This window comes from Neovison vison, chromosome 10, assembly GCF_020171115.1.
Source record: "Neovison vison isolate M4711 chromosome 10, ASM_NN_V1, whole genome shotgun sequence".
In the NCBI taxonomy this organism is placed as follows: domain Eukaryota; kingdom Metazoa; phylum Chordata; class Mammalia; order Carnivora; family Mustelidae; genus Neogale; species Neogale vison.
Window position 1 is genome coordinate 10,627,092 of NC_058100.1, and position 72,089 is coordinate 10,699,180.

General features: G+C 44.3%; 1 protein-coding gene across 1 annotated transcript; it reads left to right on the forward strand.

Annotated features, from left to right (window-relative positions):
- The first annotated feature begins 16,480 nt into the window (after window positions 1–16,480).
- DUSP10 (dual specificity phosphatase 10) lies at window positions 16,481–55,882 on the forward strand. The gene is made up of 4 exons (XM_044266799.1): window positions 16,481–16,597; window positions 18,832–19,685; window positions 51,018–51,389; window positions 54,658–55,882. Exons 2-4 carry the CDS (start codon window positions 18,875–18,877, stop codon window positions 54,921–54,923), a joined length of 1,449 nt encoding a protein of 482 aa, XP_044122734.1. The 5' UTR covers window positions 16,481–16,597; window positions 18,832–18,874; the 3' UTR covers window positions 54,924–55,882.
- The last annotated feature ends 16,207 nt before the right edge of the window (window positions 55,883–72,089 follow it).

Genomic DNA, 72,089 nt, shown 5'->3' on the forward strand with positions numbered 1-72,089 from the left:
TTGAATAAGTCATCTCACTTTTGTAAATTTCATGTTCCTTTTCGGGAAAAAAAAAAAAAAAAAGGAGGGGGTGCACTAAATAGTTCCTAAGTTTCCTTCCCACCCTTACAGAGTATTTCTGTAACGTTTCATGAAAGAAGTCATTCCAGGGGATGAGTATGAGTGGAATGCTGCTCAAATGCGTGCCAGATGCAGAAGGCAAGCAGCACATCGGCCAGAGGGTCCGCTCTGAGAGCCCGGATCTGCAGGTCCTCCTGTATTGGGAGCCCTGGACAAGTGTAGATGTAGGCATCACTCACTCAGGAGCTGTTTTGTTTTTCCTCCCCTTGGTTGACTGCCATGCTGTTCTGACCATTTCTATCAATGCCTGAGGGGCTCTCAAAGCAGCTGCACACATCTGGGGCCCTTGGAGAAGGAGGTACTCTGCATGAGAGAGGTCCCAGAAAACCGAAGCTTATTTCTACAGGTGTCAACGCTCTCCTCCAACATCTAACCTCTTTCTCTCTGGGCTGGGGGGAGGAACACCTGCTACAGCTCTGTGTGGAGCTGCTGAATCTCCTGCGCAGGGCTGGGGCTGGTCCCCAGATAAACGGACACTTTTTTTTTTTTTTTTTTTAATCTTTAAGACTCTTGTGTTTTTGTTTACTTGCCTGCTTATTTGGTTTTGTTCTTTCCTCCGCAGTCCACTCTCTCATCCCTCTCGCCTTTTTTTTTTTTTTTTAAAGATTTTATTTATTTGACAGAGAGAAATCACAAGTAGGCAGAGAGGCAGGCAGAGAGAGAGAGGGGAGAAAGCAGGTTCCCTGCGGAGCAGAGAGCCCGACGCGGGGCTCAATCCCAGAACCCTAGGATCATGACCTGAGCCTAAGGCAGAGGCATTAACCCACTGAGCCACCCAGGTGCCCCCCCCCTCGCTTTTTGATTCTGTTTTGCATCTGTTTGTTTATTTAACATGTAACTGCTTAGTTGAGGTCCCTGAAGGCCATCTGTGCTTCCCGATTGTGTGTGACCTGAGGTTTGTGGCAGCGTGTTTCTCAGAATGAGGACATTTTATTTATTTATTTTGTAAGACTTTATTGGTTTGAGAGAGAAAGACTGCACACAGAGGGAGAGGGAGAAGCAGACTCCCCGCTGAGCAGGAAGCCCGGCACAGGACTCGATCCTAGGACCCCAAGACCATGACCAGAGCTGAAGGCAGATGTTTAACCCACTGAGCCACTCACGTGCCTCAGAATGAGGCTTTTTAAGCTTTCTATCAGGATGCTTTTAAAGCTGATTTTCTTGTGATTATTGAGTATAAAAATCTGTATTTAGAAATCAAGAGATAATTCATGAAATAAATAATTGCCTGCTTTCATGAATCTGTTTTAAGTAGGGAGGCCGTGGGCGCTGGGGTTAAGAATAGGAGGGAAAATTCAGATGTTGTCGAGACAGAAGGAGCTGTTGCTCTGTGAAATGTGAAAGGCTGCCTCCTTCCTCGGACTTGACGCTTTCTTATCTGCAAAAGGAGAAGAGGAACATATACCTCTGAGCTGTTGTGAAGTTCAAAATGTGATACAGTGTCTGAAATCACGTTGTAAAGGACAACACGTAATAAAATCGTAACCGTTATTAGGAGACAGCCTCTCGCTGTAAGTTACCCGTGGGCGTATCTCATCCTGTAAACTGTAAGCTATTTTAGGATGGAAAGTTTGCCTTATATCCAAGGGTGACATTCAAAATATTTAACAACTGGTAGGGCATCAGCCAACTAGACGCTGGCCAAAAAGAGCCAGGATGCCTAGGCTAATGTTTGGACCAGTCCTTGTCGCGTGCAGGGCAATCCCAGGAAGGGTCTGGTATGACACCTTGACATAAGGTATGCTCAGTGAATGGATTTAACATATTATTTGCTTTGTGAAACCTCTGTCTCCGCACCCACATGACTTCTTTGGCGCGTGTGATCTATCCCTGCCCTACTTGACTCACCAACAGAATTTTTTTTTTCCCAAGTTCAGTCCTAGTACTAATCCCTGAACACCTGAAGCCTCTTTTCTTTTACCTGAGTTACAGATTCATTAACCCAGACTTTTTAGAAATGTTATTATTAGAACTTTAATCACCCATGTCCTCCTTTTAAGGTCTTTCTAAAATTACTTTCTGGCAATAATAATTATGTCAATCAGGGGCCATCCAAATATAGCTGTGGCCCTTGAGCCAAATCAAGACGGGAGTTTCCAGCTATCATCTATTATTTGGCTGCAAATGGTTGTGCTAGTTTCCCCCACCCCTTTTCTGTCCTACCTATCTTTCTTTTCGCATCAAGTGACAACACCACACATAGTAAGGGGAGTCCTAAAGGCCAGTGTAGACTGTCAGACCTGGGTCTTTCTTTCCACATATTGCTGTGTTGGAATCTGGGGCCAGATTCTGCAAGTCTTATGTTACAGGAACGTGAAGGGAAGTACGAGATTTTAAGTAACAGGGCCTAAGTCAAGGGCAGAAGTCAAAATGGTAGTGGTGGGGGGGGGTTGGGAGGATAGTGGCATTTGTGTTGGAGGAGAGTGAAGCCAGGAAGCCTAGAAATGAAAAGTAGCTGACAACATGCGCAGGGGTAGGAGTTTCAATGTGACAGATGGTCTTGACTGAAGCTGCTTTTGATAGGATGCAGGAGACCTTCTGTTGATGTAACCAGGTTGAGTGAGAGAAGCCACAGTCAGTGGAAGCTTTTCAGGAATGGCCTGACTGGTTCCAGCCCCCACATTTATTGCTGGAGTTCTGTGACCGCATCTACAGGCTTCGTTAGTTCAGTCTGGGCTCTGAGACCACCTTGAACGTAGTCGGGCGGCAGTTCGTGACCCCATGTCCATCACCTCTGCTCAGGACGTGGTCAGCTAAGTTGTCCCTTTCTGCCTTGACATTCCTCAAGAGAGAATGAGGATAGAACGAAGGGTGGACGTGAGAGTTACATGTGTGTGGGGGAGGGGTATGCACAGGGCTGATGAGTGACTGACTGGTTAAGGTCGGAGAGGGGAGTGTGAGATAAAATATCCCCTGATATTTCGGGCTTGGAGACCTGGTCGGAGGGAGGCACCAACTCCCTGAGGAAGACAGCAGAGGATCTGGAGCAAGTTGGGGAGCTAAGGCGCTGAATTCAGTCTTGTAAGAGATGTCTGTGGGGTTATTCGGGCTGAATTGTCAGTAGGAGACTGTACAGACCCATGTCAGCCAGAAGTGCCTTCTCTGTGCCCTGTGATGAGAACAGGAGCCCGACCCGAAGGTAAATTAATGCTCTGCTCCTTTCAGACAGAGGAAAACATTCAGTTGAACCGAACAGTGTATTTAGCAATGTTGTTTATTTACATTCGGGCGCAAAACTCTTTCTCTGCATTTAGACCAGCAACAAACAGTGTGTGGTCCGCCACTAGTCACAGACCAGACTTCCAGAAGCCTGGGTCTGGACTGTAGATTCGGGAGAGTCTGAGCTGGAAGTCTGGGCAGAACCTCAGCGTGCGCCGGGCTCTTCACTCTCCCAGCGTGCCCTCCCCTCCTCTCACCGTACTGAATGTTTATCACATTCCCTTCTCATCTCAGAAACCAAGGCGACCCCTTACTTTCTAAGGCTGCTGGTAGCCCCCCCCCCCCCCCGTTCTGCCGACGCATTCACCCATCCTCCTGCCTGGGCTTCGGGGCCACGGCAGCTTTCTCTCTTGTATTGTCTCTCCCTCATTTCCACCAGCAGCTCAGGTCAGCTTCTACTATGCTCACCTCTTCTGTTCTAAAACAAAACAGAAAGCCCCCCACCTCACCCCCCATGCTGGTGCTTTGTCTATGGAGCTCCTGGCTCCCTCCTCTTCTTAATCACCAAACCTCCTGAAACTGGAATCCTTGACATAGTGTCCACTTCCCCCCCTTCCCTCTCTGCCTCTCTGCAACATGCTCCCCACTGTTTTCTTTCTTCCAAGTGCCCCTTCTCTTCTCCAGCTGCCCTTCTGCGAACTGTTCTCCGTCCACAGGTGCCTGGCAGATAAGACCAGTGTCTTCTTTTCCAGAGGGATTACCAAAAGTGTGTTCCTGGGTAAGCTGCATCAACTGGCTTCTAGCATCTGCTGCAAATGAGGAGGTTTGTGCTAGGGCTCTCGCAAGGAGTCTGTTCCCGGTGTAGTTTGATTCCAGAAATGTTTATTGAATGTTTCCTATGTGCCAAGAATTGATTGAGGACATGTCAAGAAGTTTGAGTTGAGTTCCCCTACCAGCTGCAATGGGACAGCAGCCTAACCGGTTACCGCAAATGCTTTGTGCGACGAGGCAGTGTGCCAGCCGGGGCTCTCCAGAGACACAGAACCAATGGGACATATTTAGATATATTGAAAAGGAGATTTATTATAGGAATTGGATCACAGCATTAAGGAGGCTGAGCAGCTGGGGACCCAGGAAAGCTCGTGATATAATACAATTCAGTCCAAGTTCAAAAGCCTGAGAACCCACCTCGTAGTGGGGTGGGGTGTGGGGGGTGGTCATTGGTGTAAGTCCTGGAGACCGAGGCCAGAGAACCAGAAGCTCTGACATCCATGAGGTGGGGAAGAGAGAAATTAGCTCTTTTGACCTTTTAATTCCATTTGGACCCTCAATGGATTGGATGATGGGTATTATCCTGAGGTCATGGACTATCTTCTTTTCTATCTGCTGGTTCCAATGTTAATTTCTTCTGGAAACATCAGTACAAACCACACCCAGAAATAATGTTTATCAGCTATTGGGGCTCCCCACGTCCCAGTCAAGTTGATACATAAACTTACCCACTACAGGGCAGCATATAAATAAGCCAACAAATAAATATGATCCGGCTGCTCATTTTTATTTAGCCAGAGCGGGCAGCTGGTCACTAGCACCTACTCTGTGTTGGGCACGATGCTAGCTGCACAGATGTCATCGCTGTTTCTAATTCTCACAAACCCCTGGGAGCGGGTGCTTTTATCCCCATTCCAAAAACCAAACCGAGGCTCAGAAGGGATAAGGAAGGTTCACACATGAAAACAAGAGACTCTGGCATTGTATTTTGTGGTCTATTTATTCATATACTTTCTGGCTTAATGCCTGTTTTCTCTTCTAAACTTGAAGCTCTGCAGGGCAGAGAAGGTGTTACTTTTGTTCACCATGAATCCCAAGCACCTAAAAGGCTCAGAGTCGCTTATTGGTTTAACTAATTAATAAGGTGATCAAATTAAATTCCAGCGTCTCTTGGTTTTAAAGTCTGTGCTCTTTTTGCTGAGAGACTTGGTTCCTTATAAAGTGCCTGTGTATGTCACAGATTTTGGAGGGGAACAGGAGAGCCCCATTAGTGATTTTTCGAGGGTGTTTCTGTGTCATTTGGGGCTAGGTCTTGCCAGAGAGTACACACCCTGATTGATAGGACCTAAGATAGCCATGCAGTCAGATGAGCCATCTTCAAAAGGGGTGGGGAGAGGGATGCCAGGACACGTACCACAACATCAGATCTGAGAGCCACGAGATGGATCAAGAGACGGATTTGGGGGAGCCTCGGTGGCTCAGTCGGTTGAATGTCTAACTCTTGATTTTGGCTCAATTTGTGAACTTGGGGTCCTGCGATCAAGCCCCCTGTTGGACTCCACACTGAGGTTGGACACTGCTTGGGATTCTCTCTCTCTCTCTCTGCAACCCGCACCCCCACCCCCGACAAACACTCTCTCAAAAAATTAAAAGAGATGAATTCAGTGCCTGTTGAAAAGGAACCAAAAGAGTAGGGAATTCACTGCCTTACAAAAATGTCTTGGGCCAGCTCTGTTGATCTGGAGCACAACTCTCCAACAGACATTTAATACAAGCCACAAATGAAAACAATCTATGTAACTGAAAAGTTTCTAGTAATTCCATTTAAAAAAATTCACTGCAAGTGAAGAAAGTGAAAGTAATTATATTTTATTGAACCTCATATTTTTTTTAAAAGATTTTTATTTATTTATTTGAGAGAGAGAGCACGCGCTAGAGCAAGAAAAAGCATGACCTGGGGGAGAGGCAGAGGGAGGGGGAAAAGCAGACTCCCCGCTGAGCAGAAATCCCTATGTGGGGCTCTATCCCAGGATCCTGAGATCATGACCCGAGTCCAAGGCACACGCTTAACCAGCTGAGCCACCCAGGTGTCCCTAAGCCCGTATTTCTAAAATGTTATTTCCACATGTAATCAAGATGAAATTATTAATGAGATATTTTCTTCTTCTGACTGACTCTTTAAAACCTGGTATGTATTTTACACTTACAGTGTTAATGTAGATTAACCCCAAACCAAATGCTCAAAGAGCCACATGTGGCTGGTGGCTACTGAATTGGATGGTCTGAGTCCAGGCATGTAATCTGTAGACCAGCTCCTTCAAAACCATGGGGAAATGCATTAGGAAATGTAGAATCTTGGATCCCACCGCTGACTTACTGAATCAGAGCCAGCATTTTTTTTTTTTTGTATTCTTTTTTTTTTTTTTCCAATTTATTTATTTTCAGAAAAACAGTATTCATTATTTTTTCACCACACCCAGCGCTCCATGCAAGCTGTGCCCTCTATAATACCCACCACCTGGTACCCCAACCTCCCACCCCCCCGCCACTTCAAACCCCTCAGACTGAGCCAGCATTTTTATAAGACACCCTGGTGATCTGTGTGAACCTAGAGGTGGAGAAGCTCTGGTCTAGAGAACAGGCTTCCGGTCTGCCAGAAACTGGGGAGGATGAAGCAGAGCTGTAGATTTGCAGTCATGCTCTTCACACATTCCTGAGAAAGAGCCAGGGAATCTGTGCAGCTGCAGAAACAGAGGACACTTCGTCTCCTATGTGGTTTCGTGAACTGTGGCCTCCTCATTTTGAGAAGTCCACGCAAGGTTCCTACGCTGAGATCTTTTAATGATCCAACTGCATGTTGATTACCTTGGAAAAGCAAATGTAAACAAGAATTAAGTAACTGCAACATTAGTTCTGTGTTTCAAAATGTCTCTCAATAGGTAATATAAAATTGGGAAAGCAATCTATACTTACTATGGAAACTCCCCACAAGCTCCAGTTTTAAGATGTTTAGGTTAAGATTAAATATGCATTTGGGGGAAAACAAACATATTCATATCTTTCTTCCTTCAGGCTAAATGGACACAAATAAGGATCTCAGGAACATAACTTATTTTTATCTTTCCAATCTCTCGATTGCTTTAGAATCCAAAGCCAGAAGCCTCACTGGGATTTTCTGAGTTTTTCTAATAAATTGTAGGGGGTGGGGCAGGGTAGGGTTAGACGTTCGTTTTCCTTCTGTATCAGATATCCTACCTCAGATTAAAATTTTTTAAAAGATTTCCTATCTTAGATTTATTGAGTGTATCCTTATCACCGTTTCACTAGCTTTAAACTCTTGGACATTAAGACACTCAGATGAAGAGTCACTCAGTTGAGTGTGTCTTTAGTAATTCAGGACAGGAAAGGAGATGTGTCAACATGTGACACAATGTGCATCTCCCAGGCTTTCCTCTGCTTTGTCCATAAAAGGAAAGAAAGGTATATATTGGTCAGGGTTGTCCAGAGAAACAGAATCAAAGGGTGTATGTATACATACATAGGGAGATTTATTTTAAGGCATTGACTCATTTGATTGAGAAGGCTGGTAAGTCCAAAATCTGCAAGATGGGCTGGCAGACTAGAGACCTAGGAAGAGCCCATGTTTCAGTTTAAGCGCAAAGGCCAGCTGCTGGCAGGATTCTCTCTTCCCTGGGGGAGATTGATCTTTGTTCTCTTGATGCTTTCAACTGATTAGATGAGGTCCACCCACCCACATTATGGAGAATAATCTGCTTCACTCAAAGACCATCAGTTTAAGTGTCAGTCTTATCCAAAAGACAACCCCCACAGAAATATCCAGAATAATGTTTGACCAGCTATCTTGGCACTGTAGTGCAGTTGAGTTGACACATGAAATTAATCATCAGAGGCGAAGATCACAGCAGCTTAAACACACAGAGGGAAAAGCTCTGCACCTTCAGAGGAGAGAGGCACAAACTGCTACTCATACTGTGGGATCAGAGAAACTTGCCCTGGGTTCCAATACAGTGGCTCTGGGCATGCAGTTGAACATATCACAATGTCCCCTGGTTCAGCTTTCCCAGAGGGTGAGGACTAGATGCTTTCATCCTCGAGGCCCAATAGCTAGGCACAGGAGCAGACCATTGCTGCCGGAGTCAGAGCTGCCTCTCAGAGTCTAGATGCATCAAGACCAACAGCCCTATGGCTTCCTTCCCATCCCAGGCGCAGGGGCCCAGTATCTGCTAGGGACCGCCAGGCTCAGCGTCAGGGCCACCATGAGTTTCAGCAGCCAAGCATTCAAAACAGCTTGCTGTGGCCAGATTCTGTTCCCATCTGCCTTGCTTATGAAAACAAAAATGTCTGGAATCAGCAACATTTCCTCTACTTGTCCACTCTTTGCTCACTCTCTGCCCAAGTATACACTTTGCAACTCTGCAGTCAAAAGTACAAGCAAAAAGATTATAAACAGAACAAAAATTCCCAGCTATTTCTGTCTTCCTTTTGCCTTCTCTCCTTCCTTCTTTTGGTCCTTTCTTCTTCCTTCCACAACTAATTTTGATGATTGGAAGGCAGAAAGTGGGGAAGCAAAAGTTTGAGCTTCTGGAAAGTAGTCCCAAGTACTAGATGGGCTGGAAGGAACCATTGGTGGGATATGCTGGCTGATCTTAATGAGCAAAATGTCTAAGTGTCCAACTTCTTATCCACATTCTGGAGAATTCATGTACTACACAAGGATTGGGATGATGCATGGAAAAGGGACTCCAAATCCGCTGTGAAGAATATAAAGAAAACACTTCAGTGGATTGGTTGTTGTTATGAATCCAATTTAAAGTTTAGTGTAGGGACGCCTGGGTGGCGCAGTTGGTTGGACGACTGCCTCCGGCTCAGGGCGTGATCCTGGAGTCCCGGGATCGAGTCCCACATCGGGCTCCCACCTCCATGGGGAGTCTGCTTTGCTCTCTGACCTTCTCCTCGCTCATGCTCTCTCTCACTGTCTCTCTCTCTCAAATAAATAAATAAAATCTTTAAAAAAAAAAAAAAAAAAAAAGTTTAGTGTAGTAATTTATCCAATAGTATCTGTTTTGCCAGTCCCTAGGAATTGGAATTGCTAAAGGCAGCATTGGAGGTGGCTAAGAATTCCCTGTGAATCATACATCTCAATGTGTCCCTGTCCCAGGCTCCATGCTTTGGCAGATGAACGATGCACAGTGCCAGCTCTGTGTGGCCACCTTCCGATCTGATCTATTTATCTTCTTTGAATTCTGAATTTCTTGTGAACTGGAAGTGTATGGCATCAATAACATTTTCTTCTTCTCTCAGATTCCTACCTGAACTACAAATCTAGTCAACTTCAACAGGGATTTTACTCTTGTGAATAACTTGCATTGACAGGACCTGACCTGACCTGCATTCATTTGAGCATCTATGACGTGCCTGGGTGTTCCTGTGGGCTCAGTACTCAGCCCACAGTGGACGCTTCAATTCATCCAGAAATGGACTCCTCTGCCACATTTGCACATTCTTAGTGCTTGCAAGCCGAGAATGTAAATCTAAAGTGGTTGCTTTATCCACTGCATAAATCGGGGGCGACAATGAACACCCTATGCTGCGTGCCTAAGGGGATGTGGGCCACCTTCACCGAACACTAGAAATAGGACTTCTCAGGTCATAGCTCCCTGTCTAGTCCAGAACTGGAACAGCATGTTTTTAAGAGCCCATTACCCACTCCCAGGAGGACGGAGAACTTACGGGCTTCCAGGCATGGGTCTGGGTGAAATGCCTCTTTCTGAAAAAAGCTATTCATCGGCATCAGTCCCATGCTGGAAAAGAAACACTGGCCGAGCTGCCTGGCTGGGAGAGGAGCACATGGAAACAGATGTCTTTGAACGCTCCATAAGGGAAGATGTTGAAAGAGAAAAGGAACATGCCTGCCTTCTGCTAAAACTCAGTGAACAAGAAGGGCGAAATTTTCCTGAGCACGGAAGACGATCACAGTGCAGAGTGCTGACAGATGCAAACTTGAGTAGGATACGGATCATCATGAGATGGATGGTAATGAGAAAGCTGTTGATATTTGTGTAGAAGCCAGGAGAGACAGAAATTGAAGTTAAGATATACAGGGGGAGAATCTGGTGGGCAAACAGAGGCACAAGCAATGGGGCTCCGTGGGGACGGATCTTTGGTTGATATCTGCATAAGTAATTTATAAGAAGCCTGGACTTAGGGACTTCGGAGGTGCCTTAACTTCTTCCCATGGCCGAAGGCCCAGATCAGTAGCTTCAAAGGCATCAGATGAGCCAGGTGTGCATCTAGGGAAAAACAGTGCAAGGGTATGCATAAGAAAAATGCTCCGTTCATTCATCCGCTCGTTTCTTCATTTCCTGGAAACTTCCTGAGCTCACACTCCACTCTGTGCCAGCTCTGGTGCCGGGCTCAGGGATGGGACAGTGAACTAGTCTGGGTCTGGGTAACAGATCTGTCCTAGGCTTTCCCCTGCTGCCTGCAGCAGCGACTAAAAGCACTGACCAAGTTTAGAGCGCTATTCAGGAGGATTCTGGAACCAAAGCGGAGGTTTTGATGCCGTCCAGAACGTGGAGGATCCAGCAGTGAGAAAGAACATGTGAGGACAGAAGGGACTCCAAGCGGTTCAGGAGAAAACAGAGGGAAAAACAGTGCATTCTCACAGAGGCAATTAAAAAAATACGCTGGCAGTTGGGAGGTGGAGGGGGATACGAAAGAAGTTTATAAAATCACAGAGAGAGTGAATTAAATCACACGTAATGGTTAAAAGCAGATGTTCCGGCGCCAGATCGTCTGGGTTCCAGTGCTGCCTCTGCTGCTTTGTAGCTGTGTGACCCGGGGCAGATTCTTCACCCGTCTGTATTTCTGTGTCCTCATCTTTCAATTAGGGCTAATAAAAGTAGTACCTACTTATAGCCCTGATGTGAATGTGAAGCTTTAAGAGAGTTAATGCTTGCCAGTCACATGCAGCAGTGCTGGGCACATAGCGGAACGAGACTCCATACCGATTACTATTATTTTTCCAAATGCCAGATCTTTAAAGCCGGTTCAGTCCCTGTTTAATTTGTAAAGATCAGTAAGGCACAGTGTGACACACTGGGCCATGTGAAGGAGCTCGTTCTATCTGGGAGCCATACAGCCGTAAGCCACTAAAAGATGCTCAGGATGTTAGAGTAATTCCTTTGCATTAGACCTGACCCAGGTGGCAGGGGCTTTGGAAATGCTTAGAGGGTGTGTTTACCTCTGCTTGTCTAGGCCTCCCAGGAGGTCCCTTCACAGTACTCAGTCACAGCCTCCTGGGGTTGAGCGGCTGTGGGTCTGACGGCATTTTCTAATGAGAAAATGATTGCTCAGCCTGGCAGAGGGGAGAATGTGAAGTCTTTGATGTAGCAACACATAATAATAATAGGCCATCCATCCCAGAGCAACGCATTGCTGGAAACCAACCGCCAGTGAGTTCTTTGTTTGGCATTTTCATAAAGAAAAGAAGTTTGTGTCAATGATCCACACATGTGGGCCTGGCCAGAATTCTTTTTTGACAAACAGCAGGAGGCATTTCTGAGGTCACAAATGGAAGGATGAGTGGAAGGGGAAGAACGGCTAAGTGCTTGGAGAGGGACCAGTTTGCCTTACTTGAAACAGGGAGTTTATTAATTCCCAAAGAGGTCAGTTACTTCCTCTACTGTAGAGGCCATGCTGGACCTTGAGATGAAGTTGAGTCAAGTCCTAAGTTCAAGGATGGCTTTGGTCAAGTCATCTCCATTCCCTGGGCCTCCAGTTGCCTTACAGGTAAAATGATGGGCCGGGATTAAAACAAAACACCACACCACACCACACCAAAATACCAAGTTCTTTCTTCAGTGAACTCTTACTTCGGAGTCTCAGGAAGAGAAGAATACATCTCAAGTGTGGGTTAGGGGTTGGTAGCATGGTCTCAGAGCTCCTCCAGCTCACCCCGCAAGCTCTGACTTTACCCTACCCCTGGCTTTGGTGTCTCCGCTCCCTGTGGCTCATCCTAGCACAGCTTGAAAACGACAGGCCTAGATAAGCTCTAAGTCCATTTCGACTCTAACATTCTGTGGTTGTGGTGCCTTTGGCACCAAAGTGACCTCAAATCAAAGGCAGGATTATAGGCTCTAGAACAGCACTGCACACAAAAAGATGTAAAGTGTGTAAGTCTTTTCCAATTTCCCAATAGTCATATTCTAAGAAGTAAAAAGAAACAGGTAAAATTAATTTCATTAACATATTTTATTGAGGGGCACCTGAGTGGCTCAGTCAGTTAAATGTCTGTCTTCCGCTTAGGTCATGATCTTAGGGTCCTCAGCAGGGAGTCTGCTCTTCCTTCTGCCCCTTTCCACACCTTGCCCCTGGTCATGTTCTCTCTCTTGCTCTCAAATAAAAAAATAAAATCTTTAACAAAATGTTTTATATTAACCTCATATATCCAAAGAGTTCAACATGTAGTTGACATAAAAGTAATTGAGATATTTTACATTTTTTAACATGGAGTTTTCAAAATCCCACATGTATGTTAATCTTACAACACATTTAAGTTCGTATTTGCCACATTGCAAGTGTTCAGTAGTCACTTGTGGCAAATGGCTACCGTACTGGAAAATGCAGATCTACAACCTTCCATGGCTCAGAGCCTTTTCCAGAGTCACCGGTGCAACCTACTCATAACTTTAGCGAGAAAGATCTGCAGGCATCCTTGTGTCCAAACTCATGGAGAATGAGACCAGCAGAGGGCCCGGCTTCTGTTTCCATCACCCCACAAACACAGTAGCGGCCATTCCTTCCAGTGGATCCTTCTCACCAGCCTTTCTGTGGCCCTGGAACGTGTTTCAGGATGTTTTCCAAGGCTGGCCTCAATGACCTCAGCACCTTGGACACCTCGTCTTTCTATCCCTCAGCTCTTTCCCCACTTCTTGGTAATTTACTAACGCCTTTACCCTGTGATGTATTATTTCTAGTTTTCTTTAAGTTTTTCTCTGCCTTAATTTTAGTACCTCCAGGAATCCACCTTGACCTTGAGAATTATTTTGAAAACCCAGCTCTCACATCCACCCCTACCTTCTGCCATCATCCCCCACACTTACCCATTTGAGAGCACATCAAGGAAGTCATTTAATTAATACATTCTTTTTTCAAATGATCCATATTATATCTATATGTTAACTTGAGTTATTTTCATCTTTTGGCTTTAACACATAGTGCTTTCCACCAAAACAGTATTTTCCTCATGTTGTTTGTTGGAACAAAGATGTGGTTCAGCATAATCATATTAGAGCACTCAAATGCAGTGAAGATGCTTTGCTGTTTCTTTGGGACTAAAATTGAACATTAAGGCTTTGCTGGCAATTTGTATACAGATCAGGTTCATAGCCATTGGCTGGCTGGTATTACAAATTTAAATCTAAGGGCAGTACTTCAGATAGTGTTTTCACATTTATGACTGAAAACAAAATAAAAAACAAAATCACCTCTTTTTGTGCAAAAGAAGCTCAAAAGTATAATGACTGTGAAAATAGCCATCTGTGATCTGTTCTCTACCACTCTATAATTTGAACATAAGCTATACCTTTAGAGATGCTTAATTAAAAAAATAATTACATGTTTGCATATGTTAATGATCTGGTAATTCTTCCATGTTTCAAGTTTGATAAATGGTGAGGAATTTTGCCATTTTTCCTAGTTTTTCAGCTTGGATGGCTTCGACTCTTAGTCAACTGAATTATAATAATCCACTAGTTTGAAACTATAATAAAATAATTATCTCATTAAATGAGTTAAATTTGTTTTTGAAGTGACATTCCCCTTTTGGGTCTCTGGGAAAAGCTGTTATAAACTATTCTGCAATTGTATAAATCCCTACTTTGTTGGGCTTAGATAGTGAGGCATTAGCAATGAATTCATAATCTACAGATCACAAGTGTTTTTAAACAGAGGCACCCAGTTTCTGCAAGCAAAGACAATGCTTTTTTTTTACTGAATGCCTTTTATGGGCAGAGTCAGCAGAGTGTCCCCTCCTGTGCAAACCCCTCCCCCAGCACTGCCATCAGGACTTTTCCCTTTTCCTTCTGGGCTGGGATGTTACCATCTTGCAGATAAATAAATGAACACAGTGAGGCTGGATGAACACACACTATAGATGAGAGTCAGAATCAGGACTTACACCCAGAACTTTCTGACCCTAAATTAATGAACATTTTTTCAGTAATTGTCTATGGTTAGGGAAAGGCAAGCTATTACAGCTCCAAATAGATCCATGTAGACCCTCTGGGAACTTCCTTTCTGATTTCTATGAAATTAACCAGAACCAATTCCTTGGCCAGGACCTGCTGATCCCCAAGGTGTAAGGACCCAAAGGTGTGCTCTAAGTACTCATTAGTTATCATTAAGGGGGGTGAACGTGTATGTGTTTTGGTGTGTGAATGCAAAAAGGGCTACACAAAACCCTTTTCTTTTAAAGATGATTGTATGCATTTACTGCACGTGGAAACATGGGTGTGAAAGCTGGACTGCGTATGTGTATACACATACATTAAAAACTATACAGATATTCCCCGCTCCCCCATCCCCCAAGGAATCCAAGAGGATTGATTTCTCTTTAGCAGCTCGCTGAGTGTGTAGCGGGCCATCCTTTGGCAACTTCTGATTTCAAATCTGCACTTAAATGAATTATATGAATATGTCGCTGCCACTGAGTTTACTTAATAGGCCTGGAGCCTTAAGTATGTCACCAAACACCTTCAATCTAGTAAGAGAGAAAACTCATAGCCAAATATTCTAGTGCTCCTAATATAATGTATTCCGTTGTCATTATTAAACTCCTTCGCTTCTGTCTCTCTGAGACAGGAGACGGAAAAGGAAAAGCTCTATTTCTTTACGGTTCTGTGATGCTGGCTTTCCGCAGTTCATCTTGTCATCTCCACTCCTTTGCGTACCCCATCACAACTTTCCTGGCAGTTTCCCTGCTATTTTCGTGCCCAGGCGCAAGCTAGCCTGCCTCGTCCCCCGCTCTTTTCCTCTGGATAGGTGCCTCGGCTGGCCACCCGCGGGCGACAAAAAAAAAAAAAAAAAAAAAAAAAAAGTTTGGAAAACCCAGGGGTCGGCGTCGCCTCCTCGACGCTCCGCTGGCTCCACTGGATCTGGCTATTTACACTCAGCTCCAGCTCCTCGCCGCCCGCGGAGGTGTTCCAGAAACGCCGCCCTGGCTGTCCTCGCCTCGCCTGGAGCCTTTCGCGGTGGCGGGGCCGCTGGCGACGGCGCGGGGAAGGCGGGCGGAAGGCCAGGCGCGGGGACCCTGCGCGGCAGGCGGGAGACACGGCCCCGGGGGTGTGGCGAGCGCATGGCAAGCACCACGACGCCCGGCCTAGTGGGCTCGCTCCCCGCCGATTCTGGAGCCGCCTCTGAGCAGCCCTCCACAGCGCCGCCTCGGTGCTCCCGGCCGAGCCCAGGGAAGCAAGCGGGGGACAGCGGGGGACAGTGGGGGCGTGACCGGGGCGCGGATGCAAGCGAGCCGGAGGGCGCCGCGCCACGGCCGCGTCGGGTAGCAGTAGGGCAGCCGGAGGGGCAGCGACATCTGCGGGCTGGCGGCCGACGCTTCCAGGCGGCGCGGAGCCGAGCGGGGCGGCCCGAAGACACCGGGCGTAGCTTGGCTGGGCGGGCCTCGCATTCCGGGTCCCGCCGGCCGACTCCCCAGCTGCGCCCGGGTCCCGGGCCCCAGCGCGTGGCGGGTGCTCGAGGGCCGGTGCAGAAGCGACTCCTCTGGCTGCGCGCTCACGTCTGTGCCACCGCAGGAGGCTCGGCGACGTTTGTGAATCTCGGGCTAGGGTTTGTCAAAATACCTCTAGCGACTCGGAGAACCCGGTTTCCCCACTGGGGACGGCGATCGTTCTTGTTTCTTGCCTTTAGAAAGTTACTTCGACACTTTTGATCTTCCGTCCTGAGTAAGAAGGAAAAAGAAAGCGCGATCTGCCCCCGGGCTAGGGGGACTCAGGGGGGTCCGGGAAAGGGACAGAGCCAGTTTTAAGCCGAAGCGGCGAGCTTGGCCCATTGACACTTCAGCCCCAGAAAGGGTTAACTGCATCCAGCCCGTTCGGTTTACATGTAAATAGAGAGCAGCTGCTCCGCGCGGGCCCCGGCTGGCCCTTTTAAGTTTTTGATTGGTTGCCAATGACATCACCGCCCGTGTTATAACACTGTGGACCCGGAGCGGCGTCGGATAAACCCTCCTTAAAGAGACGAGGCCACGCCCCCGGCTCCTCCCCCCAGGCTGTCCATTGGCCGCGGGCCGCTGTGAGGTAGCGGTCAGCTTTGTCCGGATTTCTATTGGCCCAACGTGCCGTCGATCGGCAGCCGGCCCGCCCCCTCAGAATCTTACATTTACAGTGTAGCAAAAGAGAAAGTAACTATGTTGCTGCTGGAGATCAATGAAGCTAAGTGAATGGGGGCTGAATGGGCGAATCCTTAGCTGAAGCGGAGCGCCAGATGGTGGAGGGCTACACTTATTTATGAAGTAAGTGGAAGTCACCCCGGCTACTCCTGAGAGCCCGGAGTGTAAGGCGGTGAGAGTGTGAGTGTGTGAGTGAGTGTGTGTGTGTGTGTGTGTGTGCGTGAGATGCGATGCTCACGGGGGAGCCACAGCAGGTGAGGTTATAGGGTTCCGGCTGATGGCTCACGCTATCCAGTGCGTTAACTCTCCCTGCAGTCTACTTGGATTTGGGGAGAAGAAAAAAACGAGGTTTGTTGGGATGCTTTGCGGCAGTTTTAAATGCCAGGGGCTTGTTAGTGCGTTGTGTTGCGAAGGGGAATAAGCGCCCAGAAGTGGGGAAGTAGCATTCTCTAACGACTTAATTTTCTTTCCAGCCCCTGCCTAGAGGTGGAAGGACGACTAGCAAGGGAGAGGGGATAGCATAGTGTTTCTCTGGGAGGTTTCCTGGGCCAGTCTAGATGCTTTCACGGGCAACATATACGCCCGACCCTCTGCTGCAGGGATGCAGATCTCTTTATACACTCGGGGTGTGTGTGTGTGTGTGTGTGTGTGTGAGAGAGAGAGAGAGAGAGAGAGAGCGCCAGCCGCGCACTCCGTGTGGAGGTGGGGGGTCCCAGCCTGTGTCTCCGCGAGCACGCTTATGCGTCCCTCGCAAAGGAAATGGGCTGTTGATCCTGGGACGGACCCTACCTGATAACACAATAGCAAAGACTTTCACCGCTTGGTCCAGCTGGGAAACAGTTATAGCTTCTGGAATAGTACTTGCTCTTCAAAAAAATACTACGCAAGGGAGGGAGGGAGGAGGGGCGGGGAGGGGAGAGGTGAGAGGACAGGAGGGAGGAACGGGGTGGGGGGTGCTGAATCCTTCTCTCCCATCCAAAGGTGGGTGAGAGAGACGTGAATCGGTGGGGAACTGTGGACGTGTCGGGTGCGTGTCTCCGAGTGTATGAGTGTGCGCGCGTGTGTGGATTCTGCCTGTGACACTTTGGCTCTGTGTCAGAGAGTGGTGACGGTCGTGTGTAGACAGATGATAGATGACATTTTCCCAGACATCTCTTAAAGTTCGTTTAGGTGAGGACTCTTGCATGGGGTTTGGTTTCTTTTCTCTGAGTATGTCTAATAGAAGAAGAGCCAGTAGGGTCGGGTTGTGGAGTGCCCCTGTGCCTATGGGAAGGAAGGAACTGTATTCCTTTGCAGGCGTCCTCTCAGGTGACAGGAGGTGGACCCAGTGGGCAACACCTCACCGCCCCCTTTAACAGGGGAAGTCCTTTCTATGGAATTCATCCTCTTCAAGGGGCAGGGGTCTTTCTGTGGGGGATTGAAATATTATACACAGTGGCTCCCTCCCTCACGTTGAGAGAAGCTCTGGGATGCATAGTCTGTGCCACTAGGGAACTGAAGGAGTGGGCAGTCAAAGTGGTCATTTTCTTAAAGGCAGGAGTGTGGGCGGGGGAAAGGGGGATTGAGGTGGGCAGCAGAGGAGCAAAGGGTGATGGATCTGCCAGGGTTGGGGGGTTACCAGACCTGGCTTCTTGACCTGAGTCTTTGTTTCAGGACAGTTCCTTTGTAACAAAAGGGGAAATGCAGATTAATTTATAAGAGACTAACAGGAAACACGGGAGGTTTTAATATGACTGTGTTGTGCTTTTCAAAGGGATGCAAAGCAAGAATAGCTCCTAGTTAAAGAGATTCACTTGGGGGATACTTTCATTCTGATTCGCAGAAAGTTGCCATCCACCCCTGCTGTATATTTAGCTGCTGTATATTTCGGTGAGCAGTGCCAGAGCTCATGGTCATTCCCTCGCCTTTGCAGTGGGTGAAGGAATTAAACGGAAAGTATGCAAGGGGGGACAAATGGGTCTTTCTCATATGGTTGCGCTATGCTTCTGCCCAGGAGATGAGGCCCGGAATAGATGCCTCTTAAGAGCCTTCCCTTCTGTCTTTGGCTTTTCTGACTCTCTGTGCTTGTACTTTCTCCGAGGCTGAACTTTGATGTAGGTCCATGAGACGTTGTTCATCAACATTTGTGTAGACCGTCCGTGGAACCTAAGACTTAGTCACCAAATAGGTGGGGGCCCTCAGGTTGACATCGTCTTCGAATCTCTAAAAATGAGTTTCGGGCTTGGAGAGTGGCGTGATAAAGGGCCCATAGGACAACTTCACTCAGAGGGATGCACAGGCCTTTCCTAGGGTTTGGATCAGACTGCCTTTTGTGTCACGTGACTTTATTCTTTCTTTCCCCCTCCCCTTCTTTACAGACTGTCTTGAGTTCTTCTTCAATTGCCAGTTTTCAGCCTCCTCATGCCTCCGTCTCCTTTAGACGACAGGGTAGTAGTGGCACTGTCTAGGCCCGTCCGACCTCAGGATCTCAACCTTTGTTTAGACTCTAGCTACCTTGGCTCTGCCGCCCCAGGCAGTAACAGCCACCCTCCTGTCATTGCCGCCACCGTCGTATCCCTCAAGGCTGCGAATCTGACGTATATGCCCTCATCCAGCGGCTCTGCCCGCTCCCTGAATTGTGGATGCAGCAGTGCCAGCTGCTGCACTGTGGCAACCTACGACAAGGACAATCAGGCCCAAACCCAAGCCATTGCTGCCGGCACCGCCACCACCGCCATCGGAACCTCTACCACCTACCCTGCCAACCAGATGGTCAACAACAATGAGAATGCAGGCTCTCTAAGTCCGTCAGGTGGGGTGGGCAGCCCCGTGTCAGGGACCCCCAAGCAGCTAGCCAGCATCAAAATAATCTACCCCAATGACTTGGCGAAGAAGATGACCAAATGCAGCAAGAGTCACCTGCCAAGCCAGGGCCCTGTCATCATTGACTGCAGGCCCTTCATGGAGTACAACAAAAGTCACATCCAAGGAGCTGTCCACATTAACTGTGCCGATAAGATCAGCCGGCGGAGACTGCAGCAGGGCAAGATCACGGTCTTAGACTTGATTTCCTGTAGGGAAGGCAAGGACTCTTTCAAGAGGATCTTTTCCAAAGAAATTATAGTTTATGATGAGAATACCAATGAGCCGAGCCGAGTGATGCCCTCCCAGCCACTTCACATAGTCCTCGAGTCCCTGAAGAGAGAAGGCAAAGAACCTCTGGTGTTGAAAGGTAATGCCCCTGTCCCCCTCCCAAGCACAGTCCTGGTTAGCCTGGGTTCACTTTGGGTTTGTCTTAGAAGTGCCAGGATTCTCCTTACCATGGCTACGTGAGACCAAAATAGCCTTCCTTCTTCTTGTTTTCCCTTCTTTGCCCTTAACTATTTTGCTGTAGTGAGAAAAACCAGTCACATGGAACCAGAAGCCGGAAGACCCAGGTTCTAGCCTCCGCGCAGCTTCTCATTTGTACTGTGCGAGCATTTCACCTCTCTGAGACTGTTCTCTCACCTTTTAGTGGGGCTGTGGACCACAAGATGGTATCTCAAGTCATAGCTGGTCCAGTAGCTCTATTCCAGTCAAAAACCAGTTGGAAAGTTATTGTCTCTCAGATTTAACCAAAGTTGATGGACCAGAGGAAGCAGAAACTATGGTGAACTATCAGTAAACCTACAGGTACCAGTGCTTTTTATAGGAAATCTTCTTTCTCACCTCTGACTAGCTTGCCTTTTCTATGGATTATAAAGTGACCTTCAAGAAGGGCAGAGGTCTTTCCTGTAAGCACCCGCCAGCCCCCCAGCACCAAAGCGTAAGTGTCCCAACGACATCCATTCTTCTGCCAAAGCTCCAAGGGGACAGAGACATTTTAATGAACTATTCCTCAACCCTTTGTTCTTTCTGGCCTCATCTGACAACCATTGGCATCATGGCTCCTTCCAGGATGGGGTGGTCGGTCACTTGGCCCCTTACACTGAATGCAGAATAACTCTGACATCAGTGTTGCTGAGCCTGGGCAGGAAGAAATAATTACCCACTGTTTTCTGAGCTTCTTCCACACAGTGTTGCCTAACATAGCAGGGGAACCTTCATTTTGTGTCTATCTGACTCGCTGCTCTTTGCCCTCAGATGTTGTCATTTGGGGCACTACACACCACTCTTTTTCTTTGGTGTCTTCTGTCCTTTGAGGGCGCTGAGAGATGGTCATCTTCTCTCTTTTCTTCTCTTGTGTTTTGAGCTAAGGTACACAGTTTCTAGGCCACATCACTACCAAGTCTCCTGAAGTGTGTTGACCAGAGGTACTGCTCTGTTCTTTTGAACACCTTGCATATTAAATGCAGTAGGCCATTGGGATAAGTCATTTATTTTATCTTTGTGTGACAGCTCTGCCATTCTCCTTCTTGTCTTCTCAATCATGCACTCTGCCTTTTGTTAAGTAGCATTATTGGAAATATGGTTCTGAATTATGTTGACAAATCCCCCAACCCCCGCGACTTCCATCCCATCCCTTCCTGCTCTTCTTGAGCTTGCTGTCATTGGGCTCAACTGCCACAAAGGCATAACTTTTCTTAGGGTTGGTAGGCTCTGGTGGGAAGGAGAACATGAAGGAGGTCATATCCAGAGAATTTCAGCAGGGCCCAGGCATTTTTGTTGTGGTTGATGAATTTTCTTAGGATTACAGATACATTCAGATTTCCTTTGTGTAGCTCTGTATTTTATTGTTTTCTATTTTTGTTTGGTTGACTTTGAGTGATTCCCAGTTGGCGTACCCAGCTAGTGTTCTCTCACCATGATCTTGGCTTGTTTTGTCTTTTTTGGCTGAGAAAATCCAGTCCACAAATTTCTCATTTGTAATAGTTAATCTTGGGGAACAAAAAGAGGGGTAGCCAGTGGTCTTGTAGGTCATCTCTTTGCTCATGTAGTGTCGATGTTAGGAAAAAGCAGACCTTTTGTGTCTATGTGATCTGAGGACAGACATTGAACAATACAAATTAAGGTGACTCTGGACTTGAACATGTGGATGACTAGGCGGAATTGGAGATCTTACCCTCTTATTTGCAGTGGACATTATTGTGTTTAGGGGTGGCCTGTCAAATGCTTGGAAATGAACCTCCCCGGTGTTACCAAAGAAAGTGGGGTTCCTTCCCCGTGGATGTAGCTGAGAGTCCAGGCAGCCTGGGCTTGCTCCTCAGTGTCAGTGAAGTTAAGATTGCCTCAGTGGGGCGGGGCCGGACATGCTGCTGACCTCACCACTGGGCACCCCAGGCGGCCGCGGTGAGGGCTCATCATTTTCGGGTTGGTGAGACAGAGCGGCGGTCGACCTGGAAGACGCACTGGTGGTAGAGGTTGGATTATTTGTAGTTTTGGGTGCTTTTCCTTCAAATACCTGGGAATTTGATAGAAAATAGTTTAGGAGCAAAAGGGTTGGTAATTTAATTTATTTATTATTGTCATCATTATTATGTTGGTCTCTTTGGGGGGAATGGCTTAAAATTGGGACAAAAATGGGAAAGAAAGGAGAGTGATCATAATTACGATATCCGTAGCTACCCTTTCATCTGGGTATACCAAAGGTTAATACCATAGCACCGTGGAGGTAAAGAATGGGGTGGGCATCTCTCAGAAGACATGGCCAGCGACTTCTCCCAAGTTCTTGAGTGGGTCAAGCAGACCATTCTGGTCTGGCTTCTCTGCTGAGGTTTATTTTACTAATCCCCTCCCTAGGTGATGCAAGATTTTATTTTAGTGAAGTGGTAGCGGTACCATTTTGGAATGAGTGATTTTTTTTTTTTGCAGGGAAACTATGGTGGTGAAGGTAGTGAATGAAAGGTAGAAACTTTGAAGTTCTCATTAATTTATTTTGAGAGATTTCAGTACAATCTTGGGTAATTTATGGCTGGCCCAGCTGATTCTCTGGTTTATGTTTGTAAACTTGTAAACACTGGTTCCTACCCTCCCCTGTCCAAGTTTTCTGTCCCCCTGTTTCAATGCCATGTTCTCCATTTTTGGTACTGCCTGTCAAGTAGAACGGCTGCTCAGTTACCATTTTAGTAATGCTGTGTCAGGTTGGGAAGAAACTGATCAGAGCCTCAGAAGCCCCTGGGATTAAGTTACTGTTCTAATTTACAGTCCCCTCTCTGTTGTGACCCGTGTCTGAATCCATGTTTTATTCTCATCTTCTGAAGAATAAATGGCATCAGACCAGTGCTTCTATTCCTTGCGGTGAAAATGATCCAAATGCATAAATATTTAGGGATTTGCAAAATTTTTGAGAGAATTACAGTCTGTTTTACCCCAAGTTGATTTTCAGTATGATTTTTTTTTTTAAAGATTTTATTTATTTATTTGACAGAGAGAAATCACAAGTAGGCAGAGAGGCAGGCAGAGAGAGAGAGGGAGAAGCAGGCTCCCTGCTGAGCAGAGAGCCCGACGCGGGACTCGATCCCAGGACTCTGAGATCATGACCTGAGCCCGAAGGCAGCGGCTTAACCCACTGAGCCACCCAGGCGCCCTTCAGTATGATTTTTAACCAAACTGAATAAGAAGGCTAGATGGTTCTGGACCTCCCAGAAGGAGAGCCACCATCTTTGTTTTGATGTTTATAAGGTACCCTTCCTTTTCAGGAAAGCTGGATTCAGGAAAATCATCGTTGACCTGTGTTGAAAAGGATAATCTACTGCCACCTGCCTCCTCCTTAAAGACCTCTGTGCCTTTAAAACTTTTATTATAAGAATTTTCAGATATGCAGAAAAATAAGAAAGGGGATAAAGAGCACCGTATACCTACCACGCAGATTAAACTGTAGTTCTTAATTGCCCTATTGACTTTCTCTTCCTTTTTCGGTTGTTGAAATATTTTATAGTACATAGTACAGGTAACATTTTAATATAGCCAGATATGTTTCAGGTTTAAAGTTACTACTCTAGAATTAATAAGGCTGCGGCTATTGTATAGTACCGTGCAGACAACATTTTCACTCCTGAATACTTCAGTGTCTTACGCCCACTTTTTCAAACTTAAATTTCTAACGTGACTAGCTAGCTCTCAGGTCTGTGGAGAAGCCTTTCTTCCTCGGAGTGGGAGGGCTCTGGGCGCCTCCTCGGGGGGCTGTAGTTCACCCTTCCACGTGGATGTGTCAGGCCCATGCCTGTACTTGCTCTGTGCTGTCAGGAAACAAAGCCTGACCGACAGACCCAGTCCCTCCCGCGGACTTGCTGCTGCACCAGTGGTGTTCAGTGGGGAGCAGTGGAGGAGGGACAGTCTCTTCAGGAGGCTGATCCGTAGGGAAGATACGATAACACAGGGAGTTCAATTTGTAGACTATAAAACCTTCCATCATAATTCCTGAGGGATAAACCACGCAGAGTACACGTTCTTCCATAATCACAAACGCTTCTGAAGTAACGTTTACAGGCGGTACTGAGTTTGATGACCAAGTGTGAAAGGCTATGCTCAGTAATCAGAGACCCCAGGAAAATAGTCTTTTTCTGCGTTGTTTGTCGTAGGGGAACAACAGTCTTCCTCTTGTCTCTCTGGATGTCGGGAGGAACTTTTTAAAAGATACGTGAAATAAAGACATACCTCCTGTAGGCACAAACTTCGTGTTGTTATTCTGAGCTCCTGCTTAACATCCAAACATGCCAGACATTCGCCTTGTTGCAAATGGTGGAGAAATTCAGGCAGGATTTTGGATCCAGTCTGTCTGATTCTAGCCTTGGTCCCTTTGTAATAGCCATGAACCCCTGGGCAAATTGCTTCATCCCTTACTTCCTTAATTTCCTCCTTTATAAAAGAGGATGTAAAAGCAGCTATGTTACAGTGTTAGTCTAGGAGTCGAAAAAAGTCATGTGTACAGAGGGCCCAGACCAGTTTTCATACATGGTGAGTGCTCCCTAACTGAAGCTTCATACTGTTATTACCATTGGTTGAAAAGAAATGATGGCATCAGTGTAAAGACAATCTGGGCTCCCCTTCCAAAGGAGTATAAGTGACAGGCGAGGTATAACGGAGAGTGTGTGTGTGTGTGTGTGTGTGTGTTGCTATGGCCTAAAAATAACTTGTTGACTATTCCCTGATTTAAGTAGCATACAGTTGGAGTGCCAAGTAATTATAAAAACATGTTGAGCCAAGACGCCAGAGTTATTTGGGCATATCCTAGAATTATTTATTTGTAGGGGAAATTTGTAAAAATACGATGATAAGTCTGTCCAGCTAGTGTCCCTTAAGTCAATAATGAAAGTGGAAAACTATTAAGCTTCATTTTTTCTGGCCTCTCATCAGGCTGATTTATTTTTGGAATAAGGATTGTAGTCTGACTATAAAAGGGTAGGTGGAAGGAGGGGGAAGTGTGCTTCATTTTCAAAAGTTCTCGAAGCTTTGAGTTGTGACGATACGGCGTGTGAAGGAAAAAGGAGGGAACCGTGGGAAGGCCTGCTCGTTTCTGTAAGTGAGACGCGATCCTTTTCTCTGAACTGGTTCACAGTGGCCTGTACTCTGCGCTTTTGGATATACTATCCTGCCTCCTAATTAGAATGTAAGTGGGAAGATGTAAGTGAGCTCTCTCCCTCATCCCTGTCCTTGCTCTTTCTGTTCCTCGTTCACTGTGTGCTCAGCAAAGTGGGGTTTAGCCCTTTTACTCTTGAGTTCAAATCTAGGCTTTTCTATTGACCGACTGTAGGTGTCCTTAGGGAGCTCAGGTCACCTCCCAATGCCCCACTTCTTTCTCCACTGTAAAAGAGGGCTAATTCCCCCATCATAGGACGGACTGAGACAACGGAAATCAGGTACCTGGGCACATAAATAGCTCTCAGTCTGGGCCCTGTTCCACCACCTTGTGCCCTTTCAGATCCTCTTACATTAGACGTTGGTCAGAGGAGAAGATGGCAAGTTGTTCCAAGCAGAGTACTATGGGAGCATGTTAATATCAACCACTTGTTCTTGCTAATTCACATCAGTTAAGTTAACCATCTGGCTTGTCAAGGACAAGTTCAATAAACTCCTTTCCTGGCAGTAGTAGATAATGATTTTAGATTAGAAAAAGGAGGGTAAGGGCAGGGAGGGTTGACAAAATCATGGGAGCAGAGAAACTCTCCGTACAGCCTGTGGCGCACGTACCCTCAGAAGCTAAGGGTGGGTCTTTGACCAGAAACCAAGCCGGCCCTACTTCCTAAGACTCGGTGTTGGCCGCATCCAGGCTCCCTGACCCAGCCTGGGGGAGCAGTTTGAGCATAAAAATGGGTCAGTTTGCAGTGCCTAGGCAATTGACTTCAAGTAGATAGACAAGGATACACTGTGCAGTAGGGATGGAAATTCTGATCCCAGAGGAGGTCTTTTCACATTCTTTGAACACAAGCATGCCAGTTTTTAGAATAAGAAGGAACTTTGAGGCCCCCTAGTCCCAAAGTTGTCCCTGCAGGCTGCCCACTGGAATCCCCTGGGGTGATTTAAAACCTACAATGCTCAGTTCCCACCTCTGGACAGTCTGATTAAATTGGTCTGGGGGTACAACCTGTGCATCAAGAATTTTAAGAGTTTCCCCAGTGGTTCTGACATGCCGCAAAGTTTGATCTAGTCCTGTTTTTTCATTATGCAGTTACTGAAATGGACCTAGAGAGATTTAACTTGCTCAAGGTCACATGCATGATTAATTTTAGAGCCTGGGTCCTTAGTGCTAAAATAGGTCTTGCCAGGTTGATAGTGTGTGTGTGTGTGTGTGTGTGTGTGTGTGTGAGATTATCTAATCATAACAGTATCTAATGTGAGCATACAAATATGAAATAATATACTTAATTAATAATTTTTAGTATTAATACCCTTTTTTGTTGAATTTTGAGATTTCAGTCCAGAACTATAGGGACCTAAGTCTAAGCTCTTTTGAAAGCAGCAGCTCATGGTCCTGATACTTGCCTGGGTCCTGGAAATACAGGACAAATATTAACATAGATTTAAACTTGTCTTCTGGGAAACTTAGTGGTTTAATAACGAGCTGAAACACACGTATCAAAGTGCACCCTTGTACCAAAGAATCTCAGGGTTCTAGGGACTTTTTGATATGTTGGTCTCCACGGAGGTACAGCCTGTGCATGGAGTAAGCTCATTCATTTGTTCAGCAAATACTACTGAATGCCTTCTGCATGCTGGGCTCTTGTTTTCAGGCTGGGGACTCTGCCCCCAAAACCCTTACAATCTTAATGCTTCGGTGAGAGAATACCCAGACCAGGCCGGTATTCCAGATCTTTCTACCTTGAAGATCATGTACCTGTTTGTATTCTTCATCCTCTTGTCCTATACAACCTTATTTAGGGAGGAGTTTATCTTCAGGGCTGTCATTCTCCTGGGAAGTACATGTTTGTGAGACATTTGGCCTTCCTTTCTTTGTCCCTTGCAAGATAAAGTCTGGCTTTTTCTAAGCACGTCTTCATGGGCCAATAGAATTTATTCCCAAAGACTTGATCCAAAGAGAAATGATGTTTTTTTTTGTTGTTGTTGTTACATTGTAGGTTTTTAATGGAAAGGAGAATACACGTTCTCTCTCTGCTTTAGAAGCTCGGGGCTGACAGGCCTTCTTCGTGCATTAGAGTGGAACTTTGTAATTTGGACCTCACTAATTTTGGACATGTTGCTAATAGGAACATGGCTGGTGTTTATTTTTTCCTGAATGCTATCTATGAAAAGAGGGCATGCTAAGCAAACAAGCATTGTAAATGATATTTCAAAGACAAGGTTTTAGCCTGCTCAGGAAAAAGAGAAAAAAAAAAAGTTTGCAAGTACAATTAAAAACCACGCTAGGAGACAGGACTGGGATAAAAACACAAAGTCTGTCATCTCAAAGCCTACGTTATTTCCCCTGAACCATGTGGATCCCTCTTGGGCCAAGTTTCACTGGCTGCATTTCCATATACTCTATACTCTACTACACTCATATTATATAACCCTTACTAATTCGGAAAAATTGGAGGGAAGAGAAAATGATGAGTGTGAATCAAAACATGAATTTTACCATACATTTAGAAATACACACTTTATGTTGACATTGACGTGTATTTTCTAATTATGAAGTCTGACTCTGAGATGTGTTCATCCATCAGCCAAGAGGAAGATAGTAGCATCCTTTTTCTTCCTAGCTTGTGTCTGTTTCATCTGTTATTACTTAAAGGTGTGGGGATATATATATGTGTGTGTGTATGTGTAATATATATATTATATATACGTATAATATATAATATAATATATATGTGTGTATGTGTGTGTGTGTGTGTGATATATATTATATATATATCACACACACATACATATCTCTACTCCTCTACCCCAGCAAGACCCCTTTTTCATGTGTAATGGGAAGGAAAGGGAACCTGGAAGCTTCTGCTCTTGGGTCAGGAAATGAGCCCTGCAGCCCAGTACTTTCATAGATGATAAAGGACGTTACCCCAGGCCCTGCTTCTGGCAAAGTAGAAGATCACTAATAGGGAGCAAAGGATTCCTCAAATTATCTGTATTGCCTTTAAGGTTTTACTTTCAGTGAAGACCTCATCGTCTTTTTTCTGCCTTCTAAGACTGGAGTTTCATGGCAAAACAAGGCCAAACTTTCTCAGGGCTCCACCAGAGGGTTTCAGTTTCTTTGTCTCGCCTTCCAGATGGGACCCCTGTTGGGCATCTGTTGCCCAGTTTCTCAACGAGAGACATAAATAAAAATGCCTGACCCAGGGGTTGTCCCTGGCTGGTGTCCCTTTTGCGGTGCATAAACCCTTGCCGATCTTAGCTGGTGTCTACAGGTGACGAGGCAGTCACCGCTTTTGGCAGGGTGTCACTCTCCAGTTTCCTTTATAGTTCTTCTATGGAAGGACTCATCCCACCAGTTTGAATCACGGCCCAAGGTCCACAACCCCCGGGCTAAACATTGCCAGCTGTTGCTGCTGGCAAGTGGCAAGAAGACCAGGTTGGGGGGGGGTAAGGGGAGGAGCAGTGGAGTAGCGGGAACAGGACAGGGTGACGATGGCAGAGCCCCTCGGGGTGGCAGGGCCTTCTGGGTCCTGGCCCTGGTCCTGGGTTCTAATATTCAAGACAGTGAGTTACTGTCGTTAGCTATTGGAGCGTCTGCTTCCCTCTTAAAATAGTTACGTCTAGACACAGATTTCTAAGGGGGGCTTCCATGAAGGGCTAGGGGGCATTTTCTTGGGTCTTATATTTCTAGTCTTACGAAAATAGCACATTTTTATGATAAGACTTTATAAGAAGGGTTTTATGGTTCTCATGAAGTGATATTTTCATCTGACAGCAGAACACCATTTAATCACACATAACTACTCTGGGTCTGGCCAACCTGTCATCCCTGAAATTAAAAAAAAATTATTTTCCAGATAGTTTGGGAAGTTGGGCATCAGACTGTCATAATCTGTGTCTTATTTTGTTCTCAGTGCAGCTTTGTGAGAGAGGCTGTAGATCTCGGGTTTCATGGATGCAGAATTTGAGGAACAGATTCAATATTTTCTTCCATGTTATTAACCAGTGAGCTGGTGAATGAGAATGGAACCCCAGTGCTTAGGATGTTGAGGCCCAAGTTCCTTCCAAGCTGGCTGCATGCTTATTCATGAATAAGTGAGCTCTAGATCTCGTTTCTTACGGTTGCTTTAAGTGTGCTTTATCTCTGAGGTGCCCTAAGTTATATTATTTCCCCCATCCCCTCCGTTTTCTTGTTTCCCCTCCACTGGGAATGCCACTGCTTAGAAAATTGGCCCACTCTGTGTCCTCAGAGAAGAGCAGCCTTCCCCATGACCTCTCTCTGAATTATATCTCAGCTTTTGGCAACTTCAAACTTTGGTGATGGCAGAGGCTTTTAAGGAGTAACAGATTGAATAAAGAAACTTTGAAGACTGCAGTAATTATCTCTAACATTTACGAAATGTTTATTATATATACCAGACTCGGCGCTCGAAGCTTTCTATCTCATGATAACACTCTAGCTTATACGGGAGTGACTGAGACTCCAAGAGGTTCAGGCCCTTGTCCAAGGTCATTCAGCTGTTGGATCCTGGGCCCAGCACTGTTACGCTTCTGCTGGGTGCGTTTTCAATATAAGAGAAACTTTGGATGCATTCTCCTAGTAGCCTGTGGATATGGGGTGATGTTCCTTCTGCACATATTGATATATTTACTTTCTAGAGGGGGAATTAGATGAGCCAGAAAAAAGAAAAGTACAAAGTTAGACGAAGAAAGTATGATGGAATATGTGAGATGATACGTGATGACCTGACACAGACTCCAATACTCAAAGACGTTTGATTGCTTCGTAGTCATCATCCATTCTGTTAGTGTGGATAATAGTGTTCACTATAGATCCCCCCAACCCAAATTGTGTGAGGAAGGAATTTCTAATAGGGTTATCATTATCCTTTGAGAGAGTCAATTCTCTGGGATAAGTGAACAGAGATCTTAAACTCTTTACTTTTTATTATTTTTCTCTTCTGCTTTCTTTTCCTTTCTTATCTTTCTTCTTCCCTTCTATAGCCTAAGCCTGCATGTACAGCTCAGATCATCAGGGCGCATGGCAGGGATGGACCCTAGAAAAAGCCTAACTGACACTCTCGAAGGCTAGCAGAACAGACCCCTGGGAACCTGGGCCAGAAGCAGCAGAATTATTGAGTATGTGTTCCAACAGTCCCATTTTACAGATGTGGACACTGATGCCTTACCCAAAAGCATTGAAATAGCGGGTAGCAGAGCTAGCACAGGATTCACGTTTCCTTACTCTTGGTTCAAGAATTTGTTTTAACCCCAGTGGGAGTGTAATCCTTCGGTTTGTATCTGAATTGTTATCAAATAAGAGACTCTTAGGGGTCCACATGTTTGGCCGGATCGCTCCACGTTTTTATTCCCTTTTCTTTGTAGTGAGCTTCGTATGTGATTTCTCAATGAAGCGGTCTGCGGATTTGTGTTTGTCATCACTCTTCTTCAGAATTTAAATCTCTCCCAGCACACCAAGTATAGCAGGGAGGTTAACCACACATTCTAGAGCCAGACTGCTGAGTTTGAATTCTGAGTTTGCTGCTTATTAGAAGCATGAACTTGAGCGCACTAAATTTGGTATACCTCGTTTTTCTTATCCATGAAATGGGGAGGATAAGGATACTTTCCTCATGGAATTAATTGAGGATTAAATGAGATAACACCTGCACAAATGCTTTGAACAATGCCAGACACATAACGAGTAGCATTTATTAAAAATGTCCCATAATTATAATCTGAAAGAGCCACAAGAATAATTCATTGTTGTCTATTCATGTCCAGGGGATACATGAGTGATCTAATTCAGAAAAATGAATTGACATTGCCCCTGGTACAATATAAATAGAAACAACTCCTTGACGCTTGGTAGATTTGGGTTTAAAGGTTTGGAAAAACCCAGTGGGGTGGATAGCTAAGTACATCCGTACTTTTTTCTGAATCAGTGCCATACTGGAAAATTATAGACTATTTCTCTGTGTGGAAATCTTATAAAATTAAGTCTCAGCAAAGACTCAATTCCATACCCATTGTTGGAATATCAAGAAAATTTTAGAAAGGAGAAAACAGATGATATACTCATCCCCCTGCCTGGCCTGGTTTCATTTTTACATATTCTCTTCATTCTTTACCCATATATGTGCATAATTTGCAGTTTCTCATATGGAAACTGAAATTCATTTTCACTTTACATTGCATGTAGTTTTGCTTCCCTCATCACCAGCAGATTTTCTTTAAATGTTATGACATGTCTTATTTTGTGGGTTCCTCACATTTTACTTGACAAATCTTCCTATCAATGACATTAAGATTATTTCCAAGTTTTTGATTTTATAAGAGAAGCCTCTTGAGGGAGTCCCTTCCCGAATCTTCCTCACTACCCTCCCCATCCCCACCCCTACCTCCACCTTAAGGAATAGAGGGTAGGGCCAGCTACCTTGGCTTTATATTGTGCAGTCCTACCTTTCTCTCCAGAATACAAGAACCAACTACCCAGGAAAGTTACTAATTTTTAGGGAAGTCTTTGTCCTCAAGCGTAGGTCTCCACAGGCATCTCAGCTGTGTGTGCAGCACACATCCCTGCATAAAGCATGCGTCGGTAAGGCTTGGGCTTCTGCTTTGGTGGGCAGAGTGAGGAAGTGTGGAGATACCACTCAGCACTATTAAGAAACAGAAGCCATTGTGGAAGTGGACGGTCTAGCAGGGTCAATACCCCCTCGTTTTGTAAATATGAGTCACCCCCAGTTTCATGCTGCTGATAAGATACTCCAGAAGGGACATCATTAGAATAACAGCAGAAAGAATTGGACTTTGTGAGATGCTGACTAATATGTGTTTCTGGGTCCCCCCTGCCCTGTCCCTCCTTAAACCCTGGGGTTTTAGGGCAGTGTTGAAGTCTTCTGAGTGTTTAAGCAAATGCAGTCAAAAGAATACATCAGATCGGAGACAATTCCCATTAGTTCTTTTTGCCAAATTGAGGTAAAATGCCCTTTAAATAGGAGCTAATTCTCTGACAGATAATTAGCTTGTCTTCCTTGATAAGGTATGTGAATTGGATTGCATTTATTATAATTAATCTTGCATATTATGTAAAAATGCATTCATTTGCCCTTATTAGGTGGATCTCTTTATTCTTACCTTGAGGGTGGCTGGCACTCGCCCCACCCCAACTCCAGTGAGAATTGAATGAATTAGATGAATGTCAGGGTGTTGGGCAGCTCTCCCTTGCAAAAGTTGGGACCCACAGCCGAATGTGGGGCACCACCATTAAAAGAGACAGCACTTCCATATTAATATCTGCAAAGTTTCAAGAAAAAAAAAAAAAAAAAAGAACCTTTGAGAATGTTCTGGGACCCGAGAATCAGAACCTACAAATAATTACCTTGAAATCTGTCCCCTACTAGTGATATTTTTCTGAATTTATAGTGCAGAACTTTTTCCAGGGAGTGCAGGGTAGGTGACTGGTTTGGTATACTAGCTGGTGGCTGGGCAGTGACTCTGGGGGGTGGGGGGGACTCCTCAGTGAGTCAAGGAGCCTAAACTCCTCCCTCTGGTTTCCTCCCACCCTCTCCCCTCCCCCTCTCCCCCAGCCATTCACAGCTACTTACTTGCTGCTCTGTGCTTTGGGGCATCTTTTCCCATTGAAAGCTATTGCCTGTTGTCCCTTGATTTTGCCAGTTTGAAATCTATGTCAGGGAGATGTGGGAGCACGGGAATAAAAAAGCATGCTGTGGATTAACTATCCAAGAGCCTCTCTACTCCAAGTTGAAGTGGTTCTTTTCCTGAGAAGAGGGGGGCTATTTTACATTCTGTGGAGCTGACAGACATAGCGTGGTGTGGGTTTTAGTCATTTGCCACTGCCTCTGTGCACATACATATTTCAGTTCACATTTTTAAACAGGGTTGGTACAGCACTGGGCTCCAACCCATTTAGTGGAAATAACAGCCCTCGATCTAAGCTCTCCAGTGATCTGTACACTATCCAGTGTGGTAGCCAGGACTCACAGGGGGCCCCTGAGCCTTTGAAATGGGACTTGTCTGAACAGAAACTTGTCACATTTGTAAAATACATGCTAGATTTTAAAGACTTTGTGTAAAAGAAGAATGTAATATATTTCATTGATAATTGTTTTAACAATTATGCTGTGGGTAAGGGCGTGCCTGGGTGGCTCACTTGGTAAGTGTCTGACTCTTAATTTTGGCTCAGGGTCATGATCTCAGGGTTGTGAGATTGAATCCTATGTGGGGCTCTGTGCCCATGGAGCTTGCTTAAAGTTCTCTCTCTCCCTTTCCCTCTACCCATCCCCTACCTCTCTCTCTCCATTGCTCTAAAAAAAAAAAAAAAAAAAAGAAATGTTTTAACATTGATTGCATGTTGAAATGATACTATTTGGGGCATGTTGAGGTAAGTAAAATATATTATTAATGTTAATTTTATCAGTTGCTTTTTTACTTTTACAAATGCAGCTACTAGAAAAATTATTTTGTTACATGGTGCTGATCTATATATAGTAATAACAGTACTATTATCCAGATCTACTTTTTAGATGAGGACACGGAAGCTGAGAGAGGTTTGGTAAATTGCCCAAAGTCACACAGCAGAAAGCCAAATTCGGAGCCATCTGACTCTGGAGCTCGCTCCCTTCCCCACTGCTGAACTGTATGATAGAGAATTTGTCCAGCTTTTGCCCTTGGTTCCTGGGTCAAAACCTGTAATCACACCCAAGCTTATGCTAATGAGATAGCTTAGGCTAATAAGATAGTTGAGGCTAATGAGATGTTTCAGAATAAGGGTGGGCCATCAGGAGGACAAACAATGTGATTAGAGGATGGGGGCTTCGCTATTATCCAGACCTCCTCCTGGTAAGAAAGAAGGGCTGGATATTGAGTTCAGTCACATGACCAAATGGTTCACTGAACCATGCCTCTGTGATGAAACCCCAGGAAAAACTCTGAACATGAGAGCTCAGCTCAGCTTCCTGATTAATGACCCCCATTACCCTCCTAGCATTGTTGTGCTAGGAGGGTAATGGGGGTCCTCGAGGCAAGGAAACTCTGTGGTTAGGACCTTCCCAGACCTCCCTCTCTTGGTCTCCTCATTTGCCTGGTTCTGATTTGTATCCTTTGTAATAAAACTCTAAGAGTAAGTATGACATTTTCCTGAATTTAAGAGTCATTGTAGTGAATTATCCAAACTGAGGGGGTGTGGGAATCCCAGAATTTTAGCCCACTGGTCAGAAGCGTGGATGGCCTGGGACTCCTGAACTTGGCGTTGGCATCTGAAGTGAGGACAGTTTGTTGGGGACTGTGGCCTTCGCTTGTGGAGTCTGTGCTGACTCCGTATTGTTAGGGTCAGGATTGTACAACAGCCTTACAGGAGAACACACCTTTCACTGGATATATATTTTAGGGGCACGGTAATTGGGAAAATGAAGGACTTGCTTGTTTCCCTAACCCCATATCATGGGCGACAATGGCTAGTTCCATTCTAGACGTGTAAAATGACTCAGCCTTTGAGTCATTAACCACCAGTCAATGCTTTTGACCACTAGGCTCAGCCTGGAGATGGGGAAGTCTCTGATGCCACCACAGCCAGTAGCTCCTGGCCCGCAACCCTTAGGGTCTGCTCTGTCTTCATTCCGCAGACAGCCCTATGTGATGGTGATGGCATACAGAGATGACGTGCTGGCACCTCATTCTGCCGGAGATTCTTAAATATTGATTTGGGATGGAGTTCCTTATAGAAAACTGATCAAGGGTGATGCTGTGGGTAAGGAGCATTTTTGTAGGTTATTTTTTAATAGTTTTCATTGCGATAACCATACTTTTTTTTTGTTGTTAAGATTTTATTTATTCATTTGAGATTGAGAGAGAGAGAGAGAGAGAGAGAGAGCAAAAGCAGGGTGAGGGGCAGAGGGAGAAGCAGACTCCCTGCAGAGCAGGGAGTGACCTGAGCTGAAGGCAGACACTTAACTGACTGAGCCACCCAGGTGCCTCTAGAACCATACTTTTGTGGTTCCATTACAGCTCATAAACACTGTGTTCAAATCAATTGTTGCCTTTTCTTTGGAGGCTTTCGTTTGCATTTTTAAACCATGATCCTGTGTCCTTTATTGATTTATTTTTGTTTGGTTTCTCCTTCCTTGCTTAAAATAGACACTGTCTCTTGCCTGTGGTTCTACTAACTATCCTCCTTCTGTTCCTACTCAGGCCTGGCCCTTGTCCTGCAAGGCCTCTTAGGTCACCAACTCCTAGAAAGTGGAGTCCTGCAAGGGCATCTTGGGGCGGCCCTTGAAGGCACGTTTCTAAGAAAAGACAAACTTAAACTCTGTGGTGATTACGAGGGAAAATTCCTTTACCAGTGAAAGCCAGGAGTAAAACCAAAAGGGTTCTAGAGGTATAAAAGAGGTCTTTTGAAATACTGAAGATGACTTGATTTCTCTCCAACTTGGGCCAGCCCTGGGTGCTCGTCATTCTGTCCCTATGGGAGGCTCGCTCTTCAGAGCTGGTCACTTTCAAGGTAGGGACTGTAAACCCTTGAGCATCTCTCCCTGCTACTCAGTGACTGTGGAACGTCAGTCAGTCCCAGTTTCTAAGAGGGAAGTTGGATCATCGGAAACAACTAAAGGGGTACGGAGGCATTCTGTTCTCACCCCGACCCTTGAGCCTCTCCCCTTCCGGAGGACTAGAGTTCCCGAGGCCCCTTGTCTGCCTATGAGCAGACTGTAGTGTTACAGAAACGTTGCTACAGAGACATGAACAATGGAGCAGAGTAATGTATAACGATGTTACAGAGACATGAGCAGACATAATGTTACTCCTGTGAGAGAGCGAGGGTTGTCCCAGCCCTTTTTTAGGGAAGAGGAAGCTCGTGTTTGAAGAAAAAGTTCTGAAGATGTGATCATGCTTTAAAGTGACCTTAAGATTAAGTACCTTGCCCCAAAGAGCAGGGCTAATGAGAGGGGAGAGAGGAACCCAGAATGCCTGATTTTTAGATCCTGTGTCGTGTTTCTTCAACGGGAGGCAGAAGAAACAGCCGCTGGCGTGGTGCAGACCTTGTCCCCGAATCGTCTGTCTGTTCCTGCTCACCGTACCCAGGGCGGGGGTCAGTGAGCTCGGAGAGGCTGAATCAGAGCTCGTAGGGATTTGTACACACAGTCCCGGGCCCCCCAGCTCATACTGAGTGCTTCATAAATGTGTGTAGAACTGAACTGCCACCCCCTCAAAAGTCCCTGAGATCTCTCAGGCCAGGCGTTCCCTCCAGGGCCTTTTTTTTCCTCCCTCGTGGCTGCTTTCCATCCATCTCCCCGTCTCACCACTCCTCTAGAGTGTCCAAGGGGGAGGTCTGGGGAAGGAAGAAAGCATTGGAAGCCACCAGGTGCACATTGTCTCCGGCTGCAGCCAAGACAAGCTATGACCCAAGTCATAGCTACTTGTCACATGCAGGTCTGGGTCCTCCCGCAGGCTGCCACTTTCCCGGGAGCCTTGTTGGCCCTCCTTCCCAGCCGCAGAGTGCCAGGATCTCTGTGTCCTTGTACTGACCTCACCTGTCCGGCCCTGCACCTGCCTTCCGTGAGTCACAGTTGGACAGTTCTTTTTTTTTTTTTAAATTAAAAAATATTATTAAAATTTTTAAAAAGATTTTATTTATTTGACAGACACAGATCACAAGCAGGCAGAGAGGCAGGCAGAGAGAGAGGGGGAAGCAGGCTCCCTGCTGAGCAGAGAGCTTGATGCAGAGCTTGATCCCAGGACCCTGAGATCATGACCTGAGCCGAAGGCAGCGGCTTAACCCACTGAGCAACCCAGGAGCCCCTATTTAAAAATTTTTTAAAAAGATTTTATTTATTTATTTGAGAGAGAGAGGGAGCACGAGCAGGGGGAAGGGCAGAGGGAGAGGAAGAAGCAGACCCCCCACCCCCCCGGAGCAGGGAGCCCAAGGTGGAGCTCGATCCCAGGACCCTGGGATCATGACTTGAGCTGAAGGCAGATGCTTAACTGACTGTGCCAACCAGGTGCCCCCTTGGTAGGTTCTGTAAAGATTTATGCCAGTCCTTTTGTTAAGCTTCCTCCAATGTACCTTAATCCTTTCTTCTGTCTCATTAGATTTATCCTCAGAGAATATATGAATATATATATATAAATTTTTTTTTAATCTCTCAAGTCCCTAGCATTATGCTGAACCATGCATAATAGGTGTTTGTCAACTAACTGGCCTTTCCCCATCTCATTGCAAAGGTCACATAATCTAGAAATATTTCATGAACCCCTGTACAAATCGGGTATTACTCTGGGTCCCGGACAGTAAATACCTTTATAATTTCTGTTAATAACTACCAGCATTAGCTCACTCAGTTCTTGCAATAACTCTTGTTGCCCATTGGCACTTTGTCCCATTTTACAAATGAGGAAACTACAGTACAAGAGGGTTAAGCAGCCTGGCCAAGATCCCACTGCTAGAACGTCCTGGAGAGAGCTCAGGCCTCAGCACGGTGAACTGCTGGGCTCCATTTCCCCAAAGACAGCATATGGACATTCTTGGGTGGGGTTGGGAGGGCGGTGGGGGGTGGGGTGGGGCTCACCAGTTGAATAATCACAATACACAAGTAAAGAAATGACAAGTAATTTCCGATTGTGGTAACCGCCCTAAAGACAATAAACTCTGAGACTTGATGATACAAAACGAAGGAGTGACCAGAGCGGGTTCACTGTAGACTGGGTTTCGGGCAGACCTTTGGGAGGAGACTGCGTCTAATCCTAGGTCTGAACCACCCATGTGATGAACGAGGGGGAGACGGTTCCAGGAAGAGAGAGCAGCAAGTGCTTGGGCCCCTCGAGTGGGAGGCTGACCACCCAGGCCTCAGCACCAAAAGACAGCTTCTCCCTCGTTCTTGCACCCGGAGCCGGTTTAGCGAAGCAGTGTTAAGTTACTGAGTGCAGAATTGGGAGTGCAGAATCCCCATTTGGAGAAACTCCTGATTTCATAGAAGTGGCAGCAGAGGTCTCAGGCTAGAACCCAGGATCCCTCGATCTTGTGTTTCAGGTGCTGGCCCGTTGGGACTTCTGTCATCCCAAGCAATGTGGGGCATTGGCATGGCCTTCAAGGGGAGGTGTCTGGGTGGTGTGACAGTGCCAGATGTGGGGAGCATCTCAAGCCTGCTCTTCACTGCACATGTCCCAGGTTGAACTGACCATGACTTGGTTGGCCCTCCGCTGAGCCTCAACTCAAGTCCATGAGCATGGTATATCGTCCCAGCCCCCTCTTCAGAGATGCACTGGTCTCTTAGTGAGTTTCCCCTTAATTTCAGGAGGTGGTCCTCAAAGTGGACCTAGACCTGCTAGCTTTTGATCTGGTGTGACCTCCGGTCTCTCGCTGTGCCCTGAGGCCTCCCCTGGCTTTGGGCCCACCCTTCTGAGCTCAGCCCTCCCTCCAGGGTCTGACTGTGGGCCACAGGCAGGCTGGGTGCCATCTGCTGTGGGGGGAGCTCACGCCTGCTCGCTCTGGCGGTTGATCGTTAAGTGCTCAGGCTTGCTTCGTTATTCTTGCCAAATATAGAATTCAGCTTGGTGACTTGAGGAACTTGGTGCTATGCTTTTCGTGAACTGAAAACATGGGTTCTGTAAAACAATTCAGATTTTGATGTTGACACTTGATCTTTTCCCCTTCCACTTCCTGAATTCCCTAAGCTTCAGCTTTTGACCTCCAGGGCATATTTAAACAACAGGGTCATAAAAGCTGTTTGTTTGGACATGAGGCTTTCATTCAAAGCAGGTGAAGATGCACCCAGGATTGTTGTCCCTGGCTTCGCTTGGTGTGTGTCCGTTTGCCTTGCTTCCTGCCTCTCCTCCCCTTCTCTTGCCATGGATGTTTCTAGATGACCTTTTGTGAATGTAATTTCAAATGAGAATGTTTCACAGTAGAAATATGCTCTCCCTTGAGGCTTTGCTCCTGATATTTCTAGAGATTTATTTAATTGGACTCTACTTAAATCCCATTGGAAAACATACTTTTGCTGTGAAGTTGTGATGTGTTTAATTTGGGGTCTAAGACAAATGTCGGTCCTCGGGGGAGCTGGACTGTTAGCGGCCATGCTCCTTTTTGTACACTGGGGTTGTTTAATGAATAGCTTCACTGGGCTTTCCTCTGTTTGTTTGTTTAGCAATGCTTCATTATTTAAACTTCAGCCCTGAAAAGCAAAGAATGTTTTCCCTCTCTTCAGAGAATTAAATAATATTGGAGAGTATCTGGTTGAGCTCTTGGGAAAAATATGGCTTTGTGTTTTATAACACTCTCCTCCTGTTAACATTCTTCCCTCTGCAGCCTTCCAGTATGATCTCATGGATTTTTTCCCCCTCCCTTAATCCGCTTTGATGGATTAACCGGTATTGAGGTTTTTAGCGAACAGAGAAGGTGGAGCCCTACCGTGGTAGAGAGTAGCTTCCTAAATACACAGAAATTGTCCAACAAAAATGTTCTTCAGCCCAGAGAGGTGTTGCGGGGGCAGCATGGGTCAAGGCTGAGCCACAAAGAGTGTATAACGAATGAATTAGGTGTCTTTGGGAATGGAGTAGGCTTCTCTGCTTGCAACGGGCTCATGGAGTTAAGATTCTGGAGGGTTCCATGGACTTGCTTCTGATGGCCATGCTGGTCCTATAGGCAGCATCCTTATCCTGACTTGGAACGTCTCTGGCTTGATTTTAAGATATGGTACTGACATGGTTCGGTTCCCAGGGGCCAGATTCTCAGGTATTCCATAAGCTTGGGTGTGGTTCCTGGAAAATAGGAATTATGATTTGTAGTTTTAACAAGTCAGCTGTGGTGCTGATGAAAAGTGGTACAGTATTAATCTGCAAAATACTGTAGACTGGGTTGCTTAAACAATAGAAGTTTATTTTCTCCCAGTTCTGGAGGTTGGGAGTCTGAGATTTGGGGGCTGGAATGGTCAGGTTCTGGCGAATGTCCTCTTCCCAGTTTGTAGGTGGTCTCCTTCTTGCTGTGTCCCTGATGGTGGACTGACAGTCACCAAGCTCTCTTTCTCTTCTTATGAGGACCCCACCCCATGTCCTCATCTAAACCTAATGATCTCTCAAAGGCCCCCATCTCCCAATACCACCACATTTTGGAGTTGGGGGGGGGTGTCAGGCTTCAACATGCAAATTTGGCATGGAGTGGGGGACACAGTTCAGTCCCTGTAGGAACAAAAGACATTATTTGGGGAGAGAAAGGGTGTAATTTATGTCCAGGTTTTGGAGTAGAGTTAAATCACACCATCTGGTAAATTAATTTTCCCCCCTTCTCTCTTGATCCCCTTTTCTTTTCAAACACATAATAATCCCCTATTGGGGCACCTGGGTGGCTCAGTGGGTCAAAGCCTCTGCCTTCGGCTCAGGTCATGATCTCGGAGTCCTGGGATTGAGCCCCGCATCGGGCTCTCTGCTCAGCAGGGAGCCTGCTTCCTCCTCTCTCTCTCTCTCTCTGCCTGCCTCTCTGCCTACTTGTGAACTCTCTCTGTCAAATAAATAAATAAAATCTTTAAAAAAAAATAATAATCCCCTATTATGGACTTCTGAACATTCAAGAGCTTCCTGCTTGCTGAACTTAGAATAAAATCCTCCTCACTGCTTAATGTCCCTAAGAGGCCCTCTGCAGAGTTTTGTGTTTTTTTTGTTTTTGTTTTTTTTTTTAACTCTGTTGGTCACTCCCTCCCCCTGCCTGCTCAAGAGAGTCAGCCCCATGTTTGAAGGCTTCAAACATGGGGCTGACTCCCTTGAGTCACTACAGGCATACGAGTGTCCTGCCCTTGCGAAGAGTGTGGTTCTCTCTACCCTCTACCCCTTTCCCAAACCAGCCAGTCCCTTCTCATCCCCAGGGAGGCTCTCCCTGTAACCCATCTAATTAGTTCCCTCTTCTAGATCCCAGGAACTGGAGGGCACCTCCTGTCCCTTATCATAATTAATCATTACCTTTCTCTTTGTGTGTTTATATGTTTATCATCCATCTCCTCCCATTGGACCCTGACCTGTGGGGATGGAGAGGGGTGGAGAGAGGGAGGGGACATCTTCAGCATGTCATTCAAATCCCAAAAAGTTTGGTAGGGCTCATTCTTAGATGGGAGAGATTATAAAGGGGAAACATCTACAGATATCCCTGGTGTGTCTAAGAGAACCCAGAGACTCGAGCAGAGTGTTTCTGGTGCACCTTTGCCCCTGGGAGCTGGTTGGTCTGTGCTGAGACTTTGGGACAGTTTAGACGTGGAAGGCTGGAGGAATGAAAGGAAAATCCAAACTTGCCATTTTCCAGGGACCTGGGGCTGGAACTTCCTCCGGTCCCGGTCCTCCCTTCTTTTCTCTCCACACACCATCCACTCGAAAGCCATTCACTCGATGGAGTCCCAAAGCCCTGTCGTGGAGAGAAAACAGTTACATCTTCTCTCTTTCATTGGCATTTTTGGTAGTGGGGCAGGGGAGCTTGCTCTAGAGGCAGGTAGACTCCCCGCAAGAACGAGATTCCACAAGTGGGTCTTCGGATGCAGTGGGAGGCTGCAGGGGGCAACTGGACCCACCAGGGATGGCTGCTGTGCCCATTCCAGGCCAGGCTGTAGGGCGAGGGGGGCTTGTCCCAGCCTCCCAGACAGAGGGGCAGACTCCTCGGAGTCAATGATGCTCACCCCTGCCTTCCAGGTGGTTCTTCTTGAAATCTTTCTGACAGAATAGGGGGAGTGGGTATCAAGATGGGGTTTTCTGCATTAACAGGGCCTCACTATGGGGCCTGGGGAGGAGAAGGGGCCTGATCTCTTTTCCCATCCCTACCCTGCACTCTTTAAAAATAGGTTTCAGACGTCACCTGCGGATTCATTGGCAGGCCAAGCATCATACCTGTTCCAGGTAGAATCTCCCCTCTCATTTTCTTCCCTGATTCTCTGTAGGGTTTCTGAGATAGACAGGGGGAGGCCGGGAGAGGGAGGAGGGCAGAGGGAGCAAACCGAAGGGGGGCCAAGTGAGTCCTGCAAGAACCTGAGGGGGTTCCTGGGTCTGTGGGAACTCTGAAATCTTACAGTTCAAATCCCACTCACAGAAAAGTCATCTACTCATTAAAATAACACAAAGCTGCTTGATTGTTGTCTTTGTGGAAAATTACATGACTGTCATCAGCTGTTGCTTCTGGCAGTGCTTTCTGTTCTAATGTAAATACATGAGGTCACAGATTTAAAGAAACAGGCTGTGTTTACATCCTGGTGAAGAATCCTCTCCAGCTATCCAACCTGTGTAGGAATTACACTTGGGGAACCCTGAACCCTGGTTACCCATGAAAGCCTCTAAGTTGGGATGGTGTTGGGGGGGGCATTAGAAGTCCACCTCCCTTCGTGGGAGAAAGTGCCTTTTTTTTTTTTTAAAGGATTTTTTATTTTATTTATTTGACAGAGATCACAAGTAGGCAGAGAGGTAGGCAGAGAGAGAGGGGGAAGCAGGCTCCCTGATGAGCAGAGAGCCCATGTGGGGCTCGATCCCAGAGTCCTGGGATCATGACCTGAGCTGAAGGCAGAGGCTTGAATCCACTGAGCCACCCAGTCCTTTTTTAGTGCACTGGAGCTCCTGCCCAAGGCTGAAGAGGGAGTCTGGGCACTGTTCTGACCTGTTCAGCAGTGAAGGTGATTGGATGCCCAGGGAAGCAACTTCTGAGCTGGGAGGTGTGTGGGGTGGTGGGGACAGAGACAGCATCTTTGGAATTTGGACAGAAACGTGCCAACATCAGCGTTCCTTGGAAAGGCTACGATCAGAGCTTCATTTTCAACTTTTTAAAATCAGGGTTCCTGAGTTGTTGGATCTTTCTGATTCCATTTATTTTTTTGATATAACTATTTAGGCATGTATTTATATAAAAAAAAATTCCCACTGAGGATACTACAAAGATTTGATCGATCAAAGAAGGAAGCAGTGTCTTTTAAAACATAAGAAAGAAGGGCCCCCAAACAAGTTAATGATTGAAAATAGTTATAAAAGCACATAGGGACAAAATTGAAGCTGAGAGCTCATTGCAAATTGTACAAAGACTGGGAACGAGCAAAGGCTGATTTTAGTTCTTGATATAGATTAAGGTCGTGTATTAGCTTCTTTTCCAGAATGCTGGATTTTATTAATCTACTAGATTGTGGTTAGAGCAAGGGTTGTAATCTGAAGAATATAAAAATGAGTAAGTTACTTGAGTTACAATGACTAGACAATAAACAAGCAATGTTTATTTGGGGTGAGCGTCAGTGGTCTAATTTATGATTTTTGTCCAGTAGAAAATCCTTTGAAAGGACTTTATTATTTAAACTCAAAATTTGAGAAAATTCTAGTGTAAACTTTTCAGGAAATTTCTTTAAAACATAACTAAATACCTCTTGGTTAGATTAAGTAATATCAAGGATAAGAACAAGAGTGACCTATATAGTCTGTTATAGGAGACAATTTTGTGAAGGGCATGCTATGTATTTTTTTTTTAAAGAATTTATTTATTTGAGAGAGAAAGTGTGCAAGACAGCACAATACTGGGGGAGAGTCAGAGGGAGAAACAGACTCCCTGCTGAGCAAGGACCTCCCCCCTAATGTGGGGCTCGAACCCAGGACTCTGGGATCATGACATGAGCTGAAGGCAGATGCTTAACAGACAGAGCCCCCTAAGGGGCATTCTTGAAATACTTTCTACCTATGATTTGTCACTAGGTAAAGTTGACACCAGAGAGAACTTTTACCTTTATCTTTTAATGTTTGTAAATTATTTCCAAAAAGGGATTGATCATCTATCTCAATATCTCTTCCCTACAGTTATTGGGATCAAATATATCAAGAAACCACCTGTCTTCCTGTGACATTTGGCAAAACCCCGTGTACTGAGGGATTTAAATAAGACTATTCCTGCTCTCCAAGAACCGAAGTTCTATTAAAACGATTAATTTAGATATACATAGGAAGAAAAATACCAAAAAAAAAAAAAAAAGTGAACATTAAAAGTGCAGTTTTAGTTGTGAAGTGATGTTGCACGTGAGCCTGTTAGGGACGCTTGAACTAAGATTTTATATGGCGACCTCAAGCAAAATTTTGAACATCTCAACTAATTGAGGAATTATAGGAATGGAAAAGTTATATATGCACACAATTTTCTATATCTCTATTTCTAAAATTTCTAGAAATATATGTGTGTGTATATGTATGTGTGTGTGTGCGTGTGTGTGTGTATCTCCATAAAATTTGCCAGGCATGCATTTATATATATTGATGACCCTATATATCCTCCCTCTATTGACATCTTAGAACACAAATAACTAAATATAAGGAAGTTTCCAGGGGAGACCACCAACCATCAGACTTAGCCCCCCTTCTGCATGCCATTTCCTCTTGCATTAGTGGAATATAAGCTGTGACCGAATTGACCGTTCCAAGAGCAGGGCTATAGGCAGGGTGCCCTGTGGGCTCTGCTTTGATAACCTTCCCCTTGCTTGGGACTGGTGCTAGCAGATGTTCTCTTCCTCATGTCTCTGTGTCTCTGAAACATCTGTGTCTTCTTTTGTGGTCCCATCTCTATCTAGCTCAGCCCCCACCTCTGACCCTCCAGAGTACAGCCATCCTCCAGCACCGACCACCCAGAGTGCTCCTTATCTTGGTGGCCCCAAGGACAATTCTTATGCAAATAGCTATGGGTTTGAAAATCTTCTTAAGGATAGGAGGATGGATGTTTCACCAGTGGTTTCCATGAATGAATCATTACAGGAGACTTAGTAGTAAATAGTATTCCCGTTTTATACTTAAGGAAAAGTAAGAAACACCCAATAATGTTCAGAAAGCCACACAGCTAGCATGGGGTCAAGCTACTATTCTGAATCAAGGCAAGGATTTCCCCCTGCTGCCTTATATATCAGAGACTGCCTTATAGAGTTGGCTTTTGAAATATATCTGTAGATAACTTGTATCTCCTATCAAATAGACCAGAGAATTAAAAAAAAAAAAAAAAAAAAACCCACGAGGTGACACAGATATATCTTGCTGGAACACTTAATATTTGTCCAAATCATCAATATGTGTTCCGTTGGATTCAAGATCCTGGCGTTGTTAAGAAGGTTAAGCTTAATGATACCTCTTTGTTTATATCTTTTCACACGTTGCACGTTTCACATGTAAGGGATGAAACAGTGTGATTGGGAGACTCGTTCCTGACTCATGGCCTCACTCATCGAACTGTGGGACCCAGCTTCCCAAGTCTCCCTCTTCCTTGGGTAACAGAAATGTTTCTTGATCCCTTTGTTTCTTCCTGTACCTACTGATACCGCGTTCTCACTGGACACAGTCTCTCTCTTTAATATAAATGCCCCACACATTGCCTGGGGACAGGGTCATAGGACAGTGTAGGGGACACCAGCAGCCGTTGAACTTGAAATGATCCCTACTATAAAATACAGTCTGTGGACTATGAAGACAATTCCATGTAAAGCAGGAACAGTATCCTGCACGGCTTTAGCTGCTATCCCAAATACTTCTCCTGTGAAGGTGGGTGGTTTTCTGCCTTGAAAAGCATGACATCACCATGGCCCTGTCTTTGAGCGTTTCAGCGCAGGAAGCCTGGCGTCCCCTCCAATTGATCCAGGCTTTGTTTCTTCCACAAGGGTCCTTGTGTATAAGAATCTTGGGAGTCTGCTTTGATGCATTGCAGTTGCCTGAAGGACCCACAAAATAGGATCGTTTAGGGCCCGTTTTACACCAATAGCTCTCCCCTTGGTAGTAATAATATCTAACTCAGGTATCGTTTGATCCACGTTAAGAGACTTAGGAGATGGATACCAGGGTTAACTACATATTGTGGATGTGAAAAGAGAGGCGTAGGAATATTAAATAACTTGCTCGAGGTAACACAGCTAGTTAGTGCTGGCAGCTAGTTAGTGCAGGATTTTGAAACCAAGCCGTGTGCCGTGTGCCTCCACAGTCTGTGTTCTTAACCACTGTCATCAAAGTACCATTTTACTTGAAAAGACTGCTCACCCAGGCTTTAGTCAGTGGAGCATCCAACTCTTGATTTGGATCGGGTTATGATCTCAGCGTTGTGAGATCAAGTCAGGCGTCGGGCTCTGCACTCGGCAGAGAGGGTCTCTCTCTTGCTCTCTCTCTCTCTGCCTCTCCCCACTGCTTGCATTCTCTCTCTCTGAAATAAATAAATAAAAACTTTAAAAAAAAAAAAAAAACCTAATAAATAAATAAATAAATAGAAGTCTAGTCTCCCCCTAAGAGAAAACAGACAACAAAAAGGGGTGATTGGTATGCTCGCTGCAAGCTGGTAGAAGTTGCATTTTCATCCCCCTCCATCTCTCTTTGGGTGTTAATTCCACTTGCTGGCCTTCAGCGAGAGTTGTCCTGACATTTCTGGAGAGTGCTCACTTTCCGGCATCACAGGAAACTTAAAAGCGTGTGTGTGAAAGTGCTGTCCCTCTTCAGAATATGGAAATCTCTTGCTTATAGCTCCTGCATTTGGACGTGGTCCCTTTCGTTGCCCCCCGGAGCACCACTTCTGAATCATATCGCAGAAGGCTCTGCGGTTTCTAGAACTGCACCATGGCCAAAACAGCAGCAGGAGCCGAAACCAAGCTACAAAGAGCTTTGCCACTAAAACCAGGGTCCGTTGCTGCTGTGGGTCTGTGGCCATGCTGTTGGAAGAAACCAGGACTTGTATTTCTACATATTTTTCTTTAGGGGTAGAATCTTCTTTGCTGTTCCCATTCAGAATCAAAGTGCTGACCATGCTCATTTTGGCAGAGAACCTAGTTTTGAGATAAGGTTGGAAATGTTTGCCCCCAGCAGTGTTGCTCATGCCTTGAGAATATTTGCACTGTGACTGCAAGCAATTGTGTGCGTAAGAAGATGGCTCAGCCCGGTGGGGACTAGGGCGTGGGGGAAGGGATGGACCAAGAGCACTTTTATTTAAAACATACTCTGTCACTAAAACCCCCAAAACCAAACTAAACCAAAACAAAAAACAACCACACAGAAATTTTAAAAATATGCAGTTTTTATTGGGAAAGCAAGGACAAAGGAAATCAAACCTATTTGTTCAGGAAGAATAGGGAGCTGTGGCTTCTTTATGATAAAAGTATATTATTTAAATGCTAAAACCACTCAGGTCCATTAGGCCTTAGCTCTTTTTTTTTTTTTTTTTTAAGATTTTATTTATTTATTTGATAAAGAGAGAGAGATCACAAGTAGGCAGAGAGGCAGGCAGAGAAAGAGGGGGAAGCAGGCTCCCCACCGAGCAGAGAGCACGATGTGGGGATTGATCCCAGGCCCCGAGATTATGACCTGAGCCGAAGGCAGAGGCTTAACCCACTGAGCCACCCAGGCGCCCCAGACTTACCTCTTTTTAAATAAAATGTTAAAATTTAAAACTCCGGAACATTTGCTTACTGGTCATTTAGAGTCTTTATATTAAGGAAAAGAAAAAAAAAATTTTTTTTTAGATCTTTAAAATAGTGGTTTCCCAAAGTAATGAAAACAAAAAAAGTGCTTACCATGGATAGATGTTGTTTCAAACTACTTTATTTTTACTAACCAGTCTAATCCTCAAAACAGGAATGTGAGGTAGGTATGATTATTATCCCTGTTTTATATCTGGGAAAACTGAGGAACCAGGAGGTAAGGAATTTGCTCAGGATCTGGTAGCTTGTGTCGCCAGGGCTGGGACTGAGATCCACGCCATCTGGCCTGAGAACCACTGCCCAGCACTTAGGGTTCCCACGGACTGCAGTGTGGACAGATCAAAGAGAGATGAGGATACGGACAGTGATGATAGCAGAGTAAGAAGACATTATTTATCAAATGCCTGGTCATAGATCACCATGTTTTCACAGGCTGCCCCTACCACAGCTCCATGGGTAGGTGACATTATGCCCACCTTACAGATCAGTAAACCAAAGCTTAGTGAGGGACAGTGATTTGCACCATGACTCACAGCTCTCATGGGGCAGAATTGTAGCCTGGATCTGTCCGCCTCTAACATGCGCTCTTAATCACCAGCTACTTTGTCTCGACCTCACTTGTTAGTTATCCTGTTAGAATGTTCTTATGTAGTAAGAAGGAGCAGGACATAATCAGTCTCCTCATTAAGTGATCAGGCTGTTCAGCCACTAGTGGGGTAGGGTGGGGGAAGGTGGTTGGAGGAGAAAACCATATTAGCCTTAGTCTTTCTTGCTCTCCTTCCCCAGCTTCTAAGTCCAATCTCCTAAGAGAATAAAACCATCCTCTCTGCAGACATTTCTCTAAAAAAACACCATTGTGAGATCTGACTGGTTGGTTTGGCTTGGAGCACCCCCTTGCCCCGGGAGAGTTGCGTGACTGCCGTGTGTGGATATGCACGACCCTTAGTGAGAACTGATGCCTGCGCTGGTCAGCAGACCAACAAGTGAACGGGAGACTGTTTCTTCATGCCCCTCAAGGAGAATTTTCTTGTCCAACTCATGTGTTTGAGTCATAACATTTCCTTTAATATACTCTCCATCTCCAAATAGTGATGAACAGAGTTCCCACATGGCTTAAACATACCATATACATGTAGTTTTGCACATGAGCACCCCCTGGGATTCGAAGCATTCTGTGTCTGTCTGTCTCAAATTCCCTTCTCCCCTCCCCCATGGGTTTTTTTCCCCCCATTAGGCAAATGGAAGGCCCATGCCACCTGTTAGCATTACATCATTGGCTCCCCAGAACACAGTTGCACCAAAGGCCTTAAACAAAGTAGTTCTTCTTGTATTGTTTGTACTCAAAGAGCTGATATCATGCCAACTGATGTCATTGTATGTCTTTGTGTAACTGCTATGGCAACTGGGCAGGTGGGGAGCCTCCAGCTGATGTCATGGGGAAAGGAGGTGTAGAGACAGAATTTTAAAAAGCTGTATGCTGCTTTTTTCTGTGTGTGGGTTTTTTTGGCATGCATTTTTTTTAAACTAGCTGCTTTTAAGACAAATTACAGCTTGAGTACCCTAAATAAGAATAGACAAAAGCCCCCCCGCACCCCTTAGAGACTTCTTTTGAATTTATTTTGTTGGTCTTTCCTCTCATATGAAAAAGTGTAACCACTGCCCTTTTCTTAAGAAAAAAAAAAAAAAAGTGAATTAGGTTCCCATCACAGAATCAGTGTGAATTGTTTACTTGGATTTTATGGAGGCAAAGCTGAGCGGATTTTTAAATAACTCTTCATAGTCTTTTTCATGGGGTTTGTAATGGTGATGGTGGGTAATTTCAATTTTTTTTCTAGAAAGTAATCACTACTGAAGTCTTTCTGGTTTTCCATTCCTTCTCTCTACTTTAAAAATAATCTCTTAGGGCACAGACAAACTTTATACTCATGATTTCATAGCAGAGTGAACTAGTAATATGTAAAGGCAGAGTTTAATTCTAGAAATCCATTAAAATAAATTTGTAGCTCCTGTTTTTCTTTTCAAAAAAGCAAAGATAGGTTTTGGCACTTACCGATGAATGAACTGAGTGACCACAATATTACCCTCTTTGAATGATCTTTGTGCCACCACTGGACCTTAATGATAATTAAAAGGACTACTAGGTTGTGACGTCTAGCTGGCTATGTGCTGGGCAAGCACAGCCTTGAGACTTGGTCTAGGTTATAGTTTGGAGATCCTGCTATAGATACCAAAGATGAGACTTGAAATGGGAAAGGCGTAAGTTACGTTCGGAAACCACTGGACAGATAAACTTCCTGTCTATTTCAACACAACCGTATCCTGTACCACCTCTCTTTCTGGCCTTATCTCCTAAAACTATTAGAGGGCATAAATGTTGTATTCTGGAGGCTTTCAGGTTTTAGGAAGTCTCTAACTTCCCCCTCCTTTCAAAGGGAAGGCCAGGGTATGTAGTTGTTTGATAAGAATTAGAGCCCATTTGGGGAGAATAATAACAACTCAGATTTCCTGGACCTTATATGTACATTGTGTCATTTGACCCTCCTGATAATCCTTTGGGCTTCTGCATGTGTATGATACATCTAACAAATGTTAAAGGAAAAAGTTAAAGAAATTGTGATCCATAAATTTCCTACCTTAAACAAGTGCTCTTTTTTGCATGGTCTTTTAGTTCTTGATCACAAGTATGGTGAATGTTTTTGAATTGGCTTTGTTTCATTTAACATTACATATAGAAACATTTTCTTTGTTTCCATATTCCTTTCACAACTTTTAATGGCTATATAACACTCCATTGGATGAAAATTATAACTTTTCATTTTTTAAGATTTGTTTTTGTCCTTGGCTTTTTCTGTAAAACAGATAATGCTATATAAACCTCTTTGTACATCTAGCTGGATATTTAAGTTAGATTAAATAGAAGGAAGTTAGGTCACTTTCTTAAGCTCTATTCCTCAAAGCACTGCTGGACTTATTCATGGGGTGGTGGTTTGCACACTTTGCCTGTATTCATTAAGTCCAGACTCCCAGTCACACTAAAAGGTAGATGCTATTACCCTCATTTTATAGATGGGGAACCACAAGCACAGAGAGAGAAATTAGCTTGCCTAAGTCACAGAGCCAAGAAGTTGTGTTCCTGGGACTATAGCCAAGGTAATCTGGGTCTTCCAAGGTCTCTGTCCATAGCCACTCTTCCGTATTGGAAGCTGACTTGTCTTTCTGGGTGAGGTCAGCTTATGGAAGAGTGCAGGGCGTGCCTACACTGTCCACGGAGGTTGGCCATGCTTTCCCTGGCTCCCAAAGTACAAGGTTCTATGTAGGCCGCTGAGCATATGGCACCTTGAGGCAGGTCAAATCTGCTCCTGATAAAATTGCCTGGTGCTGCGAATGAACTCTTTCCAGGGGAACATGCCACGGTTTGTGTAAAGAGCCACATTGTGACAGTGCCACATGCAGTGAGATCCTCTGAAGCTTGTCCTGGATCTCCAAATGACCTTGCATTTTTATTCTGATCTTATTTTTTTTAAAAGTGTGCCTCTGCAAGAATGCACTTAATGTCTCTGGGGACAGTGGCATTTTCTGCAACTCTGAAGTTCCAGGGATGGTCATTGTCACTTTCTGTGTGTTTGCTCCAGGTGGACTTAGCAGTTTCAAGCAGAACCATGAAAACCTCTGTGACAACTCCCTCCAGCTCCAAGAGTGCCGGGAGGTGGGGGGCGGCGCATCTGCAGCCCCCAGCAAGCTACCTCAGTCCATCCCCACCACCCCTGACATCGAGAATGCGGAGCTGACGCCCATCTTGCCCTTCCTGTTCCTTGGCAATGAGCAGGACGCTCAGGACCTGGACACCATGCAGCGGCTGAACATCGGCTACGTCATCAACGTTACCACTCACCTGCCCCTCTACCACTACGAGAAAGGCCTGTTCAACTACAAGAGGCTGCCGGCTACTGACAGCAACAAGCAGAACCTGAGGCAGTACTTTGAAGAGGCTTTTGAGTTCATCGGTAACTATCTCCCAAGGGGACTTCTCGTCTTCCACCTTCCTTGCCCCAAAGCTTTTGCTTTGATATGAAGCCCAAGGTTTATCCCTGCGTTGCCAAAAAGCTGCTCTGGGGTGTTTTCAGGCTTTGCCACCTGGTGTGGCCAAAGTGTTCTTCTCAGTCACGGCCTGTTGAACGAATGCATGGGAGCCCCTGGGATGGGTATAAAGAAACTGATTCCTTTTGGTGGGGAAATCCACATCCCTCTCCTTCTCAATGAAAAGATGGTAGGGATGCACATGGATATGTTCTGTCCCAGAATTTCAAAAGAAGTAATGGAGAGGAAAGCCCCGGGAGGCCAGAGCGGGCGCTGGGGCTGTGGCTATCTGGTCTACCATGTCTGCCAGCGCCTTGCAAGACGTAAAATACAGTGAAGACGATACTACTTCCAAACTTGCCCATTTTTCCCTTACCTGGGGCTGAATTCATCTGCACTTGGGATAGCTTCTTTATGCGGGGTTGAGGCAAAGGTGACATTTGCTGAAAGGCTGCTTGTGAAGAACGTTTTGCAGTAGAACAGTGCTGTCGTGAACATCTTGTACATGTCACATCAGCACAGGGGAGGCAGGAGTGGAGGGCTGAGTTGTTTTTCCTTTCTACTTGCTTTGTCTCCCTTCTGAAACACTGGGTAGCAGAAGGGTGTGAATGTGAGCATTAGCGAGATGGTACTAGATTTCATAAGACTTGCCCCAAAGGCGGAAAGACCAGGTTGTGTAGCCTGAGTAGTTCCCGAGGGGTGGAATTCTAACAACAGTAGACTTTAATCTCCAGAAGGAAGTAACCACCAACCTAACCCTAATCCTAGCTTTAATTTTTGCGGCTTCTATAGCCTTGAACTGTTTTAAGGCTCAAATTATCATGTTGGGGGGACACCTGGGCACCTAGCAGATGCTCCAGTTTTTTTTTCAAGTGACTCCAACTTTCATTACCACAAAAAGGTGATCCACTACTTTTCTCAAATATTGTAGCAGGTTGTTACTGGCCTCTGTCCCAGGAAGAATGCACTCATGTTTGGTGCTCCTTTATCAGGAAAAAAAAAAAAAACCCCAAACCAAAACCTTGGGTCTGGTGGATTTGCTGTAGAGTTGGCAGTACTGGTCTCGTCATCCAGCTGTTTTCCTGGCTAATTGTGCCTTCCATGCAGGACCATGGACTTTTCAGTCTGGAAGCATAGTCTGGGTGGCCACTGAATTCAGAAAAATAAAGTGACTTCTCCAAGATTGTAAGAATTGTAGTGTCGGAGAAGGGAGCAGAATGCAAAGCTCTTGACTCCAAGGCAGGGGCTTTTCTACAATACGCTGGGACAGTGTTCCCAATGCTGTTAGTTCCTGAATGGCAACTAACTAATTTGTGGCTGCAAAACACCTTAGATTCTTTATTAATTATATTTGAATCAAACTTTGAGCCCCGAGGAAGAACTATTTGTCACCGAGTAGATGAGGAGCTTTCTGGTTGATATATGATATTATGACTGCAATTTTATCTGACTTAATTCCATCTGGGGGAAGTTAAGAGATTGTTTTCCATTTAATGAGTAGCATCAGACATGCTTGTCCCAACAGGATTTCAAGCAAGGCCTCTGCATTCCTCATACGCTATTCAGGCTTATCTGATTTTTTTAAAAAGGAAAACAAAACAAGTAACAAAGAGCATTTAACCTGAAGAACAATTTGGCATCACAGCCTGCATAGGCACAATGTTATTTTTGTTGTTATATCATTAGATAACTGAAAGCAGCAGTTTTTGCAACCATGATGACATTTACTGAGAGTCTAATACAAACTAAGCAGAGTGTATGCTTAGGATTTAACTATGCCTATTTATTTATTCCTGAATTGGATGATATTATTCCCACATTCCCTGAGCCTTGTTAATGAGTATTCCTCCCAGTATGTAGATGGGAGGTTGAAGCTCTGGGCAGTCAGGTGACTCACACTAGCCTGTAGTGGAACCAGTGGTCCATAGTAGAGGTCAGTGAATAGTGTGTGCTCAAGGGAACAAATTGCAAAAGGGAAATACTTCAGATACTTTTATTTATGAGAAGTAAGCTTAATTCACAGATTTTTAAGATGGAACTTTGCATAATGTTAGTTTTCTCAGTCCGCTGCTGGGTAGTCAATAGAACTAGTTTAACTTAGGGGCAGCTGGCTGGCTCAGTTGGAAGAGCACGCACCCTTGATCTCTGGGTCATGAGTTCAAGCCCTGCATTGGGTGTAGAGATTACTTAAGTAAATAAATAAGCTAAAAAAAAAAAAAAAAGTGGTTTAAGTTAGATCACTCCTTCTCACTCCCCTCCCGTACTTATCATCTACTTGATATTCCTTCAGGGATGCTTTCTTTGGGACGCCTTTTGGTCTAGAAGTGTCATTAAGAATCTGTTTAGGCAGTGCCCATAAGCTATTCCTCTGAGCTTCTAATGTATCTGAAAACTTACAAAGTATTGCTACTTTCAGTTGCTCTGATTTCTGGGCCATCATTAGAATTCCTCCATCTTTGTCATCACCGCCATGTTGGAAGAGCATTTGGGGATGCAGGGGGGTTGGACAGTTCAGTGCAGGTGATGCCTTGTGCCTAAGTGCTGCAAGTCTTGAGCTACATTTGCAACAACAGGCCTTTCTGGTAAGAAGCTGAACATAGTTGCTTTCTAGTTGGGTTTTATTTCTCAATCTCAGAGTTTAGTAAGACTGGAATCCTTATCTATTTAATACCAGTTCCTGTACAGAACAATTCTATAATATAAAGAAAGAAATGTTTTGTTTTGTTTTGTTTTTTCTTCCTCTATCACAGCTGGGAGAGACATTGTTAACAACACGAGTTTTGATAAACCATACAACCTAGTGATTGTAATTAACATCCTTTATCAAAAGGGTCTACTTAATCCGTGGCTTGCTTCACAAGCTAGTTAACTGTGCTGTAACTCTGGCTGCCCTAAGTGGCCACCACCTGTGCAGTGAACTGTTTCTAGGAATGATTCCTTCCCCCCATCTTCTCTTTAATTGGAGAAATGTAAATTCTTATTCATGCTAATATTACTTTTAGCCACTTCTGGAGGTTGCAGCATAAGTCCATACGATTAACTAGTAAATTATACTTTGTTTTAAAGCCATTTGAATTTATTTATTCTTTACTCTTTACAAAAGAGAACGTTGTCAAGTCTGGATGAAAGCTAATCTCTCTTTTTCCGTATCTTTCTTCCTTCCTGCACCTCTTGGCTTTCTATCTCCTTTCCCAGAGGAAGCTCACCAGTGTGGGAAAGGGCTTCTCATCCATTGCCAAGCCGGGGTGTCCCGTTCTGCCACCATCGTCATTGCATACTTGATGAAGCACACTCGGATGACCATGACTGATGCCTATAAATTTGTTAAAGGCAAACGACCAATTATTTCCCCAAACCTTAACTTCATGGGGCAGTTACTGGAGTTTGAGGAAGACCTAAACAATGGTGTGACACCTCGGATCCTTACACCAAAGCTGATGGGCGTGGAAACGGTCGTCTGACACAAGTCTGGAGGAAAGGATGACTCGTCTCCGTTAAGAGACAAAGAGAAAGAAGGATGGATTCTTTTTTCCCCTTTTTCTTTCTTCTTCTTCTTTTTTTCTTTCTTTCTTTTTTTTTTTAGATGGGGGTCAAGTTTGTGAATGGAAACAAAACTTGTTTAAAAACTTTTTATTTTTCACAAGTGTGAGAAGAAATTATCTTTTGATGCCGTTGAGATTTCCTTCCCTCGAACTGATAAAGCAGGGAGGCTAGAGCTAGAGTAATTTTTTAAAGCCAACAATAAAAATATGATAAAACTCATTTCTTCCCCCCTTTTCCTTTTAAGCTATTTGTAGAGTTGATGATTAAATAGTCTGTGCAGGTTCATAGACCGAAGATCCTACAACTTAAACAAATTAAAAAGAACCAAAAGTAAGAAACCGAAAAGACATTGAATCACAAAGGCCCAAGAGCTGCCTGGGCCATCCACACAGGAAAAAAAAAAAACAAAACCAACCAAACCAAGCCCTGTAGTACTCACTGGTGCAAAGAGAAAATCAGGGCAGCTTAAGTGGTCTAAGAACCCTTCACATTCTTAAAGAGACAAAAGATACTGTTGATTTTGTGTGTTTCATACTCTGGATTATCCGCCCCCCCTCCTTTGGGTTTAAGAGATTTTTTTTTTTTTTTTTTTTTGAAATAGCGAGGAACTGACCATTATACCATATGCCTTCACTGGCTTCTTGTGCAATAATACGGTGTTTTGAGTGTGCAAACAAGTTAGAGCTGGCAGTCGATAATAGACAAATAGTGCAAATTTGCCAGCTTGGAGATAGAAAGGAATTCAATAAAAATCAATTACTTTCCTTCCCACCTTTTCCCTTAATTTTTTTTTTTTTTTTTGATTTGATTCTGGTTACAGTGCCATAAACCTTGTTACATATGTATATCAGAATGTAAAAAAAAAAAAAAAAAAGGACAAAAATTTATTTAAAAATATTTTTCGCAAAAAAAAAAAACTTGATGTGTTTCTGTTGATTGTGTACAAATTTATTTTCATTATATAAATGAAACTCATTTTGGGATGTGTCTTTTTTCCTCCTCTTTAACTCAACTCAGGTTCAAGCATCTCTTACCTCTGGTAACTTGTACATGTAACATACTTGGAAATACACACGTTTTTATAAGGGGAAAGTGAGATGAGGAAGGGAAAATATTTTCTGATCCCAGTGTGACGCAGAGAGAATTAGCAAGGAAACCAAAGGGCTTAGGTAATCAATCTGCCTGGTTATCATCTCCCCTGTTCTCTTAGATCTCTACCCTCATCAGCAAATGCGATTTTCCGCATAGGGAAAACCTCAGGTGAAGTCACTTAGAGGGATGAGGGGGATTCTATGCCAGCCTTTGAGTTCTGGTGACAGGTCACTGCCTGATTGATTGGTTAGAATTCTGTGACCTTTCCAGTGGCTGTCTGAGAAATATTTGTGACCATCTGCCATTTAGGGTTTGGATAGTCCCTCCCCTACCCTCTTGCCACTCCCCTTGTCACTTGTTCACTTGACATCTTTTGGGTGACACTAACCACAGAGAGTGCAAGGCAGCAAATTGAGCTCAGCGTCATGAATACAACTTTCTTATCACACTTGGTTAATACATAGATGGTGTTTCATGGGTTCCCAATGCAGAGAAAAGAGGGCATGGGGCTAGGGGAAGAGTATGATCTTAATGTTTTCTACATTTTATTAAAATACATGTCTAGAGGGACTTGGCCAAGGAGAAGATTCACAGCAAACTGAAATTTGCCTGGGGTGAGTAACAGAATTAAAGAGTTTGGGCATGTCCAGTGCTAGATGACTACGTTTGACCTATTTTTGTGAACATTGCTTAGAACTGCCATAACATAGTATTTTTTGACATTTATTTTTTAAATAGCTTTTCTACTGGAAGTGAAAAAGAAAAGTGAAGACTGAACTTAACAGGAATTAACTGAGAGCTGTTTGAATTATTTTTACGACAAAGAGTTAATCAGGTGAAAAGTAAATTTCTCTTACGGTGTTTTCTATTCTTCAGACTAATAATTCCCTTGGTGCTACAGCATATTTAAGAAGTCAAGTTGTTATGTGATTAGTGATTTAAAATACATGGTGATTTACTAGGCATTTCTTTTCGTTCATTCTAAATCCAAATGTTAAATTTCTGATAGAGTATAAGGTTTTTGGTTTTGGTTTTTTTCCTTTCCTTTTCTTTCTTTCTTTCTTTCTTTCTTTCTTCTTTCTTTCTTTCTTTCTTTCTTTCTTTTTTAACAAAACAAGGAGAGAAATCAGTACAATTTCTGTTCTTTAGCTGCATGGAAATGATTTATGCTTTTTGAACTTGATGATTTTGAGCGTGAGACTGTCCCAGGGCAGCCAGGAGCCCTGGCAGCCTTCATACCGAGAATTCTGAGAGAGACTCCAGTCTTTCTGCTAATCTGTTTTGAGTCACTTAGCCTCCATTTCTTCATGAGGAATTTGAACCACTTCATGAAAATAAAATGGATTAACCAAGCTATTGCTGTCAAAACCAGACTCCCCAGGTTTCTGGGCTTCACTAGGTGCCTCGGCTAACTGGGGAATAATTGAGTGTTGTCTTCCTGAGAAACAGTGTCTCTGACTGACTGAAGCATACATCATTCTCAGCATCTGGCAATGATGGTTTCGTGCTGAGTGAATTTAATGATTCAGTAGAGTAAATCTGTTACATACAGATTCAGCAGTTAGAGCTGGCACTGTTACCTTAAGTTGAACAGAAAAGTAATTTCTATGTACATTTATTTCAACAGTTAACACTTTTCTAATCAGTGCATATTAACCAGGATATGATGCTCGTCTTTATGCCAGCTGCTTTTGGATCAGGACAAGGCAGGGCAGAAGGTGGGGCAGAAAAGCTGACAAGGAGGGAAATGTACACGGGAAAATAGCAGCAATCACACAAGGACAATACAAGAGGAAAGATGAGCTTCTGTAAAGGAAATAAAGTGTGGCAAAGAGAGAATTGGAGATTACCGTAAAACAAAAATGAAAAGCTATATTAGAATGAAGAACTGGGACCTGAGTCACACTTCAGAAGTTGATTAAGATAAAACACTGATAAATTGCTCTAACTAGATCTTCTGGATGGTGAACAATCTGGTGAGCCACACAGAATAGAGATAAGCAATATGGCTTTTACCTTGCTTGTGAACAGGCTTTTGTAGATAAACCACAACATTTTGTCTTTATGTTTTAGTCCCCAAACATAAAATAGCTGATCTCGGGAAATATGGGTTGATGTTTGGTTTCAAGCTCTAATCGGACACAGTCATTATATATGGATGTGAGCAGAAAATGAGTATTGAGAAGTGGACCCCAGAAGAATGGGCATGAATAAAGCATTTGGAAAAAAAGACGTCCTGCCCCTATGGAGGTGGTAGACTGCATGACAGTTGCTTTCCATAGTTCCTGATTTCCTTTTCCGTGAGAACCTTTGTCAATGTTCAAAGGTTCTGTGAGAACCTTTGTACAATGTCAAGACACATGTATCAAGGTGTGTGTTGCATGGGAAGTGGAATCTGGAGAAAGATCTAGAACCGACATTGGCCTTTCAGCAATCTCAATGATGTGGGTGACTTTGGAGAAGGGTCTGGTGCCCTTAGCGAGGGAGCTGAATGCGTACCTGGTACAGGACTTGTGAAACTGAAGGAGGAATAATGGAGTAATAACAGTTGCTGCCCCAAGCCCAGGTGAGCCAGCAGATCAGTGAAACTGTGCTGGCGACCATATTGCCTGGTGCCCTCTTCAGAGCATAGTGGCTGCTGCTTCACTTCCTCCTTCCAAATCTCATGTAAATTTCTCTGAAAGCTCACCTTAACCCAGTGTAAAACACGAAAGGGAAATGCAGTTTCTCATTTAGCTAAATTGATACTGTATGAAACCACCACATGCCATCCCTGCCAAGTTGGCATCCACCTACACTTCTTTTAACCATATACAACTTCCAGGCAAAGACACAGAAAAAATGATGTTTCTCTCTAATAAGATGCAGCTGTCACTTCTACACTTACAACCCTGTCTCCAAAAAGGATACCTAGCTCCACGTATTGTGACTTAACCCATCTTTGAGTGAAGTTCACTCCTCCTCTGGTTGAGATCCACTCTTTGATAACCTCTAATTTAAATGCTGAGATAAAAGGGTATTATAAATAGAATTATGTTTGCCCAAAAGATGTGTTTTTGAAATTTAAAAAAAAAAACCCAGACCCCTCATAAATGATCTTATTGGAAATAAGTGATCTTATTTGGAAATAAGGTCTTTGCAGATATAATCAAATTCTTAAAGCGGTCATATTGGATTAGGCTAAACCAAGTACTGCTGTCCTCAAAAAAGAGGGAAATTTGGACATACGCAAAGGATCAAATGCCACATGATGAGGGTGGTGGAGATTGGAGAGATACATCTCAAATGCAGGAACACCAAAGGCTGCTGAATTGTCCCTCAGAGCTTCCAAATGGAGCTAACTCTACTGATACCTTGATTTGGGACATCTAGGTTCCAGACTCTTAAGAGAACAGATTTTTGTTGTTTTAAGCCACTCAGTTTGTGGGACTTTGTTACAGCAGCCCAATGAAACTAAAAGAAAAGATAACTACCTTTACCAAATTTTATATTAGATGGTAGCTGGAGGAGAAAAAAATTAATATATAATCAAATTTATTTTTATAAAAGTAAGAAATATTTGTAACTCTTACCACCCTACTTTCTACAGCTGATCATATGGCCGTAGCTGATGTTTCTAACTGCCTTCTTCCATTACTCATTCCATAAACCCTTTGTCTTCAAGTACATCACCTGGTCATGGTTCCTTGCCTGTTGGGGTGACCTATCTCTTCACCTTTGAAGGATTGGAGCTTTTGGCAGTCCTGCCTGCATTGGGTTGTTTTCCATTTACTTTTGTGGCAGGACGTAAGAGTGTAAAATGTGCCTTTCATCCAGATATACTTCTCACTCCTATTGTCTAGTAGTGATCCAATTTCTCCCTGATGGTCATAATTACCCCCACCAGCTCAGTATCCCCATGTCTGTTTGTTGGTTCTTTAGCATGAGAAGCCTGGGGTGGCCAGCATACCATTATCAACTTTCAGTTTAATGGAGCTATTGCTGGATCTTCTAGAAGAAACACCTGTCCCTTGGGACTTAAGCCTTCTAGACCAGCAGAACCCAGAGTTGCAGGGTAGGCAGAACAAATTTTGCAAGTGGATCATGAGAGGTAACGGTGAGAGAAGGTTTTTCCATTTCTATTCCTTGATTTTGGAACCCCCAATCCTGGATAAGGGAGAAACAACAACAACTGAATTGTCAAAAGGACCATTCCACCGCTCCAGAGTGATGGATAACTTGGTAAGACTAGTGAATTCCATCAGTATGAACTTGTTGCTACACTTCATTTGCTGCAAAATAAGTTCCTTGGCCAGAAGCGGAGCATTACGAAATACCATGATGGGGAATAAGACATAACAATTCTATAAGTCCACAGACACTGATTTCAGCAAAAGCATCGCAGGCCATCCTTCATATGGAAGGCAAATCCATATGAAGAGTAAGTTTCTATGGAGTGAGAACAAAAGATTTCCTCTTCCATGACAGAAATGGTTCAATGTAAGTAACTCACCATCAGAGGCTGGCTGATTCCCTAGAAATGATGCTATTTCAGGGGCTCAGTGTGGGGCTCTGCCTTGAGTGGGTTGGATACTCAGCAGTGGCTAGAGCCGGATCAGCCATGGTGAGTAGAAATTTGTGTTGCTGAGCACACACATATTCTCCATCTCTGCCACCATGACTACCTTGCTCGTGATCCCATTGGTCAAAGATAGGTCCAGAAATGGACCTGACAGAGGTCCACAGAATGTGTCTTCTTGACCATTATTGAGATCCTTCTGTGTTGAGCCTGAAATTTGCTGAGTATTCGCATGGGACATCCTATGTCCACTGAGAGAGTCCCATCCATTTACTTCTTCCCCAGACTTTCTTTTTTTTTTTTTTTTAAGATTTTTTTTTTTTTTTATTTGACAGAGAGAAATCACAAATAGATGGAGAGGCAGGAAGAGAGAGAGAGGGAAGCAGGCTCCCTGCTGAGCAGAGAGCCCAATGCAGGACTCGATCCCAGGACCCTGAGATCATGACCTGAGCCGAAGGCAGCGGCTTAACCCACTGAGCCACCCAGGCGCCCCTTCCCCAGACTTTCTTATCAGCAATGTTCCAGTCATGTTTCTTCCAACTCCCTGATCATCCATCTAAACCATTAGCCACTGCCCATGAAGCAATGTAGATTCTTACCTCTGGCTATCTTTTGTTTTAGATGCAATGATCAGTCAGGGGTACTGCTAGAAGTTCTGTTCACTGAGGAAATTCTCCTTCATCACTATCCTGGGCCACCCCAGAGTGCGAATGTAGTGATAAAATGATTCACTTTGGATGACACCAGGATATCACACAAAACTTTCCATAAACAAAGTCAAATCTTTTCCTTTGGGTCACTGGTCAGAGAACATCCCATGAGGCCACAAGTGTGAGTTCCAGCATTAAAGACCATGGGTATCTGGATCACTGGCTCATTCAACCTTTTCTACCCAATCTCATAGATCCCGCATCTACTTAATAGTGAAATATTGTTATTCATGCCCAACATAGAGGTTTGGTGGGTTGACAATATTTCTTCATGGTTAGTTCGGGTTGCATTATAACTTGATGGTCCATGACTAAGTTTCCAGTTTCAAACTGCTATTCAAAAGAAGAACAGTTTTTCTGAAGAAACTGTCACAGTTTGTCTTCAAGATCCTAAATATGTGCTCTGATTTACCTAGCAGGTGAATAGCACTATACAGGATCCCTGTCTAACACGCCTAGTTCCAGCACTGTGGGATATACTGGATCTAGACAGAAGAGCAGCTTGCATGACAGCCTTGAACTACTGCAGAGACTTTTCTTGTTCAGCACCCAACTCACAATTAGTGATCTTCTAGGGCACTTTTAAGTGGATTGGACTAGCATGTCCAAGGAGGTATATGTTTCCTCCAAAATCCAAAAACATCCCATTAGACATCACGCTTTTTTCTTAATGCTAGAAAGAGTCAGGTGCAGCAACTTCTCCTTCACATTGAAGTGATACCTTGGCACACTCCAAAACACTAGACCTCTAGAAATTTCACTTGAATGGCTCTGAATTTTGTGGATTTCTTGTCCTCTGATATGTAAGCATCAGGATGCCTGGGTGGCTCAGTTGATTGAGCATCTGCCTTCAGCTTTGGTCATGATCCCAGCATCCTAGGATCAGCCTGGAGCCTGCTTCTCCCTCTGCCTTCTGCTCCCCTGCCTGTACTCTAGCTCTCTCTCTCTCTGGAAAAAAAATAAGTAAACGAAGCTTAAAAAAATAGAATAGTTACCTCATCCTCATCACCAGGTATAGTCAGCATGATATCATTAACATACTGTACCTACATGATGTCTTTTTTTTTTTTTAAAGCTTTTATTTATTTATTTGACAGACAGAGATCACAAGAAGGCAGAGAAGCAGGCAGAGATAGAGGAGGAAACAGGCTCCCTGTGGAGCAGAGAGCCCGACGCGGGGCTCGATCCCAGGACCCTGGGATCATGACCTGAGCCGAAGACAGAGGCTTTAACCCACTGAGCCACCCAGGCGCCCCCCTCCATGATGTCTTATGGAAAGGATAGTCATGTATGGCCCTTGTGGACTAAATTATGACATATTATAGTTATGGTTACTGTAGAATTACACTAAGTTTGAGCTTGGACAGTGAGAGCATATTACTGACCATGCCAGCTGAAAGCAAATTGCTTCTGATGGTCTTTACCAGGGGTTAGCAAACACTTTTATTTCATTTAAAATAAGTATTTTAGGTTTTGCAGGGCATATCATTTCTGCCATGACTATTCATAACTATTCTGTTGTAGCACAAAAGGGCCAAAGATAATAAATACATGAATGAACATATAACTGCGTTCTAACAAAACCTTATTTACAAAGAAACACTGTAGCCTGGATTTTACCCATGGGCTGTAATTTGCCAACTCCTGATCTTTATTAACAAGTATAGGGAAATAAGTGTCTCTCAGATCAATAATACTTTTGTGGTGCCAGGAGCTGTGTTGATTTCTCCCATCAATAAAAGCACATGTGGAATAACAGCTTTAATTAGAACCAACCCCTGATTGAGATCTTAAAAACCTGTTACCATTCTTCAAAATTCATCTGTTTCTGCATAGGGCAACTATGAGAAATAAATGGGAAAAAAATAAGAATCACCATCCCTGCATCTTTTATTTTTTTAAGTCCTTGTTGGCGGTCCTAATCTCCACAATCCCTTTTGGAGTGCAATATTGCTTTTTGTTTACTATTTTGGCATGTAGCTTATTGTTGTAAACAAAGTGCTGAAAAACTTAGTGACTTAAAATAATAACAGTAATTTGCTTTATTCATTAAGGGGAAATTCAGCTGGGTTCAACAGAGACAGTTCATCTCTGATAAACTCACCAGGATAAGAAATGTCATCTGGGATGAAGAATCTACTCCCAAGATGTCTTGCTCAAGTACTTCTTATATTTGCCTTGGATCTCAGGCATGGTTGTCCAGCGGATAGCCTGGCTCCTCATCACAATGGCCTCTCCATGGGGATGTTTGGGCTTCCTGAAAATATGGCAGCTCTTTTTCAAGAAGCCTGGTAAAAATCTGCAAAACTTCAAGATCACCTAGATACTGAAGTCCCATTATCAAGTGAATCACTAATACGAGCTCAGATTCAAGGAGAGGGACATTATACTCCACGTCTCAATGACAAGAATGGCAAAGAATTTGTAGCCATCTGTAATCCATCACTGTTCCTTGCACAACAAAGCCAATATGTAGAAAAGCAAGGAAACAGTAATGTGGGAATGATGGTAAAGAAAGGAATAATGTTAGTTTTCTGCATAAACTACCTTAAATAGTGTTGTAGTTCAAGGATAACATGTGAACTCCACTCTTGACCCAAAGATTATCTTTTTCCATCCTCGAAACCCAAGTCCTAAGGAATGGAGATAAAGACACCAGAGGAGAATTATATTGATGTTATGGTTTTATGTGCATCTTGTTCCCATAGGCGTGTCAGTTTCTTAAGAACTAAATAACCCATTTTCTTATTTTATCCAGATAAGACTTCTATGACATAACAGATTTTTGGAGTGACTGCTTTGAGAGGTATTTTATATTCCATAACTCGCAGATAATTCTTTGAACTGCCTTTTCCTCCCTTTGGCTTGATATACTATACAGACAAATCTGAATGTTCCTCAAGGGAGAAGAAAAGTCAACATAGATGTTGTATCTATGTGTGCTACTGGATAATGTCTAAAGTATTAGTGACCAAGCTACTGGCCTATTATCAGAACCTGGAATAATCCCTCACCACTGGGAAAATGGATGCCCCACTTGGGTGCACAGAGCATGAGTTTTTGGCCTTTGTGTCTTGGTTCTTGGATTCTTATTAGTCAACTGTGGGATCTGGGAAATAGTCTTTGCTTTATCTTTGTTTACTCAGAAGTAGACCATGAGGATGAAGTCCAGAACAAGTAGTTGAGTAGGTGATCTCTGATAAAGCCAGTAGGGGAGAGGGGAACTGACATTGGGTAGGGAAAGAAGCCAGTGAAGAATAAGTTATCAACGGTTACCATTGTGAACTGGAGCTTACTTCCAGTGTAGAACATGAAACTCAGAATTATCCTCTCAAGAGGTAAAGGAGCCAGGGAATTTAGATGAAGGTTAATTGGGTAGGGGAGGAAGCAGCAGTTCCTGGCACTTCTAGTCTTAGAGGGCAGGCAGAGTGACCAGAGAAAGTCCTTAGGCAAAAAGTCACAGTTCCTGGCACTTAAAAGTCAGGCTGACCTGTCTTCCTGGAAATGGTTGCAACAGGGAATAGAAAGAGTGCTGACTGTATACACTCTTATTGGCCCCACAGCTGTGGGAGTAGACCAGTGGTCCCTTGGAGGTCCTTGACCTTTCAACCAGACACTGAGTCCCAATGAGAATAGATATTTAAAGAAGAATAGGATGTCTTCCCATATTCATTAAAAAATCCAGAATGTCTACTTGTCTTCTGTCTCATTCCATTTATCAATTATATACTACAAATATACTACATATATATGTATAGAGATTTATCTCTATACATATGTATATATCTGATTAGACCCTATATCCTACATTCTTCTAATTCTTATCTCATTTCTCTCTCATCCTTTTTACTAAGAGTTAAACTGGCTAAATCACCGTCGACTTCCAAAGGATATTTATTGGATCTATATTATTCTATTGATCATTGGCCCTGTACATATTCAGACTCAAGGCCCTGGACCTTTTTCTCTTTCCTTCACCTTTCATTCAGTCAGCCCGCCCATGAACTATTCAGCACCTGTTTCCAATGTTTATTTATTCATTAATATCTGTGCCCCTTTTTCATGGAGTGCATTGTTGTGGGGGAGGGCAAATGGGGAGATGTGGTTGAAAAGAATTCTCTAAAAGCCAGCTGTCTTTGGTGACAGGATAAAGAGGAGGTGTTTATCATGAGGCTGGCTGAGCATCCCACAAACATATCTGACATATAGTTCCTTTAAGAAATGTTTAAGTGACAATTATTTCCTTCTGAATCATTTTATGAGTGGATAAATCTTGAGTTCAAAGGAGAAAAGAACACTTAAGCCATTTGCTCCTTTATCACCACTGTTTTCATTAGAACGTAAGTGTTTTCTCTCCAGGACAAATGTCAACTGAAATGTCCTAGAACATCAAACAACATATTTTTGTTCTTAAGGTTTCCTTTTGTATAATAAAAAATACATAGACTTAGGAGTCATAAATCCTGTGTGATATTGACCAACTCACTCAACCCCTCTGAGTCTTAATTTCCTACTTCACATAGTTGTGAGGATTAAATGACCAAGGGTGGGCAAAGCACCCAGCATAGTGATGAATACAAAGCTAGGAGACTGATAAATGTTACTTCTTGAAGATAAGAGGTTTTGTTAGAAAATGATTTTATTTTCCCAAATCTACTAAATCACTAGGGGATCCACTCAATCATATATTTTCAAAAATTTATTTTATTGAAGTATAATTGACATACAATGTTATATTAGTTTCAGGTATATAACATAGTGATTGGATAATTTTTAAGACTGATAGATTGATTGATTGATTTAAGGTGGGGAGGGGCAGAGGCAGAGGAGAGAGAGAGAATCCACAACCAGATCCCCCACTGAGCAAGGTTCTTGTTCCGGGGCTTGATCTTATGACCCTGAGATCATGACCTGAGCCTAAATTAAGAGTCAGGAGCTTAACGGACTGAGCCACCCTGACACTGCACCATTAGATAATTCTGTACATTACTCAACACTCACCACCATAAGTGTAGTCACCTTACAATGTTATAATACTATTGACTATATTCCCTATGCTATATTTTTCATCTCTATGACTTATTTATTTTAGAACTGAAAGTTTGTACCCCTTAATCTCCTTTATTTCTTTCCTTCATCTCCTCACTCCCCCCTCCCCTCTGGCAACCACCAGTTTGTTCTCTGTATTGAAGAGTCTATTTGTTCGTGTGTGTGTGTGTGTGTGTGTGTGTTTATTTGTTTTTGTTTTGTTTTGTTTTGTTTTTAGATTCCATATATAGTGAACTCATATGGTATAGAGAGTCCAGAAATAAACCCACACTATTTGACCAATGAACCTATCATGAAGGGGGCAAGATATACACAGAACAGTATTTTACATGACTTATGTTGTAACAAATTAAGGGAATCTAGAGAGGCAGAGGCAAAGACCAAAAGAAGAGAAGAGTACCCTACTATTGGTGTGTTACCTCTTGTTCCTTCTATCTCAGTTCCCAAGGGGTCCTCCCAGAGACATTTCCTTTCTCCTAATCTGGACATGAGCGGCTGGAATTCTCATGGCAGTGATTTTCCCAAGCTAGGAAACACTGTGCCTTAACATATATCCATGTATTTGTTCACTCAACAAACACTCACCTCATGTATAGCTTGCAGTGGCCCAAAGTATGACAAGGGCTCATCAAGGTTATACCCTTGGGGAGGCCCGAAGCCCCTCCAGTAGTCTGTTCAGACTATACAGATGTCTGTTTACATGCGGCAAAGAGGCATTTGGGTAGCCCAATACATCTAGTCCTATGTCTTCCTTATAGTAGGAGCTCAGTAAAAAATCAGAACATTTTTATCCCATTGGTTGTTGTCATCTGAAACAGTTGTCAGCTCACAAAATTCCAGAATATTCAAAAATCGGCTTTCATGAGCTGGTGTGAGCCAGAGTATTTATGTGAGATAATATTCAAAAAGCTATCCTCTACCTCATAAAGCTGTCATGGCAGGCAGCACCCCAAAGATCTATTTTTCTATCTTTAGCTAACTTATAGCTGTCTTCCCTTCTTCGGGATGGCAGGGAGAAAATTGTTGGGTAGAAGTGATAGACGGGACAATGTCAGAATCAGTGACAGACTAACATAATTATTATTATAATTGTAATGTGCTGCATATAAATGGCACTTTCTTTCCAAAGGTCTCACAACGCTTTTGTAAATATCTCTTTTAAATTCAAAAGTACTTACTGAAGAAGGCAGAGCAAAATATAATTATGTTAGAAATTTACTCTGACATACAATTCAATTCATATAAAGTGGACTTCCTGGAAGCTGAATTATTGACACACACATATGGATATTTTTATGGCATATTTTTGACAAAGGGTGTCCCATGGTATGGATCTTTGAGGAGAGCATTAAACAGAGGTGCTAACACATTTCCACGTAATGGGGGGACAATTGCCAGAAAGCAGATGGAGATGAAAAACAAGAACCAGCATCTCTCTACCCCCAGCCCCACATTCTTGCTAGAGGTATTTTAAATGACATGGCTCCAGAACTCTAATAAAAAACAAAATCTTTTGTTACTGGAATAGCAAGGGAGGCCAGAAGTATTTTTGTCAGATGGCAGGTATATAAGAAGAATTCAATCCAAAACAAATACCTAAGACAGAAAGCAGGCAACAGGTGAGCCAGGGAGTGGCAGGCGGGGTGAAGGCATAGCCTATGGGATCTCTTCTCCTTCCCTCTTTTGGACCACTACACAGATTATAAATAGACTTCAGGTGACTGTGAACCCTCAGAACCACATATAAACTGTGTATGCATACGAACACATTCATTACGGTGATGGTGTCTGTACTCTACATCAGAGCTTTTGGTGGTCTTTTAACCATATGAGTGAAGAACTCCCTAGAGCCTAGAGAGATGTCTTGAGGACATGGATTTGACACTGCTCCTAGACGTGACCCCCCACATGTCACCAACTTCCATATAATTTGGACGTTGCCTTTCCCTCCAGGTTCTTCTCAGCCATAGGACTTGAGTAACTACATAAATGGCACTACCTACATGGCACACATCTATCCCCCGGGTTTGGAGAAATGCAGCCCTTGCCCGTGTCATAACAGTCCTTGGCAACTGGAGAGTTCTAGACTCTCAGAGATGTCTCTATGTGTGAGTGTCTTTGCTGCGTGGGCAGCAGCTTCAGATGGGTCTATGTGGTTGCAAAATTGGTGCGACAAAATGTTCCAGGGGCTGTGAAGTCTGTCACCCTTGGGAACTCTGCAGCTAAGAGAGGGCATCACATGGGTGGTTTTGATTGCCCGAAGTTCATCAGGTAAATAAAGTCTACAAAAAAGACACCCCATAATGTTTATCAAGATGGAGAAGCTGGGCCAGACTCACTGCTGAGCTGCAGTGGCCTCAGAGCCTGTTGTCTGGCTTATAGTGTCTTTAAGTCCTAAGAATGACTGTCGTTGGCTCTCAAGCCCCCGAAACACCTTGATAGACAGCAATTTCTTTGCTTCCCTGAGGCAGCTGACCTCTGCCGAGGCCAGCTTCCACTGACAATGGAGTCCTGTGGGTCTGCCCGGGATCGAGCGATGTCTGATACCAGGCGGGGGCTTCAGGAGGCCAGGCCAACTTGGCAGGAAGGGAAAAAAGGGTTCGGTGGAGACAAGGTATACAGCTGCGGGAACACACCAAGCTGCTTCTCTTTCTTGAAGATGCTTGTCCCTGAGCAGTAGATTAGTAGAGAATGAGTCCCTATAATATCCAGTAACTGCAAACACCATTGAATATCCTAAATCAATTAAGAGAGCACCCCCTGCCCTCCCCATGCAGAACAAATGACTTAACCCTCTTTAGGCTTGATGGATGAACAGGACTTGGCCCAGAAACTCACACAGGACCCTCAAATGTACACATCTCAGGGCTATGCCCAGAGGTCAAGTTGCAGACAATCAAGAACTTCCAGACTGGAAATTAGATGAGCTGAGTCTACAAGGACACCATCCTGGGAGGCTGAAAAGTTGTAAAATTTCCTGATTGTCAGTCATTAGGAAATCCAAACAAACAAACAAGCAAAGAAAAAAGGAACAAATAAACAAAATGTATATACTGCCTAGAGCAATCTATACTTTTAATACCATTCTGATCAAAATTCTACCGGTATTCTTCAAAGAGCTGGAGCAAATAATCCAAAAATTTGTATGGAATCAGAAGAGACCCTGAATCACTAAGGAAATGTTGAAAAACAAAAATAAAGCTGGGGGCATCACGTTACCTGATTTCAAGCTTTATTACAAAGCTGTGATCACCAAGACAGCATGGTACTGGCATAAAAACAGACACATAGACCAGTGGAACAGAGTAGAGAGCCCAGATATGGACCCTCAACTCTATGGTCAATTAATCTTTGACAAAACAGGAAAAAAAAACAGTGGAAAAAAGACAGTCTCTTCAATAAATGGTGCTGGGAAAACTGGACAGCTATAAGTAGAAGAATGAAACTCGACCATTCTCTTACACCATACACAAAGATAAACTCAAAATGGGTAAAAGACCTCAACGTGAGACAGGAATCCATCAGATCCTAGAGGAGAACATAGGCAGTAATCTCTTCGATATCAGCTGCAGCAACTTCTTTCAAGATATGTCTCCAAAGGCAAAGGAAACAAAAGCAAAAATAAACTTTTGGGACTTCATCAATATCAAAAGCTTCTGCACAGCAAAGGAAACAATCAAAAAAACAAAGAGGCAACCCACAGAATGGGAGAGGATATTTGCAAATGACAGTACAGACAAAAGGTTGATATCCAGGATCTATAATGAACTCCTCAAACTCAACACACACGAAACAGGCAAACATAACAAAAAATGGGCAGAAGATATGAACATACACTTCTCCAATCAAGACATACAAATGGCTATCAGACACATGAAAAAATGTTCATCATCACTAGCCCTCAGGGAGATTCAAATTAAAACTACATTGAGATGAGCATTGGTGGTGGGTATTATGGAGGGCACGGATTGCATGGAGCACTGGGTGTGGTGAAAAAATAATGAATACTGTTTTTCTGAAAATAAATAAATTAATTTATTTAAAAAAAAAAAAAAAAAAGAAGGTGGTTAGGGAGATAGGCATTGCAGCAAATTACCTCACAACTTCCCCGGACTGGATGAACTTATCTGGGAAGCCTCATTCATCCACCTCCTCCCCCCTGCTCCCAGATACAAGGTGGTGAGCTTTCTGGAGAATTGCTCAGGCTTTGATGTTCCTACAGATGTGCTGAGTACCTTGTGCAGAAGCAGGTTCTGATTCACTGAGAGATGAAGACTGAAATCCTACATTTTTACCCTACTTCCCAGGGTTCCAGATCTGGCTTTGGGCAGCAGGCCTCCGTGGGCACATTATACAAAGAGGTCATTGCCATGGAGATAAGCGACCACAGGAGCTCAGGAGCGCTCACTCTCTTTGGGACCTACCTCGGGGGCTCTGCGGACAGGTGTGATTTCACTCTCCACACTCCGATTCCTAGAAAATAGAAATGGTAAGAAAATCTCTGAAATGGAGCTCATGATACTTGGTCCTTCTCAGCCCTTCATCAATATCATGGGAGCAGATCTTGATGGGTGCTAAAGAGTTTCAGACCCGGAGTACTCTCGGCTCCTACTTTAGAGTGCCTTTTCGCAAGGATGCGAAACTGCCTGATAATGAATGACCCCCGTCCCCGCAGAGCTATTTGGAGTTGGAGGGTGTCACTCTAACTGTGTGCCATGGTCTCCCTCCTCACCCCCTGTTAGTTCTTTGTTTGTTTGTTTTGTAAGTGGTTCGTGTGCAAATACAAGATGGACAGACACGCCTCCGCACTCCCTCCATGCCTTGGGTCCTCAGCTGGGCTGTCCTTTTTAATGAGCCGGTGGCAGACCTGTGGCTTGGCTAATCAGGGCTCACAAATGTCAGGATGCTTTCCTGGGCCTGATGTGGTTTTTCCCTCCTGCATTGCATCTGACAGCCCATGTTTGGCCACAAGTCCAGGGCACTTTCAACTTGAGTTAGGCAAGGCCCAAATCCTCCAGGTCAAGTTAAATCCCCTTTCACTGCTCTTTTCACTGCAAGTGCTGTAGCTGAGGGCACAGCGTCTTCTCAGCACCAGAGGGGCCGGCACAGATGGGGACGGCTCGGGGCTGATTCTCCTATATTTAACACGGCCCTAATTACCCACAGGTCTCTGAGTGAGGAGGGCTGATGAGCAGTTCAAGTTCGCTGCATAGAAATAGCCCCAGAATAGTTCCAGTGTTGTTTCTAATTGCAATGGATGAGCAGACTGGCTCATTAATCCTTCCCTATCAGCATGCAAACTGGCTGTCCCAGAATAGCCCTGATCTCAGCCAGCCCACAGCCAGCTTGGGGGCTGGTGGTTTGGTATCTATTTGGAGCAGGAAGGATCTCCCCCCCCCCCAGGGACGGGTGTGTATTGGGGAGTGAGGAGCAGCCTATGGATTCCAGACTCTTAGGTTAATGTAGGAACAGTACATGGAAAAGTGAAGACGACCATATGGGATCTGGGCAAGACGGGTTCAGAGGAGCTGTGAAAGCGCCAAAAGATGTCCTTCACACGGCCCCCGCTTGCTCTGGTAGACTGACCACTCTGTTCAAGGCCCCTTGCTCTGCCCTTTTGGTCTCTGCTCAGCGTAAAATCTGTTATCAGTCATGTACACCTTAGTATGAACGTG

Excerpts from the sequence above, each read along its gene's own strand:
- DUSP10 (XM_044266799.1), top strand. The coding sequence starts at position 18,875 with ATGCCTCCGTCTCCTTTAGACGACAGGGTAGTAGTGGCACTGTCTAGG. Across the intron at positions 19,686-51,017 it reads AGAACCTCTGGTGTTGAAAG|GTGGACTTAGCAGTTTCAAG; the intron begins GTAATGCCCCTG and ends TGTTTGCTCCAG. Across the intron at positions 51,390-54,657 it reads AGAGGCTTTTGAGTTCATCG|AGGAAGCTCACCAGTGTGGG; the intron begins GTAACTATCTCC and ends CTCCTTTCCCAG.